The following is a 72089-nucleotide window of genomic DNA, read 5'->3' on the forward strand; positions in this document are numbered from 1 at the left end:
CACCGTGCCGCTTTAGGGACAGCAATGCTTCTTAAAGGGGTTTTCCACTTTATCTAATGTTTTTGTAATGTATGTGTATGTGTGGGGAGTAGCATATCTTTTTGTGTGAAAACTAGACATAAAAAGAAGATCAAGACTATTATAAATCCCCCCATATTTCTCTGAAAATAAGCCCTAGTTACCAACACCTATATCTTCTGAATAAGTCAGATGAAAAAGATCTTAGATCTTATCTTCTTGGCCTGGGTATCTACCCTATATTAGTGATATTAGTGATTTGTGACTACAGCTTAACTACAGTGTCTACTGGGTCTGAGACACACCCCCTTCCTTATCGTTGGCTCAGATTGTTGATCACTCCCTAACCTCTGTAGCTCCGCCTCCTGAGAATGGTTGCTTTGTATAAAATACTAGTCTGCCGCAGGCTCACCAGTAAGTGATTGAATGCAAAGATGTCTTATATAACTGATAAAATAAAGGGCAGCCTACTAAACCACCAATGACAAAAAAATAATTGCAATGATAATAAATCTTTATTTATATAGTGTCATATTCAGCATTGCTTTACAAATCAAACAAAATAAGACATTAGAAAGTAAAAACTTAGTCATGTACAATAGGTGTAACTGCCCTGGCCATCAGAGCTTATAATCTACGATGAGGAAGGGATGAAGTAGGGGTGAAACTGGAGGAATCCTTCTATAAGGGATCAGAATAAATACTTATAGGATAACATAGACTAGGACTACACAGGGCTTGATACAGGGTTGGATTAAAAGAGGGGCTTCAAGAGCACACACCTCAGGACCCCACCACATTACTCATAAGGGGGCCCCACCAGCAATGTCTGAAATTGATGTGCAGCGGCAGTGCAACCATGCAGCACGTTTATGTGCCTCCGAGCTGTGACAGGCACTCACTGGCTCTGTCCGTGAGGGTGAACCTGTGAAGGCCACCCATACTCAATAGCATTCTGAGTAACACCTGACCCCTGCTCCCCCTCTTAGTACTTAATACTGGTTGGCTGAAATGGTTGCCAGTATTAGGTTTACTTTCTTACAGATTATTTGGCCAGATCTGTGAGAGGAGTAGAGAGACCTCTGGGGGAAGCAGTGGCCATGGTGACTGGGCCTTTCAGAGGAAATGGGGTTTAAGCACATGTTTGAAGCTTTGGTTGTTGGATAGTAGTCTTATAGTCTGGGTAGGGCATTCAAGAGAATTTGTGCAGCTAAGAAGAAGTCTTGGGAACATAACTTCCTATAATATACAGCAGGAAGTTAGCCTATATAAAACTCCCTGTACAATGACCTCTATATAGATAACACTGACCCATCATTACATCACTCCTGACAATAGATGATGTCACAGCTTATCTCCTCCTCCTTCCTGTACAATAATCTCTGTATAGATAATACTGACCCATCATTACATCACTACTGACAATAGATGATGTCACAGCTTATCTCCTCCTCCTCCCTGTACAGTGACCTCTATATAGATAACACTGACCCATCATTACATCACTCCTGACAATAGATGATGTCACAGCTTATCTCCTCCCCCTCTCTGTACAATGACCTCTATATAGATAACACTGACCCATCATTACATCACTACTGACAATAGATGATGTCACAGCTTATCTCCTCCTCCTTCCTGTACAATGATCTCTATATAGATAATACTGACCCATCATTACATCACTACTGACAATAGATGATGTCACAGCTTATCTCCTCCCCCTCCATGTACAATGACCTCTATATAGATAACACTGACCCATCATTACATCACTACTGACAATAGATGATGTCACAGCTTATCTCCTCCTCCTTCCTGTACAATGATCTCTATATAGATAACACTGACCCATCATTACATCACTACTGACAATAGATTATGTCACAGCTTATCTCCTCCCCCTCCCTGTACAATGACCTCTATATAGATAACGCTGACCCATCATTACATCACTCCTGACAATAGATGATGTCACAGCTTATCTCCCCCACTCCCTGTACAATGACCTCTACATAGATCAAATATAATTTCCAAACTATTTAGATAACAAATAATGCTCCTTCTCCATCTAAAATTATATTCTTATATATTCTGTGATCAGTGAGGTACTTCTTTATCCATCACATGGACGGATTGTTATCCAATGAAATTCAACAATAAAAGTTATTGGAAAACCTATAATGCCAATTTGTCTAAAATTACATAACTCAAATTTGTGTAACTCATTTACCACTAGTAAATCATTTATACTGATTTTAATAAAAAAATATGTAAAAAATGTTTCTAATGTTTCAAAAAATACAAATTTACACTAAAACATTAATTATTAGAAGATAAAATGAAGCAGTTCTTTATCCTACAAAGTAAACTCTTTAGGGCAGTTGTCCTCACACAATAATAATAACATAAAGTCATTAATCCCATTACTACTGATATCCTGTAAGCAGCCCCCGAGGACCGGAATTTCCCACACCTAATTACACCCAAAAGAATTCTCTGAAGCTTATCATATAATTCATGAGGTTCAGACTGTCCAGGTGTCATCCTATAAAGCAGGAATTCCTGTGATTTATAGGCAGGCTGATTCAGACATGTCACTCCAAGAGATGGTAGGAAGCAGCATCTTATCTGCAGAGCACAGGACTCTGGGATCTTTGGGGAGTGATACTGTCCGGACATTTATGAAAACAAATAAAACACAACTGAATAATGGCATAACAATGACATAGCCACGAGCATGAGAGACAAGCCCCGGAAATGCAGGAAACTTTGTGTATGCAGCATTATAACAATATATACTCTAGTAGCCATATACAGGTACAATTCATATCATATAATATATAAAAAAATGGAAATAATAAATAGAATAACAATATTCGCCCTACTGTATGTACGTTATTGTAATTTATATTATAATTATAGTATTATTGTTGTTTTTAGAATTATTACACTATATTCTTTTTTCAAAGTACAACTTCTTATAATAATGGTTATAAAAGTATTTATAATTATAACATTAATCAGACCTAAATGTTTCAAACTTAAAATTGCATAATTTCAAAAGTATTACCCAATCACTAAATGGCATAGTGCATTTCTATCTATCGTCTATCAATAAATTATATATCAATCAATCAACTATCTATATATCAATCTATATATAGATTCATGTTTCTCTTTGTCTATATATCAATCTATCTATCTGGAGATGATCTAACAGTAGATAGATGATTGTACATCTGGATGTGACTTGAGTATATAATGGCAAGGATAAGACTGCAGCTCTGGATGTGACCTGAGTATCTATCTATATCTATATATTCCTATCTATATCTATTTATCTATATCTATCCAATTCAAAGAAGCTTTATTGGTTCTACCAAATACAAGTTAGCATTGCCAAAGAATTTACAAAACATGGGTTTCAGGGTGATGGAGAAGAGGATGAAGGGGGACATGGAGTGCAGGGGACTATATTAGTCCATGGTATATCGTGTCTCTCAACCTACCTATCTGTATCTATATAGCTACCTTGTTTCCCTGAAAATAAGACCTAGTGCTATTTTCTAGAAGATACTTCTGATAAATCTCCCCCACTGATTTTTGCAGTGCAAATGCACTACGAGCAAAAGGGGTAATTTAAGAAGAGTGCTATTGCTATACATGATAGATTGGGGCCAGCCTGCGGTGGCAGCCGAGGTCGAGGTACCTTAGCGGAAGACAGTCTCGTGGTCAGGCACAGGGTCAGGGCAGGCGGCAGAGATGCAATGTCAAGTCCAATTCGGGGCCAGCAACGGGAGGTCCAGGCAGATGGGGACGGGAACGCAGGAACACAGGAAAGAAGGACATGGGAACTCAGGAGCAGGAACACACGGGAGCAGGAACGCAGGATACACGGGAACGCAGGAGACACAGGAACGCAGGAATATTGCTGGGGAGCTTTCTCTAAGACATAGGCACAAAGATCCAGCAGAGTTTCCAGGAAGAGGCAGGGTTAAATAAATTACCTGAAAATGGACAGCGCCAATTAGTGGCGCACTGGCCCTTTAAATCTCCTAAGCCAGCACACACGTGCCCTAGGAGTTGCGCGCGCGTGGCCGAAGAGGACGGAGCATGGTGTTGGGTTGGTGGCTGTACATAGATGGATTAATGTGGGTGAGGAGGCTGTACATAGATGTATTGCTGGGGGGGTTGGCAGCTGTATATAGATGTATCACTGGGGGGTTGACGGCTGTATATAGATGCATTACCGGCTATATGTATGTTTATTACTCTGTGGGAGGAAGCTGTACATAGATGTATTACTGGCGAGATGATGTCTGTATGTAGATGTATTACTGGGGGCCTCCATCAAATTTTGCAACCAGTAAGCCCCACCAACCTTAATCTGGCCCTGCACACAGTTAGAGACAGGCTTAATGCTACAGTTACATACATACACTCTGAGAGGCACATTCATACACGTTTCTAGTTCCTTAGTTGTATACAAACATAGTTACAGGTATTGCTATATACAACACCGTACAGGTTAACATGACCACATAAGGGGAAACAATTACAGTACAAAATACATTAATGACAATAACAGATATGCACAGGCTAGACAGACATGTATAGGGGTAACTGCAGTAGGGGTGCTGGTGTGGCACTAATGGTAATAATGGTGAGAGAGTGGTGTGCTGCATTTGGTTTGGCATACTGGGACTGCTTTTGTAATGAAAATCCAGATATTTTTTTTTTACAATGTACTGGAACCTAAAACTATAGAATTCAGATTTTCTCATGAGTGAACCTGGGAAACTGCACAGCATGCTCAGTACACATGGCAGCTGCACAGTAGTGGATGCCGCAGTTATACATTTACATACACAAGAAGAAGAGCCAGAAAGTATCTTATTTTTGTGGTAACCATATTCTCCAGCCTCTTGTAGCCTATAGAGTATCACAGCCGGTAATAAATCTAGTCGCTGAGCTATCATATTAAATGTTTGTGAGTTATGGATACAATGTTTTTGGTATGTGGCCTATGCGGCGAGGCATTAGTGAGCTGCTACAGATCTTTGTTAAATAAACCTACTCTGTCATAGAACGGCAGATCCTATTAATAGCAAATCCCATGGTGAATACCAGAGCACAGCGCTTCTCCAACCTGAAGTCTTATAAATTCTGGTGTCAGACTCCGGCCAACAATCACAAGCCTCCTGTAGCCGTGCCATAGTGTAACTGTATAGCTGTGTCCATATCACTGTGTAAAGCTTCATGTATCAGGGGGACACGTACACTCCCCTCCTCCTCCCGTTCTGGGCTTTATTCCGCCTGAAAGTGGACCCTAGTACAAAGCACCTTGTTCTTTGTGTGTCTAAACAAATTATCCGGGTGTATAGATAATGTGTAGAGTTTGATCCGCTTATACCTCATCCCCTAACTCTCTGAAACTTCACCCAGGAATTACTTATCTTTTATGTGGGTGGGAACATGTTAGGTTCTGTCATGTATTTATTTTCAAACACTACTAGGTTAGTCAGTGACTAAAGTACTGATCAGACACAGGTAGAAATGTCAGCTAATAACTTACAGGAGATGAACTGCTCTTTAGAAGAACTACACAAGAACTTGTTCCAGTCGTGACTTATGGCTGCTGTACTTGCCCTAGAATTCTTAATTTCCTCTCCACACTGCGCTCCAAAAAATACCACAGTCATAGTATAGTGCCTGGGAAATATGCAAATAAGTTTGATAGGATGGGACAAGGAAAACCACCCCTATTTTACTACCTTGTAAGGTAACCTCAAACAACTGAGCACAACTGATGCTTTGTCCCAGCATACAGTATATCAAATAATACAGTGTCATGCATCCACCAATTTTAATATTTATTATGCCCCCTAAAGAATTCTGACTGAAGAACAAAAACATGCTGCATACTCTGGCCACTAAATGAATAGGTTTATATCTAGATCCCCTTCAAAGCATTATAATATATACAGTCCTGATAATTTGATTAGAATACAAAGCTCCCATAGAACTTTGTTACATACAGCAAACTTCCTGAATTAATTAACCAAGTCCAGACACAATTTTCTATGTGTTCTTTTAATAATAATAATCTTTATTTATATACTGCAATCGTTTTCTGTGCCGCTCTACAAATCAAATAATGCAACTTTATACATTTTTTGGGGTAGCAACAAGATTTTTGTAATTTCTGGGGGGAGAAAAAAGGGATTCTTATTTTATTTATTTGGGGTCTGAATTTTTATTTTTAAAAAAATGTAGGCTTCAAAAAATAGGAAAAATTCAGTTTTTTACACTTTAGAAATTTTTTTGCAAAGAACTTTTAAAACTTTTTTAGACCCTTGAACACTCATACAATATATTGTTATACAATAGTATTTCAGAATATTGATAATGTTTTACTTCTGTATTAGATCCTGGCTCTTTCAGGAACTAATACAGATCGCTTTATGATAGCCATGGAAGCCAAAAGGCAAAATCCAATATGGCTGAGCGCATTTGTTTGACTCTTTTACCCATTAGTTATTAGTGGCGGGTGTCTGCTGTATAATACTGTAAGCCCTCTGCATTAACAATGCTGGTGTTCTAAATATAAAAAGCTTTAAGAAAGGACCAATGTCACCATCTCTATGGTATATTGTATAAATTTATGTGTACATTTTGTTTATGTGTAAATGAACCGGTCCTATATCCTCACTTACAATTGAGGGTATTAGAAAATTTGCAATAAAACTGTTGTACAGAATTACAAATGAGCTTTTCTTTATCCAAAAATTGCTACCTATTGCAATCAGTTTTTTTTGGTTATGGAGTACTATGTAAAATATGTCATGTCTAATTATGTGCAAAAAGGAACTTTTTCAGATTTTTTTCTTTACTGCGCCCTTGCCCACAACTTAGATGGAGGGATCGAAAGAGACTGTGGTGTAGAGTAGTCGTAGCTCCCACTCCAGGGCACAGCTACTCCACGCCCCAGTAGCCTCTAGAAAAAATTAGCATTTATGTAAAATAACATTGTTACAAGCTTTTGCCGAGCTAAAAGTTTAATCAAAAATAACATAGGGCTGAGGCAGACTAATGAAACCTGCCTCCGGATATACCTTATTAGGTAGATCCGTGATGGTAGGTTTCCTTTAATTTGTAAAGTATTTCCAAGAAATTAAGCATTCCTTCTTTTCAGGCCTTAACTGTTACATGAATTACTATCTGTACCAATATGGCAGACCTGGGTAACTTTATCTGTCATGATGACCCATCAGCACGTGGCAATGAGATGAGGGCCAAAGGGAACATCATAGAGCGGAGCTGCATACTACATCATACATATATGAAGCATCTCCTGGTGATGTGTAAGATTACAAATTATTCTAGATTAAGATGAACCCTAAAAGTAAAATAGGTTCATAAATCTTGATGCAAGAAACACAAATATATACTGTATATATATAGTAGTGTCATACATGTATACATATATAATAGTAGTAATACATCTATATAATACCTTACAGCATTCTAGAGGATAAAATACAGGTGTCAGGATGGCAATAATTGGATAATCTCAGAATAAGTAATGATATGATGGCAGACATGGGATAAAACTGACACCTTGTAAGTAAAGAAACAATACACATCCCAGGGTCTTCATGTAGTGTAGAACTAGTAGTAATACAAGAGCTTTTCCTAAGATAGAAAAATATGTTCTGAGCTCCAGGAACTTCCAATGAGTTAGGCAGCGGCTGGATGTTGCTTATCTCCCACAATCCTCTTCTCCTGATGTGTTTTGACATCTGTGTCCTAGTATTACAAACAGTGAAGAAAAATATTTAAGAGCTGGCACATTCCACTATATGAACCCAAATAAACGGCGCTGAACTGTAGACACCAGCCGATTAATCCTCGAGGCTGGAGATTTACATCTCGCAGTCACTTTCCAGGTGGTTGTGAAATGGTTAAAGAGCATTGCCTTCCTAAAGAGAAATTACCAGTAACCAGAAGCCCTTGTGTTGTTCTGTTTCTTTCATGTTTTTAAAAATTCAGCATTTGGGTTGCCTGTACTGCCCCCATTGGGCTGGTCATCCAGTCATCCTAATGTCACCTCTCTTTATTTGTCTGTTTAAGTAACTTCTCATATTCCCAAATATTCAGCAATTCCGGAGCATCTTTTCCTATAATGCATTGTCCTGTTTCTCTGTTATCCATCCTACATGTTTATGAATAAATTGACAACTGGGTGTCCCCATATACAGTGTGAGAATTTGTAGAGAAACCTTGTGGTTGCCGGTGCTGAATGCCTGGCATCCAGCTGCTTACCAGGGTGGATTTATTACAGACTGCTATACTGAGACAATATCTGGTGCTATACTGAGTCTGGGCTAACTTAGGGCAAATCTATTGAGTGTGGCACAATGGGGCTGATGTTTCCTGCTTTGTGTCAGTATTTTGGTGCACATGACATGAAAAATCACTATGAAAATTGTGACTTTTTGACCCTTTTTCTAAAGTGGGCGCGTCAAGGGTGGGGAACAAGGCCAATCAGGGCGATGCCTTGGCCAGTCCTATTTTCTATAACCTCTGAGTTATTCCCGCGTGATGGCCGCACCCATGCACCTATGATTAAGACTAATGCACAACGTGGCAGTCTTAATACATCGCCCCAATGTTTTATGAAAAACTGGTGGCTTGGTGGGATACACTCTTGAAATTTCTTAGTTTTTTTTTCACATCAAGAAGAAAATAATATGCCAGATAAATGCCTCTTGGTATAACCTGAAGCTGCCGGGCCCCAGTGCAAAATATGTGCCAGGCCCCCAATTATAATGTATGGTTTATAGTACTAGTCTTCTCATATAGGAAAGATGCACCATATGGGCCCTCTATGTCTATTGGGCCCAATTACGATTGCATCCTTTGCACCCCCTCAAGCAAGGTCAGGTCCAGGTTTCAGTAGGCATCTGGGCGACAGAGCGTCAGGCTCCAGGTTTCCGTAGGCACCTGGGCGACAGAGTGTCAGTGGGCTCCATTGCAGTGAACTCACATGGCGGCATTAAAAATTCAGAAACTACCCTAGGTCGTATTTTAGTTACTTATTTACTGGATTTACATATACAGTACTCATCTGAAAATGTATGAAAATAAGATCTAACAATATAGTGAAATAGCAGAAATACTATGTCACCTTATTCCACTAAGCTGTACATTGTCCATTGCAGATATTTTGGATCCCTTGCCAAAAAAAAAAATGTATGTAAATCTTTATTGGTTGTCAAAAAAAATAAATAAAAACTGTTCTTAAAAAAAAAAAAATCAGAAAATGAAATAGTGTCCTGTTCCCTAGTTTATTATACCAAACAGTCTCTTCATGGTTATTTTATATACGGCTCCCCTTATCCCAATGGATTCCTTATGTACAACCTTATGTGGGCCCCCCCAGCAGCTCTGGGCACTTTCCCAGGTATGCCCAGTATTGGCGCCAGCCCTGCCTTTAAGTAGCGCCCCTACTTGTATATTAAACATGGACATGTTGATACAAAAGGGTCGTTGGCATTTAACCTTACTGTTAATTTCTGGTAAGTGGCCAACTAATGTGTGATTGTTAACCCATTGCTACTTGACCTTATCATAATTTCATAGAGGTCTGCAGCTAAAAAAAAAAAAAGGGGCATTCTCAGTTGCATTTATGAGATACACAAGAGGCAGTAGTTCTCGGCACTATTCACCCATATAAAGACCCCAACAGCTGTCCCGAGTGGAAATTTGGACAAAGAGGCAATATAAGTCGCTCTAAAAGGTTCCAATGGCGGCACTCTGATTTGTAGATCCTTTTTATTTCATAAACGGTGCAGTACAGGGATAGAGCAGGGCCTGGCAATGGGCCATTTCGCGCCCACTAGCGCATTCTCAAGCTGTTGCTCAAACGGCTTGAATATGGCTTCTTGGCACGAAATGGCCCGTCGCCAGGCCCTGCTCTATCCCTGTACTGCACCGTTTATGAAATAAAAAGGATCTACACATCGGCGAGTGCCGCTTCTGATTCATATGCTTGGTTGAATTTATCATTTGACTATAAAAACTATTTTGGCTAAAAATCTTCAGAAACAATTGACGACACATTTACAACCCGTGCCATAGCTCTGTTTCCAGTGTTTGCTTTTTCAGCAGTGTGTGATACTACCGTATAATATTGCTCATTTTCTGCATTATAAATTCTGCAAAGAAATCCAACCTTTTTTTTTTTTGTTCCATGGAAGCGTACCCTAACTGGTCAGGAATCTGGGAAAGCTGGGCTAATGTTACTGTTGTCATTAAGATTTGATAAGTTAGAGCAATAGAGTTAATATTGCAATGTATATCTGTGCACTATGTGGCAGCATAGTGAATGTGATGGATTATACACATAGAGGTGGTGTGTTTGTCTCTGTACTGGAGGAAGGAAATGTACAGCAGCTGCCCAAACTCTTCACTTCACTACACACAACGGGAGCAGTGTTAGGGACAGGGGCAAACACAGCTCAACCCATTCAGAACACAGGGAGACACACAAGGTGCACCCTAGAGCGATAACAGCGCGCTCCTTAGACACCCTGCTCTCTATACAACCTATGGTTCTATTGCTGCAATGTTATGAAATTGTGTTTGCTTTTAATAACCTGAATGTCTCCGCTTCATATAGCGTGTTATATGTGGCATGGCACGGGATGTTAAAGGTGCAGTATATCTGACTGCCGGTTTGTTAGGTTTCATCCTTGGATCTATTAAGTTCTGAATGGTTATACCGACTTGATAGACTGCAGATGATTCTCCTTATTATACAATCCATACATAGATTGTCCAGATTGGACAAGACCTGGTAAAGATTTATAACACATTTATATTGAATATGAGTCCATAAACACAATTTCTGACGGATCGAGTCCCCGCTTCTGACTTGTCTGTTTTAGTTGGTGTTTTATTCGAGTTTGTATTCTTCATAATATAAAAACTATGAAGCATTATTTTTGCCTGTACATTCCCACTGTTATTCCTCCTGGAAAAGTTTAAATATAGTTTATGTCACCCTTGTCAATGTTTGCCCTATACATTTAAAGGGCGGTTGCAAAAAAACCTACTCAGTTCGTGGTAAAGGGACCTTGTACAGGTCAGATACCACAAACTGAGCACAGTGCGGTGGACAGAAGTCCTTGTATCATGTGATGTATCAGTGATTTATGTCCCGTCTACTGCACTATACACGGTCTGTGGGATCCGATCAACACAAAGTCCCATTTCCATAGAGCTTGTTTGTGTGCAGCCGGTCTAACCCTTAAATGACAGTAATTTTAGTGTCAGGGGCACAACCTACTGACAATGGGGCTGTAAGGACGTATGACACATTGGGGGACATGTAGCAAACTTTTGACTTGCCTTTTTATTTAATTTCTGAGACTTTTGATGGTTCTTGTGTTCATTTGCACCTTTTTTTGCGCCTAAAAAAGTTTCCCTTCAAAGTTCGTCATTGACTAATTTTCTGCAGTGTTTCCTGCGTTATCACCTGAATCCAGTTGTGAAAGTTGCAAATATTGGCGCAAATTTAAGGCTGCCCCTGATCATGAGTACAAATTAGCTTGGAGCTGATTGCGACATTTGGAGACTTTTTGCAACTTTTGTTTTAAAAAGTTGAAAATTCTCAAAGGACCAAACGCCACATGTTTCAATAAGGAAAAAACACTAAGAGCAGAAAAGCCAAGTAAAGTCCCAAAAAACAGACGCACAAAGCCAGACTTATGGTACATGTGCCGCACTGCATTTCATTGTCAACATTCCCCTAAAAAATTGGTGGTTTCTTTAAATCCATCTGTCTGTTCAGAAGATATGGCCTCATGAAAGCCATGTCGGTGGTAACCTTAAAAGCATAAAAAGTCATAAAAAAGGTTACCTCCCCCTTGGCTGTTATGAGGTAATTCATATAAACGTTTGAACAAATTATATTTGATATAATGATATTTTATGGCTGTTTAAAAAAAATCATCAGTAATTTGGCAATCAAATTAGATCTATCCTTTCACATGTCGTACATTGTGATCGGTAGCATTTGAATACATTTAATAGATTAAGCAAGAACATACAGCTGGGGAGGCGCCTTACATATAATTTATCAGTGCTTTCTGGCTTGGAAGCACTGAAATAATCACAAATTCTTGCTCAATGCAATAATTGCTGTGACCTGGCCACCTCCATGCCATGTGGTCATGGACAGAGCGTGGCCGCCGGTCAAGTGGGCCTGTGCACTTTCTAAGAACTTGCAACATTCACCACTTAATGGAGGAGACTTATCAGAAGTGTCTGACGTAAAACTGTTCTAGTCGCCCATGGCAGCCAATCCGAGCTCAGCTTTCATTTTCCCACAGCTGTTTATAAAATTAAAGCTGAGTTCTGATTTCTATGGGCAACTAGAAAAGTTTTACCTCAGACACTTCTGATACATCTCGCCCAATGTTTGCAGTTCTTTACACAAAACTACGCCAGTTCTGAGCCTCATGATGTATCCGCCATGGTGGTGGGGGCTTTATCATATTATACCATTAGGATATTATTAAAATATTTCAATATTTTACAATATTTTAATATTACTATTATATTTATTCAAGTTTCATGTCTGTAAATATAAGCCTCAATGTTTCTATTCACTGACTGCAGACAGAGATCTACCAAGGCTGGCTTCATTTCTACACCTTTATAAAAGTTCAGCAGCGCTGCCATGAGATCTGGGATGTAATTAGGTTTTTTTGTAAGCCAAATGAATTATAAAATGTAATGATATTTTGATTACAACAATTAAAACCTAATTATTGGCTGTAATTGTCATAGTTTTCAGGTTCCCTGGGACGACTCTGCTGTTGATCTGGGTTAAGTATGATTCACAATATGAGTGAATGACATTTAGGAAAAATAAGTATCAGTTTCCCTTTGGTGAGGGTGAGAAACAAAACCCATATAATGGCAACAGACATAATTCACGGTTATTTACTTTCCTTATATAGCGTCAATATATTATTCAGCACATTACAGAAGTTGTCATCATTCGCTGTCCCAAATAGGGCTCGTAATACCATTTCTCAATGAGTGCATGTCTTAGAAGTACATGGAGGAGACAGAGGTAGACAGAACTTATGGTTGGTATGTCATGGCCTGTATGCCAGCTTTCTATCACAATTTCTGGCTGTGTTAGGCCCCCACACCAAAACAACAACTCCAAGTTGGTTAGGAGGAAGTTAAGTGCCCTGGGGAGGGATACACCAGCCCTGAGTATTTGCTATAGCATGTGCCAGGATCCTGGTGCAGACTACAGCAGAATACTAGGCCAGGCAGAATACAATTAATAATTCCCTTATTTATACAGCGCACACAGATTATGAAGCACTGCACAGATCTTGCCAAATCAGTCCCTGTCCCCAATGGGACTCACAATCTAATCAACCTACCAGCATGTCTTGGAGTGTGGGAGGAAACCGGAGGACCCGGAGAAAACCTACGCAAACACAAAGAGAACATACAAAGTCTTTGCAGAAGTTCACCTGGATGGACCCCAGCGCTGCAAGGCTGAAGTGCACCATAATTCATCCGACTGTAGCCTCTTCGTGCACCCATGGGGGTGGAGTATCATGACTGGTAACAACGCACCAAGTCGTAATAAGTTCTCCCCACAAACTGCATGTAGATGTTGCGCTTAGATTCACACCGCATCAGGTATTGCGCTTAGATTTGGTGCATCAGGTATTGTGAGCCCAAACCAGGTGCTGAGATGAGATGAAATAATTGAGATGTTAACGATCTAAAAAAGTCCTGATTCTAATGATAGCTGTAGTATTAAAAAAAAGATTAGTCTAAACTGATGGAATCACGTTTCATAGTATACTTTCATAATCGTTTTGATGGCTACTGGTAGCTCACCAGTGGAATCAGTTCTTATTGGCTTTCGTTTTTTACAATTTACGTTTGGGGCATATTCTGTTAGATGAGATATTTTGGTTCCTTTCATCCCACCTTACAATGATATTAGGGCTAGTTAGGCTGTAATATAGACAGATTACACAGATCATATGTCTGTTATGGATATATGGTGCTATAAATTCAGGTTCGTCAAACTTGTGGTAGGGGATGGGATTTGTGGCCATAAAAATGCTAAAATATGAATGTATTATGGTCGTCTGAAAGCAGCGTTACTAGTTATCCTGTTTATAAAATGAAGAATTTCCGGCTACTCTGCTGCTTGATGTATTACATTCCTTAAAGTGGTTTCGGCTAAAATAGACATTTATTCACAATTCATAGGACGGGTAGAATGGGAGACTGCAAGGCCTCCCAACTGCTCCATGATAAATAGGACTTCTGAAAAAAGCAGTCCCATAAGCTGTCCTGAAAATCTAATAGAACTGAATGACACGCAGTATGACTGTGCTGAAAGTCCTATTTGCTATAGTAAGGTTCAGGGGATGTTTAGTTCTCTGTTCCACCAAATGTTGGGGGTACCAGGAGTCAGAACCCGCACCAGCCATTTATCACCAATAGAGTGGATAGGGGAAACATGTCTATTACCGCATATCACTTTACAGGCGATACCCTACTTAAGAACAACCCACTTACAGATGACCCCTGGTTACAAACGGACCTCTGGATGTTGGTAATTTACTGTACTTTAGCCTTGGGCTACAAAGATCAGCTGTAACAGATATCACAGGTGTCAGCGATGAAGCTTTTTTGTTAATCTTCATTCTTATGACAACCTAAAAGTTTTAAAATCCAATTGTCACAGAGACCCAAAAAAATTTTCAATTATAAAAGATACAGTTTTGACTTACATACAGATTCAACTTAAGAACAAACCTACAGAACCTATCTTGTACGTAACCCGGGGACTGTCTGGAGTTCTACCGCTTGATCCGACATTAGGTGTAGATAGATGTACTGAACGTCAAAACAAGTGCGCTCGATACACAAAGAAGTTATATGGCAGCATTATCGGCTCTATTACCCTGTGTGCAGTAACATCACTCTATAGGGTTGGACATCTTGGGTTGAAGTTCCTCTAACATAAAATTCTCTGTTAGCATGTACAATGGTTTTGATAGCGTAATAGGGACATAGCGTCACATGAACAGGACATGACTGGTCATTACATTTGGGGGAGACAGTAAGAAAAATATTGTACAGTAAATGGTTTTCAGTTTGATTTTGACAAAATATAAGACTAACAGATTATTTGCTCAGAGTAACCAGTAAAGTACAGAACTCAGTACATATAACATACACCACACATATACAATGTATAAGGTTGTCACCACTATAGCCTCAGACAGACTGGGAGAGTGGAGGGATAGCTGATCATAGTTTCCTCTTCTGGGATCCAGGCAGGTCAGATTCCCAGGACCCCTGATTTAAAGGACAAGACATAAATTCTTAACATGTCTTACTGGGAAGACCACACACTTTACTATAGTCCAAGATATTCTGCTGCTGTACAAAGAAGGTAACATTGCTCGCCAACTCCATCCCATCTCCTCTACATAACACATGGCATCCCCTAACTTAAACCAATGCCTTATCTAATATAAATATATCATATAAGCCGCAGAGAAGAAGGATGCCTGGGACATGTGCCTATAGAAAAGGTCCTAAACTTATATGGATATACAGTATAGTCTATACAGGCAGCCCCCAGACTACATAGAGGATAGGTACTATAGGTTTTTAATAAGTTGATTTTTTGAGTGAAGTGCAACTCCAGGGAAAGTGTTTTTTTGTTGTCCCTGTGACAATAGGATTTTCATAATTTTTGGAACAAGGATTAACAATAAATCTTGATAACTCTTACAGTTGGTTGTTTCCAGGGTTGGCCCCAGGTTTCAGTAGGCCCCTGGGTGACAGAGCCTCAGCAGTGAACTCCCGTGGTGGCATTAAAAATACAAAAACTAAAACAGTCTCCTGTTCCCTAACATATCCCATAGATTATCATACCAAACAGCCCCCTCATGGGTATTTTATATACACCCCCCTTACCCCATAAAGATTCATTAGATACAGCCCTACTCACCCCCATGGATTCCTTATGTACAGCTCTGGGCCCCGCCACTTGGCCAGGTATACCCAGTGCCGGCACCAGCCCCGGTTGTTGTAGCCTGGGGACAAAGTTCAGAAAATATGAGCATCCAGAGAGCTTCACCACAGGTCACAGTGGTTAGAAAGGCCCATCTGGTCTAAAGTCAGGACCATCTGTATATAAATCAAGCAAGTTACATTTCTGAATTACTCCAATTTCTTAAATATTTATTACAGCCTTATGGAGGAATTGCTCTATATGTAATTTTATCTTATGCAATTAATACAGCCAATGCGTTGCTTTATTCACATTGCTTTGTGACTTTTAGGCAACTTTTTTTTGGAGTGACAATCCTAGGGAACAGCCGGTGCTGATCTTCTTGCCAAGCACATGTAAATCCTACAGACCTAGACTTGTGGTTACATTGTAAGCTGAATATGTCCCTATTTAGAAAGAACCAGGAAAGAGCATGGTATGTGGGAAATATAACTTGGGCACCTTGGGCACAAGATAATGCATGTATGATATTTAGTACAAAACATAGGAAAATTTACATGCAATGTATATCAAACACAGCCTTTATACATGTGGACCAAGAATAATCTGTACACTCTTTAGCTTCCACATTGGTTGTCAAAAAACACAGGACACCCTTTTAGTTCAGAAACAAAGGGGCTCATTTATGAAGGGTTGCCCTGTGCACTTTCGTTGGACTGTTCACCTTTTTCAGGGCTAAAACGGCTTGCACAGGTATTTAAGAAGTGTCTGCGCTGGGATTTTGGCGCATACAATCCTTTTTATGACGCAGTTGTGCTGGCTTTCATGCAACACAAATTGGGGGGCGTGCCGACGGTTGGTTTGACTGATTCGGACTGAGGGCAGTATTTAACTTTCAAGTTGTGTTGCACGCCCAAGCACTTACAGGCACCACTAAAAAGATGTTGATGTCAGACCTGAGCGGGGAAGCAACACAACATGATAATGGGTGCAGAATCTCAGTGAATAGCGGCATGGTGCATTATGGTGACCCTGTAAGTAAATGTGCCCCAAAATGGTAAATGGGGCACATTTACCCCAGAAAGTAATGCATAAGGGGTGACTATTATTTAGGGTATGTCTGGAACATGGTCACCATCTTGAAAGCTGCCATAATGGATCAAGGGCAAGTTTTTCCAATAGGAAAAGCATATCCATAGACTAGAATAGTCTTGATGATTCAAACATTATCAGCATAGGCATTCTTCATAGATTCTCATGTGGGTTCATAGCAATCAGATCCAACATCTTCAGCTCTGTGTTCAGCACAATGGACAACATGTTAAAGAGCTGGATCACAGGGACCTTTCCCCATTGTTGTTTGTGCTAATAATGCTTGACTGTGGCTACCATCCTATTGGAAAAACTGGTACATTTTCCAATATGGTGACTTTCAAGATGGCAGCCATGTTTGAATACCGCCTAATAGATAGGCCTCCATACCCAATACTTGTTGGGGTATTCTGATATGTTTCTGATATAAAAGGATGTCTTTTGCCTCACCCAGTAGAATGGGAACTTTGTCCAACAATACAGTTATAGATGTTTTATTTAGCAACTTTTCTGAAAAAAATGTAGTAATGGCAAAACTGGTTGCAACTTAACTTTTTGTGAGTCAAATAAATCTGAAATCATGAAGGTATCAATGACATGGCAAATTTCACCTTTAACATAATACACACTAGCCAGAAATCATCTGAACCGGATGAGTCTGGCAGGACCGGCCAACCATGTTCCAACTTTCATCCAATGGCAGATGCTGGGGGTACATTTGGATATGTTCAATTTCAACATGCCTAATGCTGTGTTTTCAAAGAAGATCAGTGACTGTCAGAAATGTATGGTAGTGACTTATTTACCTATCACAAGTCTAGGGTGCATGTCTGTAGGGTGACTGGGAGCAAATGACCAACAGCTAAGTTATACAGTCACCTTATGCAGGATGAATGGAGAAAAGACTGTTATGTTAAATACATTGTGATGACAGATACATAAACCTGACTCTTTTATATGGATTATGTTGCTGTTTTAGTGCTTAAGGACCTCACAGTTAATGAAGTTAAGACATACATTTTCAGCTGACAGACAATGAAAAGGATCCAAAAAAAACAGCCGAGTGTTAAAGTGGAGAGCGAGCTCATAGCAAATATTTGATTACAAGTCAAGTTCTCGCTGACACATTATATCATGATGAATGGATACTTAGAGATGCATGTTCCAAATGACTTGGAAGCCAAAACACCTGTTTTTGCAGACTGACATTTGTGATTTGTTAATAATAAAAACTTTCATTATAAAACTCCAGGGGAGAAAACAGCGGCAGATGAAATGAAGGGATATAGAAGTGATGATCTAACACTTACAATATCAATGTATAGGATGGGTATAGGTAGCTTCTGCTTGTTCTTATTGATCTAGTATAATCTCTTTGGCTTGCAGGACGAGTTTATTCTGCAGGTGTATAAATTTGGACATGAGCACTTAAAGGGGGCATCCTTTAAGAGACAATCCCTTTCAAAATGTGGATCAATAACAATGATCAATAACAATGATGTCCTAGTGCTGTTCTACAGTAGTTTCACATGGCTACAATTTAACTGAATGATGAACCACCTATTACATAATTGCCATGAGTCCACCAGAAACAGGAGAAACATATACAGAATGGGGGGCATTTATCATACACCAGTGGTCATGTCGCCTCCTGATATATGACGCACAGAGTATAATACTGAACAAGGTGTAGTGAGTGCAAAACGTGAGTTGTAGCAAGTGTGCCCACTTCTCCCTGTGCGAAATAAAGGAACTAATCTCAATTGCCGGCCACTCGCCAGTAATTGCAATTATTTCAAGGCTTGTACTACAAGTCCCGATAAATTTCTCCCAATACCTATATGCGCTCATTTTTTCAGGGAGGTCCTCCATGATGGTCACATGCTATAATAATATGATCATGGATAATCTTCAGAGGATAAACCCTTTCAAAACTTGAATACATGAGAAGCTGAATATGAGACAACAGGAATATGATCCAGTCTGTTGGTCACATTGAAGAATATTTAAAGAGTGATCATATGCGATTTGATATTATGGGGGGAGAGGGGAGTGTTGTGAAAATGTTTTGTATATACTTCATTATGAAATTCTCTTCAGTGTGCAAGGACACCGACTGTAATGTGCTCCTTAGATACAGTGTTACTTGTATCTGTCTACAGGATAGAAGATGGGTATCTCTCTCCTCTCATGTTTGTTACACAGCTGTGAGTGGTAACCATTCCTGCTCTCTCACTAGCTGCAGTATGCGATGTGCTGAAAGTAAAGGGGTTAATCCTCCCATCTCATAGTCGTGCACCTGTGTGACATCACATAACCAGGGACCGTTTTTTATCCACAGGAAGTAAAAATACAAACTTTATATAGAATGACAGCAAGCAGAGATCTAGAAAACCGTGAGGAATTGGTCAGACTGTATATTGGAAAAAATTGCAGAAATTCTCACTAATCAAACAATAAGATTTCTTTGATGAAATGGGAATAACAAGTGCCACAGGCCATAGTAAGTAGTCATGGATGCAGATTTATTAGTCATTTATAATTGGGCATTATAAAAGTTAGCAATAGTGTTCTGAAAACTACTAAACTCAAAACTTTTATTCTATATCAACATCTTACTCATTGTTATTTATCTGATTAGCGAAGGAAATATAATCATTACATAGGACTTGGAGGAAGAATGGAAACAGGATACAGCATCTTCATTTGATTTGGCTGTAAGATCAATACAGTAGACAGGCCTAAGATGCTGTAAGAAGCACTAAGTATATGCTGGGTCAGCACTGTCTATCTTGTGTTGCTGTGGCAGGTGAAACCAAACAGGTTCTAATCCCTTTGCTCCCTCCTCCATCTTCTCCCAGGGTACCTGTCATCCCAGGACGTCTGGCATTAGCTATGCACACACCACTAATGTATGTCAATGCACTACCTCAATAATGTAGGGTGTGGATTTAGTACTGACAGAGGAGATTTTCTTAGCTTTGTCCTATGTGGATATTCAATTTTTTCAAAAATATTTGAATATATGAGTATGAGTCACTTTCACCTAAATTTTGAGTTAAAGTCTGTAAATATCCACATTTAATAGCTAACTGATGTTGAAAAGAGAAGAAAAAAATATTTTTGGCGAGTAATCCTTCACCAAAAAAGGGATTTTAAAGGAGGTAAAAAGCATAAACACCTACCTAAAGTAACATCATGGAACTATGTGGTAAACAATATTTAGGAGTAATGGCATTAAAGGAGTAATGTGCTTACAAAGATTTACAAATGGAAATTCTGCCGAGGCATGTAAGTGGTTAAGGATAAAAGGGTCCCCTACATTTACCCGTCATATTACAGTAGTAATTTTATGACAAAGTCACCTAGTGGAAATCAAAAATGTGGCAAGCAAAGGTTTCATAAGAGATAAAAAGAGACAAAAAGTAACCCAAAATGGAAATAATAAAATCCTCAGCCTGATCCATATATAGCTTTCACAATTCTCTCTCAATGGAAAAATAATAGTTACCGTATGTCTCTCAGAATAAAGAACAAAACCGCCAAAAAATGGTTTTATCTGTTGGCCAAACATGGGCAGCACGGTGACTTAGTAGTTAGCACTACAGCCTTGTAGCGCTGGGGACCTGGGTTCAAGTACCAGGGTCAACATCTGCAAAGAGATTGTATGTTCTCTTCATGTTTGTGTGGGTTTCCTCCGAGTCCTCTGGTTTTCTCCCACACTCTAAAACATACTGGTAGGTTGATTAGATTGTGAGTCCCATTGGGCAGCGCTGCATAATATGTGCACCCTATATAAAAAGAGAATTATTATTATTATTATTATGAAAATAAAATCTTGATCTGAAAAAACAAGCTCATCTTTCTACATCAACTAAGAGATAAAAACTAAGATATCATGATTTTTAAATTGTTATTATTTGGCAAAAGCAATAAGACATAAAAAAAATTGAATGTGGCATTTCTAGAATTATTTTCCCCCAAATGATAAAGACTCAATGGGGGTTATATATCATAGGCTGGCGCTCATGAGATAGTATGATAGCCCCATATGACAGCCCTTCAGCCGATTAGGCATAGCCGGATACATCAAGAGGTTCTGGCCTATTGTACATATGCTGGATATTGCACATATTCTTAGAGGAAATCTGTCAGTAGTTTAGACAAAAGCTGCAGACAGTGTTAGGTAGCAGCCATGCAGCTCTGTGTAACCATACCTTTGTGTATGGCAGGACTGCGAAAAGTAAAGTTATAATTCAGTGCTGCATCTTTTGCAAGGGCTCTTTCAGCCTGAAGAGCTTTCTGCGCTCCACAGCCCCTCCCCTACCAGTAGGAGATGTATCAGGATTTTGGTTGGATGAACAGTTTATTGGATAGAGAAAAAAAACCCTCCCAGGGCACTTGTAGGAGCTGCAAACATGTTAAGAGTTCACTTTTCACAGTCCTGCTGTTACTTACTACACACACAAAAGTATGATGACACATCTCTCCAGAGCCTGTACCTAGCACTGTCTGTAGCCATTGAAGGATTCCTTTAATATCATCAATGAAGTTGAACCTAAAAAACGCAGGTAATTCCTTTACAGTACATGACGTCTTTCTGAGCAGTAAAATAAGGTGAACGTTGTATACTGTATGGGGCACATTTACTTCGCGGACCGCGATTCTGTCGGGTTTCTGAATACTGTATTTCTGTTTTGCTCCGAATTGCCCCGGGTCTTTGGCGCATGTGATCGGATTGCGGCGTCTCGGCGCTGGCTTGCACGCGGCAGAAATCGGGGGGCGTGGACGTCAGACAATCCGACGGATTCGGACAAACCGCAGAATTTAAAAACAAAATTGTGTTGCAAGATCAAGCACTTACCTGCACCAGGAAGAAGAAGGTGAACTCCGGCGGATCTCAGCGGGCAAGCAACACATGAAGGAAATTGGATGCACGACCTTAGTGAATCGCGGCAGATCAAATACTCGTCAGACAACACACCGCAGGGATTGCGACAGGACCGGGTAAGTAAATCTGCCCCTATATGTAGGCTGCAGTTTAATGTCATAGTGGGAACAATTAAAAAGAGAATGCTACATTCTTTCCCATAATACACTTTAAGTATGTATTTCTTCAGATCATGCATGACCCCCACTCTGATATTTAATCCTACCCCCAGGGCGAATGGTCCCGCATATAAACAAAGTGTATCTTTATGGATCTCATATCTTTTTGTTTCAAGGGATTTAATCATTTCTGTCATGAATATTATTGGTAAAACATGCTACGTTATCGTGGGATTATACAGTCTCTGTGATAATTGTAACAGGTCTTTACTCCTTTACCCCACTTACAGGTCATATTGCCATCTTAGGGTGTGCGATATCAGACCATGCCTAAATCACACTGTAAAGTCCAGGGGTTAAGCCTCTCAAACTTTACACATTCCTCCATATGTCTCCTGCTGCTGCCAGCCTCCGCAGCATTCTTGGCCAGAATCCGTCCCAACAAAATGGGCCTTCCCTTCCTTCATTTTCATCAGCTAAGTGGATTTTAAACCACTTTTGATATCATTTTTCAGAGATGAAATTCCAGGCGTGTAGATTTCACTGAGCCAAGAGGTTTGGTGAGACTGTGGAGGGATTAGGGAAACTGGCAGACCCCCTACACTGTCTGAACAGCTGCATGTTAACCTTGACAATATATATATATACATGTGGACCCAAGCACTAACTTTGCAAACTGAAGAAGGGAATGTTCTTCCCGGTCTATCCTACCCTAAAGCCAGGACAATGCAGATCGCTGCTTGCTATTGATTTACTCACCTAACAGGGGCATGATAACATCAAATTATGTGTCATTGGGAATCTAAGGCTCATTTTTATCCAGTTAATAATGGGTCCCCTGTGACAGCCTGGCCCCGATACACAAAGGTCATGCAGCTGCAATGCAATGCTTCAACGAGAAGCCGAGCGCCTCTCAATCTGCTTCGTGCCTTTTGCTATATACAAATCATATGTTTGGGTAGGTGCGTTCTATGATTTCTCCTTGTGTGTCCCTTAATATTTTATTGTTCAGAATGAGTGAAATAATGTCGGCTTGTTAACATAAAGGAGGCATTACATCATCTCTGATGGTGGCGGATGATGTGATTTATACTGGATGGGGAGATGGCTCATAAATCAATAACTGGAATATAGTGATGGAGCAATAGACACCACTAGATGTATCCATGTGCGCAAAGAATCTACTCCAGTGATACTTTTGTAATAAAGAAGTGAACTGAGAAGATATACAATATATATCCCTAATACCTGGAATTTAGTAGGAATTTAGTAGGGATCAATAGGAAAGGAGAAATGAAATCCCACAACTGCTCAGTCATTACAGAATAATAAAGACCTGCATCGGATGGTGATATATCAGTCCCTATTCAAAAATGCTACTTAGAGGGGTAGGGATCCCAGATTTTACCATATTACCTAAAACATAGTCTTATTAGTGTATAGTTTTAGAAAAAGGAAGGAATAAATAGTATAATAATAATAATTAACAAACATTTCTATTTTATAATGCTGAAGAAATTATTATGTACATATACAATATAATTATCAAACAATAGAAGCAAGGGCCCTGATCGCAAGAGCTTGCAATCTATGAATTAAAATAAGTCTAAATAAATTTAGAGGGGATTCTTATTACAAGGTTTACAGCAACCGTGCACCTACAGTATATACGTTCTAACCAACGAGTAGGTACCTCCCTATCATTAGCAGATAGTAAGACGTATCTAGCCATAGCTGGAACCCAAGTCATAACCCAACTACAGTACTAGTCCAGAGTAATTAAAATAATGGTGGAACATATAGGAGAAATGTGGATTACATTGAGTAATGGTGTATTTAACACGCTGGTCTAGTGTGGATCTTACTCTCAGCTAGCAAGTCCCTAATAAACTTTTCCAATTTTTTAGACCAGATTTTACAACTGCTTTACATGAAAGGGACATTCCCAAATTGATTTTATTTTTAGCATGATAAAAAAATTAGACAATTTTCCAATATACTGTATCAGATCCTCACGGTTTTATAGATCTCTGCTTGCTGTGATTCTATAGGAAGCTTCTATGTTTACTTCCAGAAATCTGACCACAGGCTTTATATAGCTGGTTAGTATCATAAAGCAGGGTTGTGGGTTATAATGAGCCAAGCACCTATATGACCATGATCAGATTTCTGTCCCTGGAAATAAGCAATGAAGCTTCCTGGAGAAGAACAGCAAGTAGAGAAGTACGAGAAAAATATTGATCACAGGCGCTCCCCAATGTGAGTGAATATAGTGGATTTCACCTGCTGCAGGTGAAGAAACTAGGTATCCCTTCCACAGTACCAGTATAGTATATAAGTAGGTCAAGTAAAGAAGTAGAAAACTGTAAGGAATTGATACAGAAAATATATTGGAAATTTGTTTAACTTTTTATTATTCATAAAATAAATTACTTGCTAAAATGGGAAAACCCCTTTAATTATTTTTATATTTTGTCTGGGAATAGGGGTGTGACTTCCTGGGAAAGAGTTATAGTTTAGAAAAAGTGGGTGTTATGTACCTTACTAGCTTACTAAGCCAATAGGAGGTGTAAAGTTAGACTGAACTGTCTTGAACTATCATTATCTGGTACCGGTAGACTGTCTAGTCCAAATTTGCACTAGAATACTAATTCATAGACACTACTTGGAAAAACATGGCTGAATATTTATAGAAAAGCTATGCTTGAGTATTGTGGGTTAATATACCAAAGGACACCTGAGTACAACAATGACACACATACGGAGGGATAATCTTCAATCTAGCTTTTCATTATGGCCCTGACACCAGGAATTATTATATGGGATATAGGCTAATGAGTAAAGATGATAGGAGGCTAATGAACCTTGAGAACTTCCATGCAACTTTCACTTCCAAGCTGTTGGGTTCCAGTCCACTCTATGGTCCTATAAAGCAGTCCCCAAGAAACTAAAAATATGATTATTTTAAGAATTTTGTTTTCTGTGGGTAGCCTAATAGGACAGTATACATAGCAAAATGTAGTGTGATGAAGGTAGGCCTGTGTTATTTCAAAGAGTTCTGGTGATCATGTTGTGATATAATGACTAGAGAAAGAAAAGTACTAGCAGGGGTAGAGGTGCTTGACCAGCATGTCATCAGAGCAAGATGGGAAAGTAATATATATCCGTGCTCCCATCTCTCCATGCTCCAGATCCTGTCTTTATCTCTGTCAATGGAGCACTCCATGCAGAGAAGAACAGCCTGCATGGGTAATAAGCCCATTCCATCTCTACCCCGCTGAGGTTAGGACAGACCCAATGAACCAAGGGTCCTTCTATGTGTGTCTCACAGTGTCCTGCTGTGGGGGGGAATACACAGAAGATGCACTTCAGCTCTACTCGTAAATTGTCATTTCAGATTTGCTTTCTGCAGACTGAATTCACAGAAACTGCTGAGCTAGAAGAACCTGACAAGCTTGTTTTATACAAAATCGCTGATGTCGGATCTGTCCCAGTACATCTGTGCATTGCTGGAAATGACAATAAGATGGAGTCACTAGCTTCTTGACTGGAGAGACAAGGGAATTACATGCATATTGTTGCCTGATCTAGAGACACGAGCGTGCCTATTGATCATGAACATTTCCCCACCTTTATAGATGGTTGGTATTCGCAAAAACAAGAAAATTTATGGAGCATTATCCCCACCATAAGAGATTCTTTCTCGGTGCGTCATAATAAGCTTAAGCTCTACATCATGCATGCCCATTCAGATTACAAGCCTGCCATCTCCTAACTTATTACACAGCCAAAATACTGCATACATGTCCAGAAATGTGTGTCAACCAATATCAAAGATCACAGCCAAAAACATTTAATGAAATTTTCCAGTTGTGCCAGAACATAAAAGACAAAACTAGAATGAAAATGTTATCACCAGCGAGCGTGATTTTCATAGGGCGTGAAAGGATTTTACCTATATTTGTTACAGTCAGCACTGACGTACAGGGAAGAAGGAAACCGTAAATCACAGAGACAATAAATAGAGGCAATATTGTACTTGAAAGTCACCAAATTTGTAAAGGATTTAGCTGGTGAGTAGACACCTGTGATCTTTTACTGCAACTCCCCTAGAGGTGAAATCAAGTATTACACATTTACCGGAATGAAAACCATGGAAACTATTTGATGTAAGGTGCTCCAGAGCATAAGATACTTATTGTAGCTGCTGGAACACAGGAAAAGGAGCCCTGACCTTCTGCTTTGTTCCTGACTCTGATCTCGTGCCGCCTGTCCTGACCTCCAGCCTGTCCACGTCTCAGCCTTACGATTTTGTACCTCACCTTGGCCACCACCACGAGCAAAGTCGCACTTGTGGAGCGACCTGGTGGTATCCCGCCGCAGCAAGTCTAACCCGCTCTGGTTAAAACTGGGTGCTACTTAGACTCCGCTCCCAAGTGTCGGCTTATGTCATTACTCGCGGTGGTACAGGTCGCCCACTATCCCTGATCCTGACAATTATCATATGGATTCAAATGGTCACTTCTCAGAAATGGTATGATGGACAGAAATTATAAATATTTTTCTGCATCACATTCTGACAGCTTATAATGAGTTGGAGAGTGGTGGATTCCTTCTAAGTAATCATATTTGTTTAAGAAATTCACAGAGATTAAAATTTTTTTACAAAAAAAACAACCCCTTTAAATGTATTCCATGAGAATTGTCCACAGCTAGACCAAGCCTTTTCTATGACATATTGTCGCTGGCATGTATGAGATTTTACAGTCTGTTTTGCTGAATGGGCAATGCCACTATAATACAATTGATTCTGTTACCTTGCTATTTAGAAAGCCTTTATCATTGGCACCTTGAAGCTGCCATTCCTAATAAAGTCAATTACCAGGGGACTCCGGTGAAGGCTTTATAACTAATAATAGAAAGCAGAGAAGATGGATTTTAATGAGAGCAGTTTGCGAGGAAATTACCTACTTGGCAACACCGGAGCTGAAGTATAATGGGGAGTTGGAGCAAACCTCCTTCTTAGAGGCCAAGTGTTATCTTATAATCATTGAATTACTTAGTGCATTGGAATCAGGGACATAAAGAATCCATCCGGAGTTACTTCATTGATGCAAGAAATGCAATTTGTAAAGGAGTATCATACCTACATAGTGCCCAGATGGCACCGAAAATGCAACAGTGACAGCAGAAAGTTTCATCTCTTCTGAAAGATTTACTATGACTATTCAGCGAACAGATTATTCACTACTGTCGAAAATCATGTCTTTACTTCTTATTCAGGTGCCATGGAGGAAACTGAAAGTAGACAAACACATAAATGATACAGTATATATCCTCATATAAATAGAGGCATAGGGGGTTATAGTCATGCTCAGGCATATGATAATTTCGCAGCCCTTTCTGCTTAGCACGATATATCAAGAGGCTCCGGTCTCTTGATGTATGGGGTTGTGTTTATATCTTATCTAGGTCCTACCTGGCGGAGAAATATTCTGCAGCATGTGAGCAACACCCAATACACCAGCTACACCCGCATGGAGGGGAGCTGGCGGATGTGGCAAATTAATCACTAGCATTTGCGATTATTTTCAGTTTTATGGGGTAGAAACCCTGATAAATATCCCTTACAGTCTAATGAATACCCAGGTAAGTGTTTCTATTGTTTCCATGGAAGTCTGTCTCTTTAAGATCCACAATGAGGACTGGTGTCTTTAAGCTTAAATTAAGAAAGTAAGTATAGTAATCCAGAGTGAGTCAGAAGCCACAGGAAAACCTTTGTTTCAGAAACAGAATGACATATCTGAGACACTAGCAATGAATCGGGTGAGGGGATATGGCTGCCATCTTTAAAGACAACCTATTAGATGTATGGAAAATACTTTATTCGAGAAAATCCCATAAAAATAAAATACAACGTAGAAGCCCAAGGGTGTGTTTGGAAGAAATGGCTGCCGGCGCTCGTGGATGGACTGCTCTGGATATGGTTCCTTTAAAAGCGTATTTCTTTCAATGTGGAACACGTTTCGGCCCGGGAATCGGGCCTTCGTCAGGCATAAAACATATAGTGCTGAATGTCATCTGTTAAATACTAATCCGGGGACCGGAAAAGGATATGATGTAATCAAATTGTCATGTCATATATAGACAGTTTTTACATATTAAAGTCATCAACATTGTCAGTTCCAACGACCGGAAGTCTCCCACTATACCGTCCACTTTTTACCGATTTTAATTTGTGTTTTACACTATATATTTAATGTTTTATCATATGTATAAAGTAGTTTGATGGAACTGATAATGTTGATGACTTTAATATGTAAAAACTGTCTATATATGACATGACAATTTGATTACATCATATCCTTTTCCGGTTACCGGATTAGTATTTAAGAGATGCCATTCAGCACTATATGTTTTATGCCTGACGAAGGCCCGACTCGCATTGCACATTGAATAAAATACGCTTTTAAAAGAACCATATCCAGAGCAGTCCATCCACGAGCGCCGGCAGCCATTTCTTCCAAACACACAATTGGGCTTCTATGTTGCATCAACACAGCGTCCTCTGAGAGATTGGAACAGACGGCCGCGAGGAAGGAGAAGCCGACATCCATCAAGGATAGATCTGCATAAAGCGTTTCATTCGAGCGCTAGAAGGTGAGCGCACTAATCGCGTTTCTAGCGCTTTTAATTTTACCCGTCCTACTACACTAGGAGAACGCCTGTTTGTCTCCCCTTTTCTTTCTCCTCCGACATTTGCTCCCATCTCGAGGAACCACAATCTCGAGGGGATCCTATAGAAGGGCTCCAACCTTTTCCGATAAAAATAAAATAACATACATAATCAAAAAAGACTGTATTGTCATCTGTCCATATTTGAACCCAGGAGTATATTACAAAAGGTAAAAAAGTATATTGCAAAAGTGCAAAGTGCATGTAAACATTAGTGGGCAAACATATTAGTGTTTTATACTTTCAGTAACCGCGGCACCATGGCCATATTAGAGTTATACCCAGTATAGACGAACATGTAAAACAATTTTTGTTAATTACTCATACCTATTTAGGGAGCTCCTAGGTCCTTGGCCGGTGGAATATTGACCACGGTGATGATTTTTGAAGAGATATTGATAATCGGATTACAGCAAATGATTTCTGAGACACTTCTGGTCTTCCCTGATATGCTATATATCACCATCCCATTGGAAACACTTGCCCTTGATCCAATCTAGCAACTTTCAAGATGGCGACCATCTTAAACGCTGTGTAGTTAGTTTTGATTGGTTGTGTTACTGATGACGACTTTAATGCCTGGTCCACACTGCCTGGATTTGTTGTGAATTATCCACAGTCATTTACAGCACCATGTGTAGTGGATGAGATTTAAGCTCCATGAACATGTCCGCGTGTTCAGACGTGCAGTCCGAGACCCTTCCCCTCTCCATAGTGAGCTGAGCGGTGGTGCCACAAAGTCGGGCAGGAATAGGAGTTTCACTATGTTTTGCTGGCTGCCCTTGCACAATGCACGTCTATGGCGGCTGACATTTTTGCGGCTAGCTCACGGCCGCCATTTGCGGAAGTGTGCATGGAGCCTTATACAAATCTTTTCAATTATCTTGCCCCACCTGTTGCGCCGGATATACTAAGAGGTTCCAGCCTTTTATCATATCTGGCACACGCCTGAACATCCAGAGAGATTTTACCCCCGGCAGGGCCAGGCAGAATAACCTGCGTCAGGAACAGGCACCCTTGTGCCAGTTCATTCCATGCCCCTCCTGTCCCAATTGGTGTGGAGGTGACATAAGGGGGGAAAGTCGCAATTCCTGCCTGGCTTTTTCAAGGCTTCTTTGCCAGCACAAACCTTGATAAATCCCCCTTTCCTATCAACAGGCTGAGCAAAAAAAAAATCACCTCCTGAATCCAAAGCATGTCAATTATTGTTGGGAATTCTGCAATGCAAAATTAAAGCATTACCCCCTTCTGCAGCAAAGATGCCGCTTACATCCGAAATAAAATGGGTTCTGTCACAGAAAGGCTGCAGAATGGACAATAGGAGTATAAATACATGCTGACAAATTGGTTGAATTTTCTATTACTTCCTTGCTAGTGGGGATGTGACTGCTGGGATTTTAAGTATTCAAGGGTTGGTGGAGGACCTTGAAATGTTCTTGGGATTGGCAGGAGTCCTAGTTGTCCAATTAACACAATAACAAGGACATATGGCTTTAACACCTTAATAGTTGTGTGCAGGAAACAATGCGACAGCCCCCAGATCTGGAGACCCTGTGTAGTCATATATGAGGGTCAAATCAGTGAGAAAATGAAAAGCAGTACTAGGTTATAGCTACCACATAAGCCAAATAAAAACACCTGCGTGGGTCAAACATATTGGATTCTAAAGCATTAAGTTATCTCTTCTCCTTTTAATGCGCTATTCCCGGATCAATCTCATGGAAATCTGCTTAAGAACCACCAAACTGTCTGCACCTATTGTCCAACATGAGCATCATCCCAGACCCCACGACTGCCCTGATGGAAACTAATAACTATCTGCAGCATCACAAAGTGTCAGCTGCATCTCAGAGATTTTAATATCACGCCATGATCCATGGAAATCACATTTCATTGTGCTAGTCCTAGTTCTGAAAGTCGCCTTAGGGTGCTTTAAAATGGCATTGGACTTTATAAATGGTTTATATTATCGTTCCCATCAACATTTTGATTTTTGGCATTAGTGTTAATTTCTGGGAAGAGATTGTGGAATAGAGGGAGGGGATGTATGTGTAGGGACTTGACTTGCATTCATCATACTCTTCCTATAATGTTTACACTGTATTCGGAGGAGAAGTTAGGTAAATCTCCTCTCACAAATGTCCACATATATATCACAAGGCATGAAACAGAGAGGATCCTGTCAGGCGTCTGCTCTGGTGGAAGGCCAAGTGTTCAGTGTAATTATTCATGTGCCTTTGTGAAGGGATTACTTGTGAACAGCTCAGAGAAGCCACTGACCATGTCTAGGTGGAAATGTCACCTAAAGTTCAGGTTTCCACGCATGGAAGGAGAAGGTCCATCAATCCAAATGTACACACCAAATCTGTACGGGATGTGGGTTATAAATCACGGCACTAGATGTTCATAGTAACACTCACTCAGGTGAAATACACCAATTCTGTGAAATGTTAAAGACCTTCTATATACTCTGGAGTGGACGACAGATATGACTAAGACTTGTTGCATTTTACAGATGTTCTATTAATGACCCGTACTCTAACCAATTATCGTCATGCCTCCCCGCTTGCGCTTTGTGTGTCTCCACATAGATGGCTTTCATATATTTTCCATATACAGTACTGGGGTTGTTTCAGTGAGGTATGGGTTTAGGGTCAACATGTGCCACAATACTGGCTCCATGCATCGGGCTTTAAAAGAAATCTGACATCAAAATCCATCATAAGTCAGGGCACTTACTCATAGATCCAGGCGCTGTGACTTTGGTAATCTTCTATGTATGTATTTTCTATACATAGTCTTCATCCTTCTAAAATCAGCTTTAAAATTATGCTTATGGCTCAGATGGGCTCTAGGGGTGTTACCAGAGCCCATGCGTTCTGCCGATTCATAGGCTGTTACACTGTTCTTCTTTTCCCCCCCTGCAGCCTCACCACTTGCCCCCTTCCTCTGTCTGATGTAATCTCACTGCAGCAGAGGAAGCTGTATTGCAGTATATGGGGGTATCGCTACTGAATGACAAACCTGAGAGTCTAGGAGAGAACCACAACTATTTTAGCAACCGATTACTGCAGGGCCAGAACTGATTGTGGGTGTTAGTCGTGGTTGTTTAAAGCAGGAAATGCTTGTGCATAGGCTGGCAGGTATAATATACTGCCATACATCATAGTATGAACAAGCAATCAGATAATCACTTCAGTTCAAGTCCCAGAGTGGGAAACTAAAAATATGTAAAAATATTTTTACTAATAAGAAAAAAATAAAAATCCCCTTAAGGTCCCACATATTATAAAACTTGGTATCAACGCATATAAAAAAAAAACAGAATTATTACTGAACCCATACGGTGAACACCGTAAAAAAATTAAATAAAAAATACACCAAACATTAAAAATACACCATCCGACCAAAATACACCATCCGACCAAACATTAAAATAGAATAAAAAGTGATCTAAAAGTCCCATTTACCCCATCATGATAGCAATAAAACGTAAAGGTCGTCCCGAGAGAAATAAGGCCTAAAACTAAAATAAAAATGTAATGTCAATGGCGATGCAAAAACTGGTGATTTTTCTCTTCAAATAAGTTTATATTCTGCAAAACAACTCAACATAAAAAAGCTATATAAGTGGGATATGGCTGTAAATGTAATGACCCATAGAACACAAGTAACATGTTATCTACGCTATACAGTGTATAAAACAAAAAGTTATTAGCATTTACTTCATGGGGTATTGCAACCTAAAAATAGTGTTCCTTTATTCCTTGAAGGGGTTTAGTTTCCAAAATAGGGTCACTCTTTAGGGGTTTTTACTGTCCTACTATCTTAGGGGTTCAGCAAATGAAACCTAGCACCTGAAATCTGTTCCAGCAAAATCTGTCCTCCAACAACTATATGACGGTGCCTGGATCTATGAGTAAGTGTCCCTGATTTATCCATGCTTTATTTTGACGGTAGATTTCCTTTCAGGGGTTAAACTTAATAAAAACGACGGGTCTTTACATAAAAAATAAGCCCTCACACAGCCATATTGACAAAGATTAAACATTATGGGGCTCATTTACTTAGGGTCCGAATGCCGCACTTTCGTCGGGTTTCCCGAATATTTCCGTTTTGCACCAAATTTGCCCCAGGATTTTGGCGCATGCGATCGGATTGTGGCGCATCGGTGCCGGCTTTCATGCGACATAAATCGGGGGGCGTGGCCATCAGACAACACGACTGATTTGGAAAAACCGCGGAATTTAAAAAACGATATGTGTTGCAAGATCAAGCACTTACATGAACCAGGAAGAAGAAGGTGAACTCCAGCAGACCTCAGCGCAGCAGCGACACCTGCGCACGACCTTAGTGAATCTCGGCAGACCGAATCCTCGTCGGACAATGCGCCGCGGGATTGGGTAAGTAAATGTGCCCCTATGGCTCATAGAAACTCCAAAGAATTCAAGTTGAGGCAGCACTCCAGAGAAGACTTGTATTTATTCCACCCAAATGTTATACAGCACAGCAACTTCTCACCCCTTCCATAAGGGCTTTATCAAGCGATGCAAAAAGGTATTTGTTCCCCAAAATGGGCATTATGCAAATGAAGGTAATTTTTAAGGAAAACCCTATAGATTGGTTATAGCTGTGTGGATATAGACCCAAATAAAAAAAGTTTTTATGTTGCACAATAAATGTAGAAAATGTTATTAGAAAAAAAACACGTCACATTTGCGTTCTTTTTAAAATATATTGTACCGAAAAGGTTAATAAAAGTCCATCAGTAGAACATATGAAAAGTTGTGCTATCAAAAACTACATTTCATCCCGAAGAAAATTAAAAATACAATACCCAACACAGTTAGGCTACTTTCACACAGCCGTATGCGGCACGTATATACGGCCGACATAGACTGCAATGGGCTCACAGTGCCCCCCAAGTGCGGTGCTGTACCATTCCGTACCCCATGAAAAGGTAGGACATGTCCTATCTTTTCCCGGAATCCGGCACTGTGCCCCATGTTTCTCCATGCAGCGCTCAGCCCCTCCTCCTCCTCTCCCCCGCGTCACCATGTGCCCGCCGTGCCACGCTACGGGTACGGCGGGTACAGGTTAATGTGAATGCAGCCTTATAGTGACAGAAAAATAAAAAAAAAGTTATGGGCATTGATGAAAAATAACACCAAAATGGCCCTGGTCAATAAAGTGGAAAAACAGGTGCGCAGAAAAAAAAAATCCAGAATTTCACGTTAGTTTATAGGAAATGTAAATAAGTACTAAAACAGAGATGTCTGGATAGTCGCAGGTCCCAACTAGCTGCCAACTCTTTAAGAATTTGCTACTTACTTACCCCCCATAAGCATCACTCTTCCAAGAGTTCAAAGCCTCAGAACTTGCTGTAGCAAAATGTCAGGTGAATGGTTAAAATATTGTGTCTAACATATAACACTTGGGAGCAAATCTATCATCCGCAACATATCAGTGTCAATAAATTTGGTGCTCATTAGAAGTGACAGTCAGTGTATCTCTTGTGGAGCATTGCTGGAGTAATTATTGTGTCAGTCCATGTGCCAATCTTTTGTCAAGTACACACAATGATAGCCTCGGCGTTGGCTTGTGAGTGGCATGTTTCCTGGAATTAATACGGCCTTGAGATCTACTTTGGGAACACTAAAACTGGTATTGAATTACAAAGGAAATGTTAACAAGCCCTTGAAGCTTTGATTATGTGAAGTGAGTGTTTATGAAATGGAAGGAAGACTTCGGAGCAATTCATTAGAGGACAGATTTGTATCCAGCGGAACGTGGGATTACTCAATGAGGGTGAATCCTCACACACCAGGAGCCGGATTAATGGCTCCAGCCTGGAGATGATGACTACTGGATCACAGACCTTCATACGCCTTATCTCAGGGGTATTGGACTCTACTGTTTACTACCTGGCAATGTCAATCACTTATATGGAGCCCACCACATAAATGTCTAGTATTACAATGTGACGGGAAGAAATTTTGCTTTTATTAGCCTGACTTCATGAATGAGATAGAATTCACTACTTTTCATATTGTTAAACTGGGATCACAAATGAAAGAAAAACAGGTGCAAAATGACTCCAACATTAGGGTCACACATCACCCACCAGTGTACTAGTTCTGACATGCCCGCTTAGACAAAGAATGGATTAGGCTGGACATTGGTAATTTGGTATATTGGTTTGTTATAAGGGGGTTTGTTACAAGGGACGCTGTCACCAGACCTTACCCCCGTTAAACCAACAGCCCCCTCAGTAAGGGTATGAAATGTCCTTTCTCGAATTTCTTTGCATCTGTTGAATCTTAACCGCTTACCAATAAAAAAAATAATTATCTCCAAAGTCATGGGAAAATGAGCAGAGAATAGTCACTTTGCCCCTGAGATGGGTCACTTTCAGAGGCTAACTAAAGACACTACTATTGTGGGCTTTATAATACCTAGAACCATAATTTCAAATGACATCTGGATTGTGGTTCTGTGAGCTACAGATCTGGAGATAAACTCAGGGTGCGGTCACTCGTAGCGCTAGCGCTGTGTTTACAAACGCAGAGCTAGGGTACGGGAACGGGTCTCTGCGTTTCAATGGAAACACAAGCGATCGGCAACCAGAACCAGAACGTTTTGTCTTGCATTGTTTTAATGCGAGACACCAGGTTCTGTTTACCGATCGCATGAATTTCCATAGAAACGTATGCGCAATGGGCCCGAAGCCCACCCAGTTTTTCCTAAACCCAAACTTTTTTCTTTTTTATGCCTTTTTAGCGTTTTTGCATCTTTTATGGCGACGTTTGCTGCCGCTTTACAAAGGTCGCCATGTTCGTTTTTTCAGCATTGCACCTGATTTGTAATTAGTTTCCAGATTGCTGTCATTTGAAAATTTCCAAATTTTTTGCACAAATTAGTTGAAAATTTGTAAAAAAAAATTGCAAAGACGCTACAGCTGAATACTGTGGTCTTTCATTGCAACTAAAAGGTTATTAAAAAGGTTACTAATAGGTAACATTACTAATAAGACTATTTTTGGCTTTCCTAAAGGATTTTATTATGACTTGGTACTTTAGCGCTGGTGCTATCTGATGATTCTACGCTTGATTTTGCATAAGGAACATTATAAATGACCCACAGCGTCTCTCTGCATGGTAACCAAGCTGAGATGTCTATGGAGAGGAGAGAAGTGAGGAGCACTCCTCCTCCTTGCTGTGTACACACCTTGGTTACTGCCTGGGCCGGCATGTTATGTGCATGAAGCCTTAAATAAATAGGTAGAAGTATGATTTCGCTGTAGCTCACATTCTAAACTATGTTGTTAACTTCAGGTTCTGTACAACAATAAACCACAAGCCTGAGGTGATTTAAAAGCTGAAATTTGTAGCTGTAATATGATAACAAAAGCTGCTATAGAGCCCAAATTGCCCCTTCAGCCTCTAAAATTGTAAGCAATTCCAAGCAAAAAGTGACTCTTCCCTGCTCATTTTCAAATGACTTTGGATGTGATTTTATATAGAAGAATGGAGGAGATTCAACATAAAAGAGTGAATACTTTAAAGGACATTTCATATCTAACCTGAGGGGACAGGTTCCCCTTAAGCATCTGTGTTATGGGTGTAACACCATGGCTGCAATGGATATACAAATTCTAAACTTTAAAACATTACATACACTTTACCGCAGCCAAATTCCAAACCTGGAGCTTGAGCAGGAACACAGGTATGGTGGTTGTAAGAGGAGCGGTCATTGGAGGTTCAGTGTGGCATTTATCTGCTCCTCTGCTCTCCGAACAGTAATAGTTTTATACAAATGGCATTGATATTTAGCTGAATCTATTTTCAGGTCATCTTTAAGCAAATTATGGAAATTTCATGACTACAGTTTACTTTTATCGCAATTCTTTGGTGAGTTTAACGGCAAGTGGTCAATTCATCACTTTTTATTGCTCATTTTTTCTTTTCAGTGCAGTGCTATAACATTCTGTAGTGGTTGTTATGTATATATACCTATGGCTGCTAGACAAAAACTAAGAAAGTTATGGTGCAGCTGCATATCATTTGCATTGGAGAAAAAGTTTTAGTTTTTTTTTTCTTGCAAATTTTTGGATGCATTGTTGATTTTACTGTTTCAGTGGGAAGAGGTTGCTGTGTATAGGTAGTCTGCTCCGTAATGAAAATGCTTGGTGGTTGCTGGTTCTATGAGTACCTCTACAGAGGAGTCACACTTCACATTGGTATAGTTTTCCCCAAGCTCTATGTTAATAATAATAATAATAATTCTTTATTTATATAGCACACAGATTACACAGCGCTGCACAAAGCGTGCCAAATTGGTCCCTGTCCCCATGGGGCTCACAATCTAAACAGATTACCAGTATGTTTTGGAGTGTGGGAGGAAACCGGAGTACCTGGAGGAAATCCATGCAAACACAGAGAGAACATACAAACTCTTTGCAGATGTTGACCTGGGTGGGACTCGACACCAGTGCTGCAAGGCAGAAGTGCTACCCACTCAGCCACTGTGCTGCCCTATGTTGGCAATGAGTGCACTGGCTGCTGTCCTAGTGGGTGATATAAAGCTGTAATAATGCTCATTCGCTATTCAGGGATCCTACTGACTGCAGCTCAGCCAATAGAAATACAGTTTTGACTGCTTGTCAAGGAAGGAGCAGAACCTCTGTAGTAGCATTATAGTATCACTGAGAAGACTACCTTCCACAAGGGAGACACAAAAGGAACTATTGCTAGCTGGTAGAATACACCCACAGTAGCATAGGCAAAGGCATAGCTATAGAGAATGACATAGTTATAAAGGTCTCAGTGGTGGTTGTACCCCAACAGTGGGTGGGTTCACACCACATTTGTTGTATACGTTAAGTGCATACATTGGAAAATGCTTTGTGTATACATTGACAAATACTGGAAGACAGAGGCACAGTTGTTGCCTCCATCTGGCCACTATACATCCTGTCCGTCAAAAAATGCAGGATGGAAAAACGTAGGAAGCTACTTCTTTTCATCCTGCAGCCGCCGGCTGAGTGACGTCTTTTCAGCGGAGGCAATAGACGGCTCTGGGGACAAGGAAAATAGGTCGCTTGGCGGGAGGGAGCACCCGGTGATGTTACTGGGGGAACACCCCTTTCATCGGCAGCAGCCATTAGCCGGCTGGTGCCAATGTAGACTCCCCCCATTCAGGGTGAAGGGGTGGTCCCCGGGCAACGTATCCCAGGCATACAGTGGGATACATCTTTGCCATATGTTGTGAGGACACGTCAGAATCCTCCTTTAAAGGTGCATCTTTAATATAAAGGGTGTGACACAATTCTGTCCAGTCGCAGTGATAAATGTGTCACAAACTCCGAATAAGCACTTACTTGTCCCTTTAGGTGCACATTTTTTTCTGTCTTATCAGACACAGTGCAGCCGCGATACAAAACTGGCGCAGACTCTGTATAAATACATGTGCAAGCACCAAAAACCTTCTTTTCAGTGCAAAGTAGGACACAAAACTGCGGCCAGAATAATAGCTCTGGCCCGGTATATTTTTATTTGTATTAAAAAAAAATACATTTTATCATTTTTTATAATGTTATCTGTTTTTATCTTAATGCCAGAGCCATGTATAGAATCTAATTACAGTATAAAATAATTAAAAAAAAGACTTGTAGTAATGCATTAATACCGCACCAACTGCAATGTGTGACCGTAATATAGAATTTACAATTATTTTGACACCAAACTATTTCATGACACATTTGACATGTTATTCAGTGAAACTAATAGTGCTATAAACCTGACGAAAGTGCAGAATATCATGTTTAGCCCTATGTTTTACGCTGATATTTGAGAGTTTTACGGAAAGTAAAAGAATCTGTATATTTTAGAACACGTGGAAGCAAGATGTCCCACTGATATCCAGTGTGATAGGCCTGCTGTGATTTAAGGCCATTGTGACAGCTTTATGGTCTGTCCTCAACTGAGCCAAGACAGTCATGGTACGTTTTAGAGCGGCGTCAGGTCCTGCGCGTTTTGAGAATCCCATATCCCTTGGTGGAACAGGCCAAAGGGATTCGCAGCATTTAAATTATCCTTGCGCTGCGGATTGAGTGGCCACTAATAAATAATTTCTGCAAGGAAATGCAAAGCATTTATTACAGGAGGGCTCGGAGGCCGTATATATTCCTGCTCTTCGTCACATCTCATGAGCTCCCCCTCTCCCTCCCCTGTTGTGAAACCCAAGTGAGCCCTTGAGAGCGCCGGGGACCTTTGGTGTGGAGAGGTAGTTAATTCATGGGAATGAAATATGATCACAAGTTGCCATGTAATGTGTGTGCTATCTGATGGTTACAGCCGTCTCATATGTTTCAGGTCCAATCATTTTCTCTCACCTTCCACGTGATTAAAGATTAAAGGACACATTACATTCTAAGCTCCCTCATTTCCCAAATTTGCGGTCTCATCTATGGTACCAAAGGTGTTGCTAATGAAATGTGTGCATAAAGCAGGCCCAGATAACTTTTTTTTTTACTATTCTGTGGTTTATGAACTGCAAGCTGCAATTATAAAGCTTAGGTGACTAATCTTAGTAGAAGCTCACTTCATGAATGGGACCAACTAACTGTAGATCAATGGCAGGAGAACAAGAGCCGTGCATGATGGATATTAGGGCTCATTCCAACGGCCATGACCAGATCGGGTGAGCACAGGGCCAGGAGGAGGAGGTGTGAGGGGTGAGCACTCTTCACCCCTATTGCCTCCATAGGCAGATGAGCGGCCGCCCTACTCGGTTAGGTGTGATGATGCACCGTGTTCACACCGTGCCGTGACCGGGAGCCGTAGAGGTCTTTAGCAGCTGTCTGAATGAGGCCTTATTCATAGAGACCCCATCACTGCAAGTGCAACTAATACTAGATGCTAACTAATAAACCTGAAAATCAGACTTGTACTTGTACCTATACACAAAATTGGAAGTGATATCCAAGTGAAAAGGAAAAATGGGAAATAAAACTTTGGTTTTTGGAGTCCCATATCCCAAGAAGATGCCGGTTGTGTTCACAATTGGGTGTGTGATTCTCCAGACTCCATCTATCTGATCACCTAGTGGTTTATTTGGCGTCACTCAATATTATTACAAAGTTTCAAAAACTGGCAGCACTCCGGATTGGTGTCAAAAAGGTGACGGGGTGTCTTTTATTCCATGGGCACATGGAATAAAAGACACCCCGTCACCTTTTTGACACCAATCCGGAGTGCTGCCAGTTTTTGAAACTTTATTACTGAGGCTCTCGGGCCAGAGGGCATCTGGACTTTGCACCCACCAGCATTGCGGTGCTGCTCCAAACTTTTTCACATTTTCAATATTATTACAGATAGATTGACATTAAAGGAAATCGACCATCATGATAAACCAGGGACAATTACTCATAGATCCCTTCAAGGGGTGTTAATAGAACCCATCCATGCTGCAGATGGACGGGCTGTTACACTGTGTGCTTAAACTTCCTCTGCTCCAGTGACATTACATCAGGCAGAGGGAGGGGGAAGTGCTGAGCCAGAAGGGAAGGGTGAGACAGCCTGTGAAGCTCCGGCATGGAGTGGCCCTGAGCCCATTTGGTGCATTGGCATAATTTTGAGAGTTGATGTTAGAAGGAAGGGTAACATACCATATTTTTCGGACTATAAGGCGCACAAAAAATCCTTTGATTTTCTCAGAAATCAAAGGTGCGCCTTACAGTCCAGTGCACCTTATATATGACCAATACTTACAACATCTGCCTTGAACTGTGCACAGGTCTACCACCTGCTGGTCATACATCCTTATACATCCTTATAAACCTAGACATTTTAGCAGGCATTTATTGATGGTGCACCTTATACTCCGGTGCGCCTTATAGTCTGGAAAATACTGTAAGTGTTTATCCCTCGTTTATCATTCTTGATTTCGATGGTAGATTTCCTTTAAGTAGGATTTATCTCTTCATATAAGAGTTTCTGCTAATGTTAAAAGTATTACTAATTACAGTTTTGTTTTAATATTTGGTTGATCTACGGGAATTATAAAGTAAATTACCATGAGAGCACTACAGAGCTTGAGATTGAACCATTATGCAACTTTGGTTTTAGCCAAAGCTGGCAAATGACCTTATTTTATCAGAAGAAATCCACTTCTGGGACGATCTAAAAAAATGGCTGGTTCAATTATTTTAACCATATCACCTAGCAATATCAGTTCCCTACATTGTGCTGATGAGATGCAAACACACTGAAATAGGGCTGTCTACAATTGAATTCTATTCCTTATGGACTAGATATACCGGTTTGATTATCTTACATTATGTCCTTAGGTTTTCCGAAAGTCATGCTTGATGTTAAGGTACCTAAGAGTCAAGTTTTTCTGAATCCTGGAAAACGTATTCACATATTTATTTCCCTGAAACCTCAGTGGGACATGAAAGGCTGTAAATCTCCACACGCCTACAGAGGTGGCCTTTAATGGCAAATTCTTCTAACTTCCCTGATCAAATCTAAAACCTCTCGCCTAGTCATATCAGCTCCCTACACTGTGCTGATGAGATGATACACATCAGAGTCTGGTTTGGCTTTTATCCCTAATCATGTCATTAGGTTTTCCAAAAGTCATACTGGATGCTAAAGGTTGCCTTACAAGTTAGCAAAGAGGCAAAGTTTTCCTTATCCCATCCTAGAAAAGGGATTTGCATAATGTTAGTTGAAGAAGTCACCAATTTAGAGTAGACCAACAAACTAGCCAACATGCATGAGATGTTCAGCTCATGATATTTCAGTCAATGTAGATGGAAGGAAGGACTGGGCATGTTGGGTATTACTTACATGATCCTTTGTTCTCAGGGGAAATAGCTGTCGACAGAAAGAGTATAAACGTGTTTGACCATCTTTACTATCTGCAAAGGATGACCTTGGTTATTAGTGCACCATCCATTACTGGTTCTCCAAATCCGCGCTACGCATTGCTCCAATGGACATGTATAGAAGGAAGCTATCTACAAAATGATATCCGCATATTAAAAAGAGGTTTATGTATTTATTAATAGCATCTTAACATAACAAGAAATGTTTCCTTTCAATGACAGCAAGCGGACATAACGCAATTGGGTAAAACTGCAACACAATGTATTGGGTATAATAAATGTGTGTGCCATATATACATAAATCACTGGACCATTTTCTATATTGACATTCATCAGTCATTTTAACTTGGCTTAACACATGAAAAGGAGCACGTTCCACATAATGGTGAATAAATTATTCATTAGTACCATAGATATAGAAGTGTGGCACAGTTAATGCGCTATAACCATAGACATTAACAAAATGCTGGAAATACAGACAAACCGAGGAGCAGTTATTTATAGGATATCCAGTAACTGGATATATTACTTACATTATCATGTAATTTCGTTTCTAAAGAAAAAAATTGAAATGTTTGGAGGAAAACATATTATATTATAAATGTCAGAGCCATAACTGATGGGGCAGGCTAATCTCTATAGTGATTAATGCTGTGCAAATCATTGCATGTATACAAGGACCTCAATCATTACCTACAATATATATAGAGCCAGTGGCGTAACTAGGAGAGACAGGGCCCCCTAGCAGGCTACTGCATGGGGCCCCCCTTCCCACTTAAAAAATATACATACTAGTATACTCGCACATATAAATACACTCATTTGCATATACACATACATACAGTGCCATATGCAACATACTCACATACAGTGTATACAGACACCATATACACATCACAGCTACTGCATATATACATCACAGTATATGTTATATACATAGATATAATGGTGCACATCCTCCATTCTTTATTGTGTCGGGTCTGATGACGGGGCCCCCTGACACTGCGGGCCCCATAGCGGCTGCTATGGCTGCTACCACTGTAGTTACGCCCCTGTATAGAGCATGGTATTAAGGAAATATAATCGGATTATAATCATAAATGCTCTGTACAGGGATTGTCTCGCCCTCTTTTATACTGCCCCGATTCACCAATCGGCTGATCACTTCAGGAAACTTTAGCTCGCTATTATAGGATATGACTGTATTATAGGCCCCCTATATAACTGTATCACATAGATGGGCTATTTACTGTAGCTTATTAGTCTAGCACAAGGTGTCAATATGTTGTTTTTAATAACTATAGAGCTATTTTAGTTATAGTCTCAGCTTCATGGCACAAAAGGCAATAGTCCAGTCATAGACCACTGTATTGTATGGCACAATACTGTATATCAGCATATCCATTTATTTATCTCCATTAAAAAAGAAGAAAATGGGTGAAAAATAAATTGAAATAAACTGAACATAACTGAAGACATGTCAGATACTGTCTGTATTCAACAGTTATCATGACAAATCATCAATCTATATCTAATGTCTATCTTTCTAACAAAAGTTTATGCTAACACCTGCAGTTGTTCCTACCACACACCAACATCTATCTATCTATCTATCTATCTATCTATCTATCTATCTATCTATCTATCTATCCCTCTAGAAATTTTCCCTCTAGCGCCACCTATAAATCACTACAGGCGGTCCCCTACTTAAGAACACCTAACTTACAGAAGACCCCTAGTTACAAACGGCGCTCTGGATGTTGGTAATTTACTGTACTTTAGCCTTAGGCTGCGATAAACAGCTAAAACAGTTATCACAGATGTCTGTAATTAAGCTTTATTGCTATTCCTGGTTCTTATGACAACCCAACATTTTTAAAATTCAATTGTCACAGAGACCAAAAAAATTTGGGCTGGGGTTACATTTATAAAATATATACGGTTCCGACTTTCATACAAATTCAACTTAAGAACAAACATGCCTTTATTTTGTAAACAAATGTCTGATTCATTAAAAAGCTTTGAAATATTACAAGGGGAATCCGCCATAGCAGAAACCCCCATCATAGACTTGGAGAATTCCCCTGGGTCATACTGTGTCCACCCTTTCTGAACACCAGGGAACTTTATCATGAATTGGACGTAGGTTCTATGGTGTTTGCACGCGGTCACATTGATGGCTGCTGTGAGAGATGATGGAAGGCTCTAGAAATGATGGCTGCTTCTCATCTGACAGCATAGGGGGCCTGACCTGCAGTTACTGTAGCATTCTCCACATAGCTCCAGTAATACACCTAAATCCCCTCTCTGCAGTTCTGCCTCTTGAGTTGCCTGTAATTTATCCTACGCCACACACACACAGCTGCATGTGGATCCCGCAGCTGACAGCACAGTTCACTCTCCAGCTTATTCCTAAGTCATAGAGAAATTACAGAATGTTAACAATTAATTTTACTGTACAAGTGACATCGTTACAGCTGATCATTTATGATACTGGTTATACAAGAGACTCAATTAACCCCTTGCCAGTTGATACCCTTTTTTCCATTTTATGTTTCCCTATTTTATGTTTCCCTACCTTTAAAAAATCTATAACTTTTCTTATTTTTATGTGTACAGAGCTCTATAGGGATTTGTTTTCTGCTTAAAAAAATTGTCCATCACAATATCTTTATTTAATATTCCATGCCGTGTGCTGAGAAGCTGGGGCATAATTCCAAATGTGTTGAAATTGACCAAAAAATGCATTTGCACCATTTTCTTGTAGGTCTGTATTAATGACTTTCACATCTCTATTTTATTCTTTGGGTCGGTACGATCGTGGATATACCAAACTTATAAAGGTTTCATTATGTTTTTACAGATTAAAAAAAAATAAACAACTTTGGCACAAAAATATTTGTACATTTTGCCATATTCTAACTTTTCCACACAACAATGTATGGATTTGGGACCTTAAATTAAAATTGTGTGTGTTGTAAAATGGCAAAAAAAAACAATACAAAAATTTGGGTGGTTTGGGGTTGGTTACAGGGTTTGTAGTAGCGAATAACCATTTTGATATTTTAATAGCTCTGGGGATGCGGCAATACCTAACATGTCTGATATTTTTTTATTTGGATTTAATGGTATACTAGTAATAGTATATTTACTTTAAAAACATTATTTTATTTTAAACTTAATTTTTTTTTTTACAAATACAGGCAGTCCCCTACTTAAGAACACTCAACTTAAATAGGACCCCTAATTACAAACTGACCTCTGGATTTTGGTAATTTACTTTACTTTTGCCTTAGGCTACAATAATCAGCTATAACAGTTATCAAATGTGTCTGTAATGAATATTTATTGTTTATCCTGGTTCTTATGACAATCCATCATTTTTTAAATCCAATTGTCACAGAGACCAAAAAAAATTTGGCTGGGGTTACAATTATAAAATATACAGTTCCAACTTACATACAAATTCAACTTAAGAACAAACCTACAGAACCTATCTTGTACGAAACCCGGGGACCGCCTGTACAGTAAAAACAAAAGAAGTTTTAAAAAAATAAACTGCTTATACAACAAAACAATAACAATATATATGCTTATGTATGTATATATATATATTTATTACAGTATATAGTAAAATTGCTGTATCTGTATGTGAACCTTCCCTCCTCCATTATCAAATAGCAGAAAAAATAGCGCATCAGCCCACATCTTTGTTTCTGGTATTATAACAGAAGTGTAACAGAGGGCAACATTGACGTCAATAGGTCACGAAGGTAAATGGAAGACTTTCTGTTCACCCTCCGTTCTTAGTATCCGGAACAGACTCCTAAAACTGAGATTGAAACATAAACCTGCAACTGCACTGAGCCTAACACACAAGAAGAAACCGAAATTATAAGTGATACATGAGATGCTGTTACATATTTAGCCTTTGAGTCATGCTGTTATACTTCAGTTTCACAATAAACCCATGGCCGATAAGGGTGATGCCACACGTCATGTTTTGGACCGTTTTAAAGCATGCGCTTTCAGTCCGTTTAACAACGCATGCGTTTTTTACTGGTTACCATGTGTTTGGCTGCTTTGAACCTGTTTATCTTCATTTCTAGAAGTGTAGGCAGCTGTGAAACAGATTAAAACCAACACATGGTAAACATTCAAAAACACATGCATCTTTAAATGGACTGAAAACGCATGCTTTAAAACGGTCCAAAAACGACCCGTGTGGCATCACCCTAAAATACTAGAGGGGTTGTACATCTCACTCAGATGGAAATACAGAGTGTTTATTTGCTGAGCATTTTTAAGTGCTGTGCATAGGGCTGGATTATTTTAGGGAATGGCAGGTAGGCTGGTGCTGGGACTTGCCATTTCCTCCGGTCCACACCTTGTGGACCCTCCTGGGGAAGCTCAGGTATCTGAGATTGCCCTTGTTAGTGAGGAATAAGAGGTCTGCTAGAAGACGAGACAATGACAGAGCTTGGCTGGAAAGTCACAAAGGTGTTTGCTATTGCAAGAGACTGTCTTGAGTGTGTGTCTATTATAGGTGAGGTGACTGATTTCTGTTTAGTTAGAGCCCTGACGGGCAGGTGTTTATTTTATGTTTCTTTTACGTGGTGTGATTGCATACTATTGTTTGGAATGAATAAAACAATACATTTGGACTGTTACCCTTGGAGTCTACGTCACTGCCAACCATCCAACACCCCCAGATCCTGACCCAATGTATGTATCTGTTTATGACTAGCTCTGTACATTATGTAATTCTGAGTATGCATATGGAGGCAGATTTATCCAAAGTGTCTCAGTTATATGTTGCCTTAGATTTATCACAGTGAGACTTATTTACTAAGGGTTGCGCTGCTCACTTTCATCGGACTTTCCAACGATTTTGGGTTTTGCACAGCTTTGACAGGTATGTATCCGATTTGCACTGGGATTTTGGTGCAGATGCTCTGGCTTCCATGTGACAGAAATTGGGGGGGGGGGGCAGGCCGTCAGACAATCCGAATGATTCGGATTGAGCGCGGGATTGTGTCGCAAGACAATGCACTTACATACACCAGGAAGAAGAAGGTGAACTCTGACCTGAGAGGGAAAGCAACACATCTAGGATATCAGGCACATAATCTTAGTGAATCGAGGCAGATGTGCATTATCGTTGGACAATGCACTTTCGGGGAACTTTCTGGACCGGGAAAGTAAATGTTCCCTAGTGTCTGAAATGGATGATAAATTTGGTGTAGTATAATACTGTCTACTCCTACATTGCACCACTTAATAAGTGCAAAAATTCTGCCAGTCTTTGTCACAGCTTAGGGTGCATCCTCTTTTACAGTGGACACACCTCTTTAAAAACACCAGTTCCTAAAACTGCTACCTTTTTATAAACAAGATGAAAGGTATTTTAGACAGTTTTTGGTGCAAATTCTCTGGTAAACATATTGATAAATCTGCTCTATGGCAGTGGTGGTGCTTGGTCTTGGGCCACGAACTACCTGGCATTGATGACCTATTATAAGGATAGATCATTGATACTTAAAGCTCAGAAAACATCTTTACGATATGTTAAAATGTATTTCTTTCTGACATTTTAAGTATGTATAGAAGCCTCCAGCTATCCTCAGGTTGCAATAAATTTTTGAAGAAGCTTAGGTCATAAATATTTCCCACATCAAAAAATATATCTACGTATATCATACACAAATCATATGTGATCACTATCAACTAATAGCTACATGACAACTGCTGCATTGCCAGTAGCTGTCATAAGATCATAGCTCCACTTACTAACATATACAAGGAAATGCATAACACATGTGCTTCACATGGTCGTGACGTGTCTGCCACATTATTGCATTGTATTTTTAAAAAAAATATGTGTAAATACAAAAAGTGTATGAAAAATATTATTTGTTGGATAACCCTTTAAAAATTAAGCAAACAAATCATGCCTAGGTCATACCTATAGGGATATATTAAACATGTCCTACCCTTTGTGCCAAGCAATTTGTGCCAAGCAATACCCTAGAGCACTCTCTTCTGTCAAAGACCTCCCAAAATAAGACTTAGATGGTGAACTCTCTCTCTCTATCCTCACACACAAGCCTTAGCTGCAAGCTCCAGCAAGTCCTGCTTCTAAAATTCACCCTTCACCCTCCGTTCTCACAGCAGGCAGCTCAGGATCATACAATTACTGCTTCCCTCCCTTAGCCATGACTCCTGAAGTCTCTAAGAAGACAGCTCAGTATGATGCAGCTCATTCCTATTTCCCTCCCTTCTCACAGCAGAAAGCTCAGTATGATACAGCTCCTCACCCCCTCCCCTCTTAATAGAAAGATTGGTGGCCAGTGCTATAATATGGCAAAATATAGGACATGTCATGGGGTGGTGAGTCACAGTCCCCATTACGTACGTGTACATGAGGTCTAAGTGCATCTTATTTACTACAAGAACTTAGTACCATATGTGTTTATTGATTTCTGCTGCACAAACGTGTCCATAGGCTTTATCACCCTCCTAACACCAAGCTAAATAGATATCTCCAATGTAAATGGAAAATGGGAGAATAGCAAACAAAATACACACAAACTGGCCTGGTAAGTTGATCTTACAGATACAACTTACCCACTGCTGAGTACCCTATGCACTATTCTGTAGATATTCCTGGTCATTGAGTGAAACAATGGGGGTCATTTACTACAATTCGCGTTTTCCCGACGCGTTACCCGAATATTTCCGATTTGCGCCGATTTCCCCTGGATTTTGGCGCACACGATCGGATTGTGGCGCATCGTCGCTGGCATGCACGCAATGGAAATCGGGGGGCGTGGCCGAACAAAAACTCGACGGATTCGGAAAAACCGCCGCATTTAAAAAAAAAAAGTGTCGCGAGACTCGCGCTTACCTTCACCAGGAATAGGCCGGTGAACTTGAGTGCATTTCGGTGGGCCTTGGGGAACTTCAGCGTAGCTGCGCCACCTGGTGGACGTCGGAGGAACTACCTTAGTGAATCCCGGCCAGACCCGAATCCACCACAGAGAACGCGCCGCTGGATCGCGAATGGACCGGGTAAGTAAATCTGCCCCAATGTGTGACCATGAACAGGGTCACCACTAGTGACGTGCTAAACAGTAATGATAACATATAGCAGATGGTCCCTAGCGTACGAAATGATACTACCTAGTCTATCGGAAGGCTCTAGTCTGTGACTTCCTCTTTCTGCTCAGATTTATGTTATTGGAGGTCACCACTATAGTAAATCATTGGATGAAAGGGGACATGACCATCAGGTCCACAAAACAAGCTCAAGACCTAGTGCAGCATCAAATTACATGCACTAGAGATCACAATTTCCTAAATGTCAAGGTCACTGTGAATATATATCCTAACATTAGTAAAATACCTGAATTTTAAGCTTATTACATGTGTTTTATATATGCTAAAGCACAAAATAAAAATGTAAATGAGATAATTGAAAAATAATGAAAAAAATTAAAGAAATGAGAGAACTTCAGATGCCTGTAAGTAATTGGTTTTAATCTGGCACCTTGTTCTAATTATCTGACAAACACTTTTTATCTGGCAGCCTAACTTTCCAGTTTGCACTGACTTTGCAAAAATGGTGTACAGTTCCAAAGTGATTGAAACCCTCTGGTAGCAGGTTGTGCAGATGAAGGCCAAAGGCGTGACACTGTTACAGTTGTTATCCTTGAAAGACAAATGCAAGGGAGGACAGGATAATGCAGAGAATCTGCATGGGTAATCGTTTTAACAGTGCAGCTGGAATTGCTTGCAAGTTGAGCACTGAACAGGGTAAGGATCTCGTCATGCAGTGTCTCAGCTAAAAGCATTTGAACTAAAAGCCCACTCTGCAGTGACCAAACCTCTTATTAGTAAAGAGGATCAAAAGGCTACACATGTCTTTGAGGAGGAGCATGTTGTGTGGACAGAGGAGAAGTTGTCCATAGGTCATTTTAGTGATGAAAGCAAGTTTCATTTATTTAGATCTGATGGAAGCATTATGTTTGTCAATAAAAGGGGAACGACTGAACCCAAAGTGTGTAAATAAGTCAGTGACAAGGGGTGGAGGAAGTGTCATGATGTCATGACTAGCGATGTCCTGTGGACGCAGATGTGCTGAAGTCATTCTAAGCAAAGGCATGTGCACTTCCGACTGACTGGTGACTGTTATAACATTAAAAAAATTTAGTTATAATTAGAGATGAGCGAACATGCTCGTCCGAGCTTGATGCTCGGTCGAGCATTAGGGTACTCGAAACTGCTCGTTGCTCGGACGAATACTTCGCCCGCTCGAGAAAATGGCAGCTCCCGCCGTTTTGCTTTTTGGCGGCCAGAAACAGAGCCAATCACAAGCCAGGAGACTCTGCACTCCACCCAGCATGACGTGGTACCCTTACACGTCGATAGCAGTGGTTGGCTGGCCAGATCAGGTGACCCTGGGATAGACTAGCCGCTGCCCGCGCTGCTCGGATCATTCTGTGTCTGGATGCCGCTAGGGAGAGAGCTGCTGCTGGTCAGGGAAAGCGTTAGGGTGTTCTATTAGCTTACTGTTAGGCAGGAGTGATTCTCAAAGAACCCAACAGCCCTTCTTAGGGCTACAATAACGTTCTACTTTTTTTATTTTAATTTGCATCTAGTACCATTTTGTGAGGAATTAGCAGGGGGACTTGCTACCGTTGTGTTTAGCTCTTAGTGGCACACATATCCATAGCAAAGACCGAAGTGGGAAAATTTAGTAGGGGTTGGATTTCAATTAGGCACTAACTCAGTGTCATCTCATCTGGCATAGTAGTGTGCTTTGATACTTGGCTAGAAAATAGCCATAGGAGAATACAAAGAGCTTACTTACGCATACAGTAGCGTTCTATATATTTGATTTCTGGTTGATCTGCTGGTGGCTGTACTTTCTGCAGTGCATGTACTAGCCAATTCTGAGCAATTTGTAGTGAGACTTGCGACCGCTGTGTTCTGCGCTTAGTGACGCACATATCCATAGCAAAGACCGAAGTGGGAAAATTTAGTAGGGGTTGGATTTCAATTAGGCACTAACTCAGTGTCATCTCATCTGGCATAGTAGTGTGCTTTGATACTTGGCTAGAAAATAGCCATAGGAGAATACAAAGAGCTTACTTACGCATACAGTAGCGTTCTATATATTTGATTTCTGGTTGATCTGCTGGTGGCTGTACTTTCTGCAGTGCATGTACTAGCCAATTCTGAGCAATTTGTAGTGAGACTTGCGACCGCTGTGTTCTGCGCTTAGTGACGCACATATCCATAGCAAAGACCGAAGTGGGAAAATTTAGTAGGGGTTGGATTTCAATTAGGCACTAACTCAGTGTCATCTCATCTGGCATAGTAGTGTGCTTTGATACTTGGCTAGAAAATAGCCATAGGAGAATACAAAGAGCTTACTTACGCATACAGTAGCGTTCTATATATTTGATTTCTGGTTGATCTGCTGGTGGCTGTACTTTCTGCAGTGCATGTACTAGCCAATTCTGAGCAATTTGTAGTGAGACTTGCGACCGCTGTGTTCTGCGCTTAGTGACGCACATATCCATAGCAAAGACCGAAGTGGGAAAATTTAGTAGGGGTTGGATTTCAATTAGGCACTAACTCAGTGTCATCTCATCTGGCATAGTAGTGTGCTTTGATACTTGGCTAGAAAATAGCCATAGCAATAGGATAGCATTGTTTGGTTTTAAAAACTCAAAAAAAAACAAAAAACACAAAAAAAAAAAAAACACAAAAAAAAACAAAAAAAAGTAAAAAAAAAATAAAGTTATAACTCTCATTTTAAAAATGTTTAACCCGAGGGCTAGGGGTAGAGGACGAGGGCGGGGACGTGGGCGTCCAACTACTGCAGGGGTCAGAGGCCGTGGTCCTGGGCGGGGTGAGACACCACCTGCTGATGAGGGAGCAGGGGAACGCCGCAGAGCTACACTCCCTAGGTTCATGTCTGAAGTTACTGGGACTCGTGGTAGAGCACTGTTGAGGCCAGAACAGTGCGAACAGGTGATGTCGTGGATTGCTGACAATGCTTCGAGCAATTTGTCCACCACCAGTCAGTCTTCCACGCAGTCCACCCATGTCACCGAAATCGCCACTCCTCCAGCTCCTGCACCTCAGCCTCCTCCCCCCCAGTCTGCCCCCTCCCAGGAAAATTTGGCATTTGAACCGGCATACTCTGAGGAACTGTTTTCTGGACCCTTCCCACAGTCACAAACCACTTGTCCGGTTGCTGCTGAGCAATTTTCCGATGCCCAGGTTTTCCAACAGTCACAGTCTGTGGGTGATGATGACCTTCTTGACGTAGTGGAAGTGTGTAAAGAGGTGTCCGACGATGAGGAGACACGGTTGTCAGACAGTGGGGAAGTTGTTGTCAGGGCAGGAAGTCCGAGGGGGGAGCAGACTGAGGGATCGGAGGATGATGAGGTGACAGACCCAAGCTGGGTTGAGAGGCCGGGTGAACACAGTGCTTCTGAGACGGAGGAGAGTCCTCGACCAGAACAGGTTGGAAGAGGCAGTGGTGGGGCCAGACGGAGAGGCAGGGCCAGAGCTGGTGCATCAGCGCCAAATGTGTCAACTAGTGAAGCTCCCGTGGCGAGGGCTCCTGCGGCGAGGGCTAGATCTTCAGAAGTCTGGAGGTTCTTTAAGGAAACACCGGATGACCGACGGACTGTGGTGTGCAACATTTGCCAAACCAGGCTCAGCAGGGGTTCCACCACTACTAGCTTAACTACCACCAGTATGCGCAGGCATATGAATGCTAAACACCCCACTCAGTGGCAACAAGCCCGTTCACCTCCGGCCGTGCACACCACTGCTCCTTCCCCTGTGTCAGCTGCTAGTCAGCCCCCTGCCCAGGACCCTGCCACAAAAACCCCATCGTCGCCTCCACGATCCTCCACAGCATCCACCAGCGTTCAGCTCTCCATACCCCAGACGCTGGAGCGGAAACGCAAATATAGTGCAACCCACCCGCACGCCCAAGCCCTTAATGTGCACATCTCCAGATTGCTTAGCCTGGAGATGCTGCCCTATAGGCTAGTAGAGACCGAGGCCTTTCGCAACCTCATGGCGGCGGCCGCCCCTCGGTATTCGGTCCCCAGCCGCCACTACTTTTCCCGATGTGCCGTCCCAGCCCTGCACCAGCACGTGTCAGACAACATCATCCGTGCCCTGACCAACGCCGTTTCTGACAAGGTCCACCTGACCACGGACACGTGGACGAGTGCTGCCGGGCAGGGCCACTATATATCGCTGACGGCACATTGGGTTAACTTGGTGGAGGCTGGGACCGAGTCTGACACTGGGGCTGCTCATATACTGCCGACGCCGAGGATTGCGGGGCCTACCTCGGTCCAGGTGTTTCAGGCCTACTATGCCTCCTCCTCCTCCCACCCCTCCTCCACCTCCTCCTCCGAACTACCATCCGTGGGCACGGCGCCATCAGTCGGTAGCTCTAGGCACAGCAGCAGTGCCGTCGCTAAGCGACAGCAGGCGGTGCTCAAACTGCTGAGCCTAGGCGACAAAAGGCACACCGCCCAAGAGCTATTACAGGGCATCACGGCGCAGACTGATCTGTGGCTGGCACCGCTGAACCTCAAGCCGGGAATGGTTGTGTGTGACAACGGCCGTAACCTGGTGGCGGCTCTGCAACTCGGCAGACTGACACATGTGCCATGCCTGGCCCATGTGTTAAATCTGATAGTTCAGCGTTTCCTCAAGACATACCCCAATCTGTCTGATTTGCTCACGAAGGTGCGCCGCATCTGTGCGCATTTCAGGAAGTCCAGCCCAGATGCTGCCACTCTCAGGGCAGCGCAGCGCCGCCTCCAACTGCCCGCTCACCGACTGTTGTGCGACGTGCCCACGAGGTGGAATTCAACACTGACCATGTTATCCAGAGTTTACCAGCAGCGCCGAGCGATTGTAGACTGCCAGATGTCAACTTCCACCAGAACTGGTAGTCAGGTCAGTCAGCTTCCTCAAGTCTACAATGAGGAGTGGACGTGGATGTCTGATATCTGTCAGGTGCTGAGTAACTTTGAGGAGTCAACACAGATGGTCAGTGGCGATGCCGCCATCATCAGCCTCACCATCCCGCTGCTTGGCCTGTTGAAAAACTCTCTGGTCAGCATGAAGTCGGAAGCTTTGCGCTCGTCACAAGAGACAGGGGAAGAATATTCCCTTGTTGATAGCCAAAGCACCCTCAGGTCTGTTTCTCAGCGCATATCGGAGGAGGTGGAGGTGGAGGAGGATGAGGAGGAAGAGGAGGAGAATGTTGGTGAGACACAAGAGGGGACCATTGTTGAGTCCTTTACTGTTCAGCGTGTATGGGCAGAAGAAGAGGAGTTGGAGGAGTTGGAGGAGGAGGAAATGGACAGTCAGGCCAGTGAGGGGAGTGAATTCTTACGCGTTGGTACTCTGGCGCATATGGCAGATTTCATGCTAGGCTGCCTATCCCGTGACCCTCGCGTTCAAAGAATTTATTCCAGCACCGATTACTGGGTGTTCACTCTCCTGGACCCACGGTACAAGCAAAATCTTTCCACTCTCATCCCTGCAGAGGAAAGGAGTGTGAGAATGCATGAATACCAGCAGGCCCTGGTGCACAAGCTGAAACAGTATTTCCCTTCTGACAGCGCTAGCGGCAGAGTGCGTAGTTCTGCGGGACAAGTAGCGAGGGAGAGTAGGCGAGCAGGCAGCTTGTCCAGCACTGGCAAGGGTACGCTTTACAAGGCTTTTGCCAGCTTTATGTCACCCCAGCAAGACACTGTCACCTGTCCCCAGTCTCGGCAGAGTAGGGCTGATCTTTACAGAAAGATGGTGAGGGAGTACGTAGCTGACCATACCATCGTCCTAAATGATCACACAGCTCCCTACAACTACTGGGTTTCAAAGCTGGACATGTGGCACGAACTGGCGCTGTACGCCTTGGAGGTTCTTGCCTGCCCTGCCGCTAGCGTCTTGTCCGAGCGGGTTTTCAGTGCAGCTGGTGGCATCATCACCGATAAGCGTACACGCCTGTCGACTGACAGCGCTGACAGGCTGACGCTTATTAAAATGAATAAAGGCTGGATTTCTCAGAATTTCCAATCTCCACCAGGTGAAGGAAGCTCAACCTGAATAATTGATCCACTCCTCCTCCTCCTCATTTTCCTCCTTCTCCTCCTCTTTGTACAGTAAAGCAGAGGAAAATGGCTATTTTTTGACAGGGCCCACTGGCTCTTGCTATAGTACTTCATGCATTTAATTTTTCTGGAGGGCCACCTACCCGGTCCTCTGTTTGAAACAATTTTTGTGAGTGCCACATACAGGCACTCAATCTATTCCATTTTACTGCAGGGCCACCTACCTGCTCCTCTGGTTTGAAACATTTTTGGGACTGTCACATACAGGCACTCAATCTATTCCATTTTACTGGAGGGCCACCTACCTGCTCCTCTGGTTTGAAAAATTTTTGGGACTGCCACATACAGGCACTCAATCTATTCCATTTTACTGCAGGGCCACCTACCTGCTCCTCTGGTTTGAAACATTTTTGGGACTGCCACATACAGGCACTCAATCTATTCCATTTTACTGGAGGGCCACCTACCTGCTCCTCTGGTTTGAAAAATGTTTGGGACTGCCACATACAGGCACTATCCAAATTAAATTGTCTCCATAGCAGCCTCCACACGTTGTCTCCATTGCTACCTCCAAAAGTCGTCCATATAGCTGCCTCCATACATCGTCCCTTTATCAAACGAGGTGTGTCAGGCAGAAATTTGGGTTGTTTTCATGGATTCCACATCAAAGTTGTTAACTTTGTCGCCACCCTGCTGTGTTATCCACAAAATATACTGGCAAACTTTTACCATTTAGGGATATTATTTCAGCGCTTCTTGCGCATCTGTTTACATTCCCCTCACCCGGCATATCCTAAACTTATAAGAACGCTACTACACTTGATCTTATACAAAAGGTTCTTAGAAGTGCTGTTTGGGGAGTAGCCTAGAGACAGGGGCTTGAATTGGCGAAAGCTCGCCTGGCAGCGGAGCGCCAGCTCCATGCGCATCATGCGCTTCTTGCGCATCTGTTTACATTCCCCTCACCCGGCATATCCTAAACTTATAAGAACGCTACTACACTTGATCTTATACAAAAGGTTCTTAGAAGTGCTGTTTGGGGAGTAGCCTAGAGACAGGGGCTTGAATTGGCGAAAGCTCGCCTGGCAGCGGAGCGCCAGCTCCATGCGCATCATGCGCTTCTTGCGCATCTGTTTACATTCCCCTCACCCGGCATATCCTAAACTTATAAGAACGCTACTACACTTGATCTTATACAAAAGGTTCTTAGAAGTGCTGTTTGGGGAGTAGCCTAGAGACAGGGGCTTGAATTGGCGAAAGCTCGCCTGGCAGCGGAGCGCCAGCTCCATGCGCATCATGCGCTTCTTGCGCATCTGTTTACATTCCCCTCACCCGCCATATCCCAAACTTATAAGAACGCTACTACACTTAACTTGGTGCAGGCTGGGACCGAGTCTGACCCTGGGGCTGGTCATATACTGCCGACGCAGAGAATTGCGGGGCCTACCTCGGTCCAGGTCTCAAAGGCCTACTATACCTCCTCCCACCCCTCCTCCACCTCCTCCTCCTCCGAATTACCATCCGTGGGCATGGCGCCATCAGTCGGTAGCTCTAGGCACAGCAGCAGTGCCGTCGCTAAGCGACAGCAGGCGGTGCTGAAACTGCTGAGCCTAGGCGATAAAAGGCACACCGCCCAAGAGCTATTACAGGGCATTCCACATCAAAGTTGTTAACTTTGTCGCCACCCTGCTGTGTAATCCACAAAATATACTTGCAAACTTTTACCATTTAGGGATATTATTTCAGCGCTTCTTGCGCATCTGTTTACATTCCCCTCACCCGCCATATCCTAAACTTATAAGAACGCTACTACACTTGATCTTATACAAAAGGTTCTTAGAAGTGCTGTTTGGGGAGTAGCCTAGAGACAGGGGCTTGGATTGGCAAAAGCTCGCCTGGCTGCAGAGCGCCAGCTCCATCCCAAGATCCAACTAACATAGTTGCAGCACCTTTAATCTACTACTAGTTCACTGCCTCCATAATAATAATAATAATAATCTTTATTTATATAGCGTCATCATATTCTGTAGCGCTTTACAAATCATAGGAAACAAATACAAATGTAATGTAACAGAGCACAACATTTGTATGGAACAACAGGAGTGAGGTCCCTGCTCGCCAGAGCTTACGGTTTATGAAGATGATGGGGTAACACGAGGTAAAAGAATATTTAATGGTCAAGCCATTCTTCTTAGGGAATAGAAAAAAATATAATAAATGGAATTGCTGTCGCTTGAACCACTCAGCCGTCATCTTATATACCAGGTCCAGGGTGAATGGGACTGCAGAGAAGTCTGGTGCCTGTTGGTTGCTGGATAACAGATGGGAGGACGACACAGGACGGGTTAGTAGAAGAGTTAAAACTTCATGCAGTTAATGAGTGTTATAGGCTTGCCTAAAGAAATGGGTTTTAAGAGCACGTTTGAAACTTTGGAGGTTAGGTATTAGTCTGATAGTCCAGGGCAGAGCATTCCATAGAATTGGTGCAGCTCTAGAGAAGTCTTGGAGACGCGAGTGGGAGGTCCGCACTAGGGTAGAGGTTAATCTAAGATCACTGGCGGATCTAAGAGCACGGGTTGGGCGATAGACTGAGATAAGAGAGGAGAGGTAGGGGGGTGCAGCATTATACAGAGCTTTATGGATGAGGGTTATTATTATTTTAAACTGTATTCGAAAGGAGACTGGCAGCCAGTGCAGCGACTGGCATGAACTGTAAGCATACATGGTCCCCTTATCAAACGAGCTGTGTCAGGCAGAATTTTGGGTTGTTTTCATGGCTTCCATGTTAACTTTGTCGCCACCCTGCTGTGTAATCCACAAAATATACTGGCAAACTTTTATCATGTACCGATATTATTTGAGCGCTTCTTGCTCACCTCCTTTGGTTCCTCTCTGACACCCATTGGTTTGAAGCCTGAGTCCAATTAGGGTATGTCGCCATGCCACTCTCTAGCCTGCTGCCGCTGCCTCTGCCTCTGCATGCCGTCCCCTATAGTGTCAGGGTCAATTATTGGATGTTTTACATGCTATCTAGCTTCATTCTGTCACTCTGTCATGGCCATGCTGTTGCCCATAATTTCGGCATAATGGTGCGATTAAGCAGCCTCAGAGGCATCCATGCATGCTGCCCCTGCTGTTTCCTGTCCATTTCCGTGGTGTTTCCATCCTTTTCTGAGGTTCCCAGGTGTTTGGCCAAGCTTCCCTGTGCAGAGCCTTGGTCCCCTTGAAAAATGCTCGAGTCTCCCATTGACTTCAATGGGGTTCGTTATTCGAGACGAGCACTCGAGCATCGGGAAAAGTTTGTCTCGAATAACGAGTACCCGAGCATTTTAGTGTTCGCTCATCTCTAGTTATAATCTTTCTCTTGTGCAGTCACTGCTATCCTCATCACATTTTTTGCTAAGTAAAGGCTTCATGTTGATATACTTTGGTAATTTTGTTTAAAAAAAAGCTTTTCTAGTGGAATGGTGTACCACTTACTAAAAATACATCAAATGTTGATCATTGGAGATTACATTATTTCTGAAAAAGTGACCATACATTGTTAATTTTGATAAGTAGTGTATATGCCATATGCCCCTAGGCAATAAAGTGCAGTATTTGACACAAAATATTCAGAGTTTTATGTTATACGAGTTCTATTTTTATTAGATTAGTACTATGTATATGAATGTATATGTCTGGCTGTAATAACTATATAATATAGAATTTCCCTTCATTTCGTATATTGAACAAAGTGCAGATGACAGTAAATCCTGCTTCATCTTAAAGGTTATTTATAAAGGAAGGTCCACAAAGCGCCATGTCATCTGAACAGCTATATACAGATTCCAGATTTCCATATTCCGGCATAGATCGTGCGCTCACATGGTGTGTAAACAGCTGGCGATTGAGAGGATGCAGCTCACTACAGAAGAGAAATTGATATTCTCGCTTTGCTGGCTTGCATGTAATGTATCTGGGTAGAAAACATTGCCACAGTGTTTTACAGTTCTGGCAAGGCCAAAGTCGGGCCTATGTATACAGAAAGGTTAGCGGAGTAATTGGCACATTCTTTACAGCTTCACACTCTCTGAACCTGTGAGAAGCTGTCATTATTTGATGCTTACCATCTCTCATCTCCATAACATTTACATAGCAATCCAAATACCTCAGACAAACGCCAGCAAGACAAGCGAGAGATCAAACAGAACATTACACAGGACAACAGCAATGGCTAACGTGGTCTACAGGAGATGCATTGCCTACTAATGGCGTGTTACTATACTTTTACTATGTGACTGGAAATTATTCTTGTAGTAGGCTCTCTTAAATCCACGCCAAATTACCCTGTAACCATATGATTCCATCCATGTAACCATATGATTCCACCACCTGTATTCTGTTCCTTTGTAGACTGTGAGCCGACGGGGACATAGCCCTTGCTCATTACTGTGCTTTGTATTTTTATCACTTGTTCACAGTGTCGGACTGGCCCACCAGAGTATCAAAGGATCCTCCGGTAGGCCCTGGCCAATTTCAAACCCCTGAGGTCCAGCAGAAAACAACCAAATTTAGAGGCTGCTATCTAAAGCACTAAAACTTTAGAGTACTAAACCTATTGGAAAGGGGAGGCACACAACTTATAAGGGGGCTCTGATAGTGTGGAAATCTTTCTCAACTGCAGAGAAGTGGGAGGACACTGACCTCTTTCTGTCTTTGCCCTGAGCTGAGTAAATTACCTGCTGCCTAGAGTCCACATGTTGCCTTATGTTCTCTCATGCAAACATATAATTAAAAAAGGCAGGTATACATAATAAAATGAATAAGTAACAGGTCTGTCTTGTCAATTCTGGGTCAGAAGGAGCTCCCGAGAATATAGCCTCCTATAGCTATGCCCACAGCTACAATGGAGTGAAAACTAACTCTGATTATGAGATCAGAGAAGACTTCTTTGAAGCTCATCATGAAGACACAGAAGCAGTAGGCAGCATTTGTCTATTTGGATCAATCACTTGTCAGGAACCATCTATTGAAGAGAACTTGCACTCCATGGATGTGCTTACTCAGGAGCAGGCAGAGAACGCTTAGGATATGTTGGTGACAAGCAGCAATGACTGACAAATCTGCACAACAAAGACAAGGAGAACATGATCCAGAGGATTACTAACATATTAGTCCCATTTAATCTTTAATTACAGATTAACACATCCTAAAAGCAATGTTAATTATTTTTTTTACTGACTGCACCAAGTAATAGAGAATTACAATTACTGTATCTCTCGACATCCAGAACTTTTCACTGTTGGTGACATTGCTGGGAGAGATACAACTATGTGGAGATCTTCAAGTTGAAATCGGGGGCTAGGAATCTGATATTGCAGCAAACTCATCAGATTTGGATATGTCTCTTTCTGAAGTCTTGCCCGCAATCTCTGACCAGACATTCTCCTTGTGACTGTGACCCTTAATATAGACTGCGCCAACACAAGTATGAAAAATGGGCACAGATATTGTTCTGACTAGTCTCTAGCGAGCACTGCTGACCTCTAACTGGATGCAAAAGTCAAACTAAAATACACAGTGATGAGCCACCTTCCAGTATGTGATATTATTTTCATTGACCATAATTGAACTTTTGCTCATATAATTTGGAAACGACACCAATAACAAAGATTCTAATGTCCAAATGGGAACTTTCTGATGATAGAAAAAAGTACTCGGAGCCCATTTTACTAATGGATCCCATATAAAACATACAGTTATGGGAAAAATAAAGTACACCCTCTTTGAATTCAATGATTTTATGTAGCAAGACATAATTGAAAAAACTGATCTTTAGAAGGTCTTAAAATTAGGTTAACATTAGCCTGGCAATGTTTGGAGAGAGCTCACAGCTAAGCTCTCTCCATACCCGGAAGGTGTTTGCTGCATATTGCAGCAAACATCCACTGATAACACTTCTGATTAGGTGTTTGTTCTGCTCTTCACCGCCATCTTGGTGAAGATTGTCGCTCCCCATGACATCATTGGGCAGCGGCGACCTGGTCACATGACAGCCTCAGATCATATAAAAACCGAGGCTGTCTGAATTTAACGCTTTCATTACAATGTGGTATTTGCACATTGTAATGAATGATGAGGAAAATCCCCATATACTACCATACTGTAGTATGGCAGTTTATGGTCGGATCAATCAGACAACCTAGGGTTAAAGTACCCTAGGGAGTCTGAAAAACGGTAAAGAAACAATATAAAATCACAATGATAAATAAACAGTAAAGATCATAAACATTTTAGGTATCGCCATGTCACAAAACGTACAATCTATCTATCAAAATATAATAACTGTTTTTCCTATCATTTAACCCCATAATGGAAAATAGTGCCCAAAATCAAAAATGCCACTTTTTTGACATTTTGAAAAATATAAAAAATCTATTAAAAGTGATCAAAACGTGAATAACTCCCCACACTCGGGATTGGCTGTAGAGGAGCAGGGGGCGTCGCTAAGCCAAGTGATAATGGGTGTTTTCATATATTTGAAAAGGTCACATGGAGTAGCTGTTCCCCAAGGGTAGGGGGGGATTGCTCCTTTCCAGCCCCTCCCATTTGGCAACTGATAAAATGCTAAAAATGGGTCTCCTGGTAGCAGGTTTACTTTAATATCAAACGGATCGGGCAAGTAAAATCCCCCCAAAAAACATAATGCTTATCATCTATCTAATATGAGATATTGGCACGAAATCAAGGTATCTACTACAGAGTAACTTACTGAGTTACCTATGAGTAATTTAGACAGTGGGTGAATAATTCACATTTTTACAGTTCCTTTTGATGATGTCTGGAAAGAACTCAAGCATAAAATTTTCTCCTTAAAGAGAGCCTACAGGTAAATTATCTACATTATATTCCATGGTGTGAGGCATGAGAAAGAGCATGCACTGCAGCCTAAGCCATAACACAGAGGGACAGATTTATTAATATTAGGGGAGATTCATAAAGCTAAATGCAAAATTGTAGTCCAATGTGTGCCACAATACTGGTGTACATCCCTCGCTCTAAATTTATTACGCGTTTCAAATTTTTGTACCTAACTAGACAAGGGTCAGACTGTAGTGCAAATGAAAGCTGTGTAAAAGGCATCCCATTCCATAATGCATAGAGTTAAAAGTTTAATCTTGAGAGTTAAACAAACGTTATCATAAAATGTTTGATAAATTTTATGTATCTTCTTAATGTCTTAATTCTTAAGGAAATCTACCATCAAAAATCACATTTTTATCCATGGCCTCCTGCCTTCTAAAATCAACTTTTCAAATAGTAGTGTTTTCGGTATGGTAATGATCCAGATGGGCCCCTTGAGGCATCATCAGAGCCACTCCATGCTGTAGCTTCACAGGCAGTTACACTGTTTCCCCCAGCTCCCTCAGCACTTCCCCTTCCTTCTGCCTGATGTAATCTCATACAGTAGAAGGGGGAACTTATCATGCACAGTGTAAAAGTCTTTGAATCTGAAGCACGGAGTAGCTCTGGAAAAAAAAAACTCCAGAACCCTTCTGTCTCATTAGTATGATTTTAAAAGTTGATTTTAGAAGGAAGGAGGCCATGGATAACAAATATAAGAAGATTACCCCAGTCACGCTCCCGGGGTCTATGAGTAAGTGCCCATACTTTTTCATAGATTTCCTTCTGGGAATATGTGAAATTGTTATTTTATGGTAAATTAATTTTGTATATTTACAGATATATAAGGAGCGGGACAAGTGCTGTGATATGAATTTCATGTCTATGTGATTGTACTGACCCAAAGAATTAAGGGGGAGATGTCATGATCGCATTGTTAAAGGCCACGGAAGAATGGTGCAACCGATAGAATAACTCAAGTGTCTCTGTAAATGGAAAAATAAAAAAGTTCTAGCTTTAGGATGGTGCTAAGAAGAAAAATAAAAACTCAAAAAATGAAAAGAGCTGCAACGATAAAAGATTAACCTGTATGTATATATATATAAAATACAAATTACATAGGATGTTTTCCTTGATAAAACTGGAGGGAAGGCAAAGAAATAAATGGAATATTAATAATATTCATCTAGAAGATCAAAAATCAAGATGTCAGACAAAAAAAATGAACCATACATCTTAGAGCTCTTTCAGACTGGAGTTTTTGAGGTCCTATGCTATCTTTTTGTTTTTGCGGATCATACTAACCTATTGATTCCTATGGGTCTGTTCACACATCTGTTCTGTGCAGACAGTGAGAAAAAAATAGCAGCGTGCACTATTTTTTTTTTATCACATGCAAGCCTTGGATCTCCATAGAAGTCAATGGATCTGCAAAAAAAGAAAAAACGGCACATGGAGGACATCCAAATGCAGTCTGTTTTTTTCTCTTTTTGCGAATGTGAAAAAAACAGATGTTCAAAACAAAGTTTGGCAGCACTTCGAATACATCCACATGTTGGCTCCATTAAAATCTTTCTTTATTTGAGTATTCGCACATATTAGGAATGGACAATACAATGATCTACGCGTTTCGAGGATCATGACTAAGACGCTGTCGCGTCGAAACGCGTAGATCATTGTATTGTACATTCCTAATTCCTAACTCAAATAAAGAAGGATTTTAATGGAACGTGTGGATGTATTCGAAGTGCTGCCAAACTTTGCTTTTGACAGAATGACGAGAGAATAAGAACTGGACCGCACATCCACACATCATGCAATGATCTACTGCCGCTAAGCTAATTATATAAGGAACTTGAGGTTCTTAGTTACATTTTGATCAAATTGTATAAGCCCACCAACCACTTCACGGTGACCTCATTGTAGTGGGTCCCTACACTATTGTGTGCGGCATCACATGGCGTCCACCACCGCTGCAGCACAGCGCCGGCAGGGACCAAGACCCGGTTGCCCCCCAGCACCCGTACTGGCAGGCATAGCCCCCATTGCTTTTGAACATATATGGAACTGGAGGTCGAGGATCTAAGGAGCGTGCACCATTCACACGTTACCACTCACTTGAAGGAGGATTAATGTGATTGGGTGAGCAGACAGTTTTTTTCATTTCTTGAAAAAACAGATGGTATACGCACGTGAAAAAAAAAGGATGCAGATATAATTACAATACGGACGGAACACAGACATCACATGTGCAGCAGACATACCCCTCTAAATAAGGCCTTAGGAATAAGAATGAAGATGTCTGTAGCTGTACAACCATTGTTCACCTTTAGTGTTACCTGAAATAATCGTATTTGGCCTAGGTTCTCTACAAATTTTGGCTTTTGAGTTCTCAGTGATTTATTGCTCCCAGGATATCCAGCTCAACAATTTTTGACCTCGGTTGATCTCAGGAACCAACTATTTTGTGTGCTGTTTGAGTACTTCCCCATCCCAGTCTTCGATTGCTCATAAAGATTCCACCTCCCTTGCCCCATTCAGTACTATTCCATCAGTCTTTAAACAGTCTTTAAAAAAATTACAAAGTTCAAAAAGTAATATGGATGATAAAGATCAAATATTAAAGTGAAACTATTTTTGGAAAACATTTTAACCATTGAACACTAAAGTAATTCTTCACCTTAAGGGTTAAAAGTTATTTTTTTGTTATCATTTCTATGGTACAAGTTTTTACAAGGTAATAGGGGTTTGGCCTTGAAAGAAAGTTCTGGAATTTTAATCCCCTACTGATGTTTATACAATAAAAATCATTTTAACCCCTTACATTACAGTTTACAGTTTTAGCCCCTATAATAATGTGCTTAGATTATCAGGGCACAGGTTTATCTGGTTGTCGGCCAGGAGTAGGCACGACCGCCGGGGAGTAGCATTCCTGTCCCCATGACTGTACACTCGTATATGAAAATTAGTTAGCTGCGTTTATTTAGAGATAAATGCTGCACACCACTGCCCACCGATGCCTCTTGATGTACCCGGCTGTGCCAGAGCAGCGCTGTGTCTCAGCTGGTCTCGTAATGCAGGGGGAGGGACAGGAGGCAAAGAGCACTGCATCGTGCAGACAAGAGAAGCTATTCATGAAAAGCATCCGACAATAGTCATAAGATTTACGGTCGGATCCTGGGGCAACCAGGACGGATAGAGGCAGGTTGAAATATTAATAACAGTGAATTAGAGAATGTGTTTTTTTGTTTGACTCTTCTCTTCATGGGAATACCCATTTAAGGTTAAGTTTAAAAAAAAATGTAATGTAATGTACATAACATATACAAATGTACAGATGCTTCCATGTACTGGCCCAATCTGTAGTCTGCTCGCCCTCTACGCTCCCTTCCAGGCCCAGTTGGTGTGATTGTGGCGTAAGGGGGGTAATGGTCGCAAATCTTCTTGGGTGCCAGGAACTGCACCTTTATCTATAAGTCTGCAACCATCATAATATATATGGGTACACACAATACATACTATTGGATATGTGAAAGTAAATATATACACAATTATGGACAGTTACATCACTTGTGTCCTCCGAAAGCGCATATGCTCAGCTGACCCTGGAGATGGGTGCAATACAGTTGTATCCATCCCCCATAGGCTATTGTGAGCATATACTTTTTTGAGGAAAAGGAAGCAGGATGAAAAGACATAGATTGCTGGGTCTCTTGTTGGATACTGGAACGTATGCTGTGCATTGTGCATGTAGCAAGTTAGGGTGAAGAATCGACACACATTATCATCAGGGAGAAAGTACCACATACAGAAAAATAGAACACAGATACATCTACCTACATTGAAAACATAGTTGGTACTCACGTACACTTTAATAAAAATACTCCACAAATTCTCCTCCTAAGGTTATTGAGGTGAATGGGCTATGATCCATCTGGTATATATATGATGTATGTACTGCAGTGATATTGCATTCATGTCTTTTCGCCCCTGTACACATGTACCTTACATTGATGGAAATATCTGTGATTCCCATCAGAGTGCAGCTACATGTGAGTAAAGTGCTCTGATTTGTATTATTGATTGACTGTTCCTAATGCTCTGCTGGGTACATACCAGATGCACCATTATGAAATCACAGGAAACCAATGCAAGTCACTTGCATACACTACCTAATCACTCAAAGAGGACAAGATCTTCATAGCTAATCCATCCTTGACTGATCTGATGAATGTTATCAAGACGTTATGGATGGGCTTTAAAATTCTCCAAATCGTCATTGGCACAAGATCTATTTCACGTTAGAGGATATCTCTCAGTTGGTACTTTAAGATTTAAAGGGGTTTAACTTCCCAAAAATATGGGGTAGCACATGTAGTATTATTAAATAGCTTGTCAGAAACAATTGAAAGAGCCTGAGGGAAACCATCCAGCTGTAAGCTTTAAAGGGGAAGATACCTCTGGATATAGTGTTATATTATATGGACTACATGGACTACATTATTAGTGTTGTTCCTAAAGAAAAGGTCCAATATTTAATGGATCTAAAAAAATAAATAAATTAAGCAGGGATACAAGTCTTAAATGGGCTTTCAACAATTGCTGTACAGTGGGGGGAAGTATATCATAAGGGGAATTAACAATTCTGCTGAAACTCAATTTATTGAATGGAAAATTATCTTTCTCATTCAAATTTCGAAAGTTGAGAAAGTTGCAGTATAAAACTGCAAAAAACTGCACAATCGCAAAAAAAATTTACAAACCCATTTTGCTACTTTTTGATGCCAATTCATAGCACTAGCACATTTTTAAAGTTCCAATAAAGTAGCCAGCCCTAAGAATTAAAATATCATCTTACAGGCTTTTGTTCACAGCTCTGCTGCAAATGTACATATCCCCGTGGTTACAGACTACAAATAAACCATCTTCAATTTGATACTGAAGCCATTTGTATCCTTTTTATTAACATTCCGTAATTTTTTTAGGATATTAAATTGCAATATAACGGTTGGATCAGACTACAGAGGATAGTAGTCACGATAGGTAAATCGGTAGGATGAGCATGATCACTCCATTCATTGACTTTGTAAGTGCCAGAAAAAAAATTCAGGCACAGCATTAACCTAACTCCAGCATTCCCATGGAATTGAATGGAGCAACAAGATGCATCATCCTGCCAATCCAACTCATAAATAATAATAACGGGATCCTCGTTTTCCAGATTGCGGGGTACCATTCCTGTTTTCGTGGGTTCTAGCAGTCTGACCCACAATGATCAACTTGCTATCATTTATTCTGTGGCCAGAGGATAACTTTTAAAGTTAGGATGACCCCTTTAAGAATTTTGTTTTAAAGAGAAGGTCACAATGGCTGAGAGCTTCCATTCAAATATTGCCAACTATGTCCTATATCTCAATAACATCACAACCGTTGTGTCACCCGTCGTTAAGTGTTCCATATGGGTTCCAATAACCTTATTCATTCATTTACATTGGAAATTAATTAAGTTCAATAAATACAAAAAATGTTTGTTAGTCTGTTATAGGCCATTTAACAAAGCTTTTACTGAACCCTCTATAATAACACCCTCTATGCCCTGTAATTCCTAATAAAGCTTTATGGTGCACAAAACCTGCTTCAACTGGTTTCTAATCATATATTAGTAGGCATTTAAGATTTCTTTGCAAAGGATTAAATTATCAGTCTCCCATAGCTGTCAGGACCCAGAAAGACCTTGGGTGTCATGAAAACTTCTTGACCTAAAGTCAGACCCTGTTAAAGACTATAAAACCATTGATGGTAAAAAAGCACAAGGGTGACTTCCTTTAACCCAGTAAGATCTCACAGTGGAGTATCATGGTCACCAATGTCAAGATGCCATATACCTAAGTGTCTTCTAGGTTGGTTACCGGGGCAATGAGGCCTAGACCAGGGGTCGCTGGACAAATGGTTAACATATGCCTCATTGTAAGTGTAGCCCAGCTTTGGTCTTGTGTGTCCCAGTTCAAGGGGTAAGAGTTCATGAACCTGAGCAGTAGACAGAAGGTACACTCCAGTATACGACCTTTATCCTTTCCTTGATCCCTGAATACCATCACTGTCTCATACAGGATCTGGAGTTCATAGAACACAGCCAGCAATGTAAAGACTAGAACAATGAAGACACATGAGAGCAGGGCCGGCTCCAGGAATCAGTGGGCCCTTGGGCGACAGAGCCTCAGTGGGCCCCTTACCAGTAAACTCATGTGGCGGCATTAAAAAAAAAACCACAATTTAATGAATAAATAGATCGCTGGTCCAAGAATTAACCTTTTAGCACTCTACACCGTACATGTACACATTGTAACGAATCCTATGTAAAAATGCCATATACTGCAATACAGTAGTATTGCAGTATGTGGTGGGAGTGATCAGGCCATCTAGGGTTAATTTATCTACAACTGATATATAACTAAGTAAACAGTAAAAATCCTAAAAACAGGCATCACTGCGTCTCAAAATGTCTGATCAAAATATAAAAACGGTTATTCCTGACAGTAAACCCCATAATGGAAGATAGTGTCTAATTATCCAAAACACCACTTTTACACCATTTTACATCACATAAAAATGTTTACAAAAAGTGATCAAAAAGTGGCACAGTCCTCAAAATGGTAGCGATGAAAATGTCAGCTCATCTCGTAAAAGATTACACCACACACAGCTCCTTCACCATAGTATGAAAAAGTTTTCATTTTTGACAATGTATTAAAATACAATAAAACCTATAAAAACTGAACACACAATAAAGTGACACAAATGCATTTTTTCATACAGTTGCTCCATGAATTAATATACAGCCCCACAAACTTTTAACTGTGACAGCCAGGCTCCATTCATTAAGAATATCCATCCCCCTTCCCCATGAATTAATTAAATGCACATTAGGCGGTAGAAAAATAATAAACATTAACTCACCTCATGCACGCAGGTCCAGGGCTCCATCCCGCGCTCCACTTCACCTGTTCTGGGGCCACCGTCTTCAGCGCAGCTTCTGCTGTGCGGCAGCAGGGACGCTGGCGGTGTGAGGTCATCACGTTGCCGGCCGGCGTCCTGCACAGTGAGCAGCGACGCTCTGCCTGTCAGTGCCCCTGCGTTCACATTGCAGCGCCGCTCCCCATCACCTGCGCCAGCACGCCGGCTCTCAATTACATCGGCAACACAAAGATGCCGATGTAATTGAGTTTTGTGATCAGGCCAGCGTGTGCCGTGGGCCCCACTGGGAGCTCCGGGGCCCCGGCACTTGCCCGGGTACGCCGGGTGCTGACGCCGGCCATGCATGAGAGACCTTCCCTGTGGAGAAGGCAACAGAAAACCTTCACTTACTCTGCAGGGGACACTCAGGGTGCCATAAAATATCCTGACCCTGTGGAACATATCCTAAAGACTATGGATTATTGAACTAAATGCGTGTCACATAGGTATAGACATATGCAATGCAGATACAGATGTATCAGGAGTTCACCAACACAGTCAGCTCTGCTACATCTTCATCAATGTTAATGAGGACATATCCTATGCATCTTATAAAGCCACTCGATTGTACCCACGTCGCACATAAATGAATCAAAATACAGAAATGTGATTATTTGGTAAGACGACATTAATATTTAAAAATATTCCTAATTTACGGCTGTGGTTTTTGCAGAAGATTGTCAGCTCGCTGCTGTGTGTGAGTGAATGAAGAGTTTACTCTGCTCGTGCTCAGTCCTAACCCCCTGGGACATGGAAGATGATGGATGATCCTCTTCTCATCCCATCTGTCTCTCTTGCCTGTACAGATGTGACCAGTGTACACTACTCTAGTTGTCCCCTGTCTGTGTATGCGGAGGTTTGCACAAACACTTCTGTATACCTGTACACACTGATGTCTGCCTTCCATCTATTGATCGTCTTTCTGTGATAGTATAAAAGATATCGGATTAAATGCACCAGACGCTTCTTTGCTGGTAACAAATGAATCTGCGCTGTTGCTGCGTACAATAATAATGATGGTTTAATGGTGAAACACATTCAACCTATGTGGACACATTAACAATAACTGATGGATAGGAGAAATTGTTACACTAAGATTATAACGTAATATAGAAGACATTAGAATGCATTTACCTAGTGAACTTCTACCAGGGAACAGCCCTACAATTTGCTGGTAAAGTTGTAGAATGGAAATGTTAAACATTCCACAATTGAATGTACTACATTTAGTAATTTCATCCTAGATCCTACACATTTTCAGGTATCCAGTCAAGCTGACAATGCTGGATGATGCAGATGTTGTACGTTATTCTTTACAATGTCATCAACAAAAACTAAGATACAAGAGCTAGTATAAAGTATAATGTTAGTAACTCAGCATACAATGGGCCATTTACTAAAAACAGTGCAAATTGCACTATATGTGTAGAGGGTGCCAGATTCAGGATTTCTGACGCCCGTTTTTCATGAATCTGGCGCTTCCTGCACTGCTCCAACACCACTTTTTTTGGTGCACAAACATGGGAGCGTGCAACAGATTACTGTCAGACTTTGCATGATAAATGTGGCGCATGGTCCGACTGAGCACTGGAACACCCCCTTCAGTGCAGTACAGACGGCATCCTTGGGCACTGCCTGCGGACAGCCCTGGGGTCCTGATCCTGCCATGGGGTAGAGACCCCTTACAGACAGTTAAACACCCAGAGCTCCACTGCGACCGCGGGTGTTAGACTGTGGTGTCAGCTGGCACCCTGTGTATCCCAAAGCCGGCCCAGCTCCGATCTCGAGCAGAGCCGGAATCAGCTCAGCATCCCATATATCAGATGCAGAACGCTAAGGGGTTAAATACATATGCATAAAAAGAATATGCAAAGTCAAACAGAAAACTGGAGCAGGGGCTTTAATAAATCTGCAAGAATGACTACAAATTCACTTAATTGGACACAACATCAGATCACTATATACAAAATACGTGGCAGGTACCAAAATGAAGTAGCTTCCTCAATCACGTGGGCAAATGGTATTTATGATGTGCAAAATAGCTCTGCCAGTGGTATCTAGCTTCTATTCCATTAATACCATACATCCTCTGAAGGGAACAAATTATTCAAAAACATAGTTTAGTAAATAATATTATTATTAATGGGGACTAGTAAGCTGGGCCCACAGAATTATGTTGGTCCAGTTTCCATGTATATGTGGTCTATCCAGGTGCAGTCTCCACCAGGTTGGACCAGTGTAGACCAGGTCTGACCTGGCAGAGTTTTCTGTTACAGTCTCCATAGGTTTTCCAAACGCCCACCTTCTGCCTTGCTCCCCGCCCTGCCCAAAGTAGCGTGTCAGCAGAAAACTGGAAAAGATGAGGAGGTCTTCAAGCCTTCTCCGACAGATTTCTTTCTCAACATGGGCTGTCTTTCTTCATAATCTGATTTTTGCTCTGCTGAATTTATTCTTGCTAGCGAGACAACAGAAGCTGACTGAGGTAAAGGTTACATAGAAGTTTTAGGCAGTGTGGAGCAGTCATAGTCAGTTACCTAGGTTTCCCCCTAGCAGCTTTGAGAAGACCCGTATGAAAGTTTTCTTGGCATACAAGACCTTAAATAATTGCAATTACTTATGAACCGCCAGTAATTATAATTATTTGCCCCTTCATGCCATCTCCACGCCAAGTGGGGGAAGAGGGCAATGGGGCGCCGTCAGCACAGAGTATTCCGGCCTTGAGCCTGTACACTAAATATAGCCTGAGGACATTCATGCCGGATAGCTCCAAGGCTATGGCGCGAATATACGCTAAGCCGAACCCATAGAATTGTCTGTCAACGCAACCACCTGCAGATACCTGGCTGTGATATGGTGGCATCAGAGGAGCTGGACTTCATCGGACACCGAAGCACAAGTGCCAACATGATAAATGTCCTCCACAGACTATAAATATTTCTTATGTAGGGACCTACAGTATGCATAGACTAATGTATTGTAGCTCAAAGCTTTTAGGGCTTAAAGTAGTCCCTATTCTATTGATAACATATCCATAGAATAGGTAATCATTGTCAGATTGGTGGGGATCCTTCATTCTCAACATCCTAAGTCCCCTATAAATTTACAGAAGCTGAGAATAGAATAGAAAGCAGACAGCTCCATTCTCTATTTAGTG

The 72089-nt window shown here is 41.2% G+C and overlaps 1 long non-coding RNA gene across 1 annotated transcript; it reads right to left on the bottom strand.

The window, feature by feature from the left end:
* Positions 1-20403: 20403 nt before the first annotated feature.
* LOC140116500 (uncharacterized) lies at positions 20404-34769 on the bottom strand. Its single transcript, XR_011852776.1, has 3 exons — positions 34317-34769; positions 27393-27544; positions 20404-20988 (listed from the first exon to the last, which is right to left on the bottom strand). It is a non-coding gene; the product is annotated as an uncharacterized lncRNA (long non-coding RNA).
* Between the last annotated feature and the right edge of the window lie 37320 nt (positions 34770-72089).

This window comes from Engystomops pustulosus, chromosome 2, assembly GCF_040894005.1.
Source record: "Engystomops pustulosus chromosome 2, aEngPut4.maternal, whole genome shotgun sequence".
NCBI lineage: Eukaryota > Metazoa > Chordata > Amphibia > Anura > Leptodactylidae > Engystomops > Engystomops pustulosus.